At 43.3% G+C, this 60,948-nt stretch overlaps 2 protein-coding genes across 4 annotated transcripts; one reads left to right on the top strand and one right to left on the bottom strand.

Annotated features, from left to right (window-relative positions):
- Window positions 1–10,138: 10,138 nt before the first annotated feature.
- On the top strand, window positions 10,139–47,726 carry Gcfc2 (GC-rich sequence DNA-binding factor 2). 3 transcript variants are annotated; one of them, XM_052174039.1, is made up of 18 exons: window positions 10,139–10,422; window positions 11,454–11,501; window positions 11,746–11,874; window positions 16,334–16,558; window positions 18,729–18,826; window positions 21,147–21,262; window positions 25,898–26,084; window positions 27,879–28,002; window positions 29,453–29,534; window positions 29,951–30,063; window positions 33,052–33,251; window positions 35,171–35,321; window positions 37,001–37,119; window positions 38,675–38,751; window positions 40,436–40,502; window positions 42,005–42,151; window positions 45,285–45,409; window positions 46,403–47,726. In XM_052174039.1, exons 1-18 carry the CDS (start codon window positions 10,182–10,184, stop codon window positions 46,518–46,520), a joined length of 2,367 nt encoding a protein of 788 aa, XP_052029999.1. In that variant the 5' UTR covers window positions 10,139–10,181; the 3' UTR covers window positions 46,521–47,726. The 3 variants fall into 3 exon arrangements, with proteins under 3 accessions (XP_052029999.1, XP_052030000.1, XP_052030001.1); XM_052174040.1 differs by having other exon boundaries at window positions 37,001–37,101; XM_052174041.1 differs by lacking the exon at window positions 11,454–11,501.
- Window positions 47,727–50,258: 2,532 nt separating this feature from the next.
- Window positions 50,259–54,625, bottom strand: Mrpl19 (mitochondrial ribosomal protein L19). Its single transcript, XM_052174042.1, has 5 exons — window positions 54,373–54,625; window positions 52,905–53,023; window positions 52,596–52,730; window positions 50,902–51,083; window positions 50,259–50,775 (listed from the first exon to the last, which is right to left on the bottom strand). The coding sequence occupies exons 1-5, from the start codon at window positions 54,591–54,593 to the stop codon at window positions 50,554–50,556; spliced, it is 879 nt and encodes a 292-aa protein (XP_052030002.1). The 5' UTR covers window positions 54,594–54,625; the 3' UTR covers window positions 50,259–50,553.
- Window positions 54,626–60,948: the final 6,323 nt, after the last annotated feature.

Here is a 60,948-nt window from a genome sequence, read left to right on the forward strand (position 1 = left end):
CAGAGGGAGGCAGATCTCTGTGAATTTGAGGCTAACCTGGTCAACAAGTTCCAGAACAGCCAGGGCTACCCAAAGAAATCCTGTCTCAAAAAAAAAATATAAAATATTTTTTGGAACATATTGAAATGTGTTGATGTGTAGGGCAAATAGTACAAATACTTGTCAGCATGATAGTATACAAGCCTGGCATAAATATACAGAAACTTCAAAATTAAATTTATCTTTGTCCTGCTTAGTTTTAAATCAATTTAGCACATATCTAGGAAGGAGTAATCTTAATTGATAAAATTCCTCTATAAGATTGGCCTATAGGTAAAACTGTGGTACATTTTCTTGAACAGTGATTGACGTGAGAAGGTCTGGCCCACTGTGACCAGTGCTACCACTAGGCATGCAGTCCTGAGGTCCATAAGAAAGCAGTCTAAGCAAATTATGGAGAACAAGACAGTAAGCAGCACCGTTCAGTGGATTCACCTTCAGTTCCTGCCGTGATTGGTGATGAAGAAAATCACAGTGTGGAGGGGGCCCTGATGCAGCATGGTCATCCACAAAGGCTGAAGCCTTTTCTAAGGGAACCAGACTTACCAAGCCAGCACTGGGGTGTGGCCCAGAGGGAGACTCTGAGGACTTAGGCCTAGCACATTAGTATCAGCCACTGAGCCTGGGGAAAGTGTGAGGGCAACAAGGCCAGGTAAGTCACCATAGCTTCCTGACTTGGAAACGACTTGTGTGAAAGTGGTCCCCATTGCGTCTGGGTCAGCCACAGAGGAGTGAGACTGGAGCTCACCGGTAAGGTGGGGCAGTGCTGAAGTCTGGAGCACCGAGCCCCACAGGGAAGGCTGTGTCCCCTTGTCCACGTCCTCGGTCTCATCTGCTTCCACGGTCCCACTTACTCTGCTGTGGTACAGAACCTTGTGTGAGGAGTGCTGTCCTTCTGTGTCCCACCACCCTGACTATCTTGTAAAAATGACCTTTGACTTAGGATAAGCCAGGTTTACTTTCTCAAAACTTGTTGGAAGTCAGACCCTCATCTTCTGAGAGCCCTGTGGAGATTTAAAGACTCACATTAAGTGCATTAAGGAACTACTGAATCCTCCATGACATAAGGAAGGTGTTGTGCTATTATTCTCTGGAAGCCAGACTCTCGGATAATCTTCTGATGTAACAGATGAGAGTCAAGAGAATTCCAGTCGCATAAGATCATGTTTCCAGCCCTTGGTAGACCCTCACAGGAAGTTCTCACGTAGGGCCAGGGAGGTGATGACCCCACAGGTGATGACCCCGTAGGTGAAGCAGTAGCAGTGACCGTGTGTGTCAGAGCTGAGGTGGGACCTTCAGAAAGCACACGAGACCCGGGTGTGGATGGCCACCTGTACGGTCAAAGTTCTTAAAGTGAGGCGGGCTGTGGAGACAGGAGAAGCCCCGGGTCTCACAGCACAGCTGGCTGGACAGACACAGCGCCACGGAAGAGACTGTCGGACCAAAGGGCCAGAGAAGGACAGCTCACTAGTCTGTCTTCTGACATCCATTTAAAAAAAAAAAAAAAAAGGAAGGAGGGAAGGAAAGAAGGAAGGAAGGAAAGGAGGAAGGGAGGAAGCTAAAGGTTTCAGAAAAAATAAAGTTCTCAAATATTTCAACTAATTTGCTTTTTCATTTGTAATGTCTAGCTTTGTAGCTAGAATAGGCCTGACTTAAGATCCTGCTACCTCAGCAAGCAAAAGTCAAAATTCCACATGTGCATCACCAGGCCTACTTCTTGAAACTCCCTAAAGTATTGTCTGATCCTTGTCTTATCTTGCATGTGTCAGAACTTCTTGAAGGAGGAAGAGGTTCAAACCAAATTGCAATGTCCTGTCTCAGCTAGACACAGGTGCCAATCTTCCCCAGCTGTGAGCCTGAGTGCCCAGCAATCCACACTTGCAAAACACAGTGGAGGTTCGGGAGCAAGATGTTCAGTTCTGTTCCATAAGGGAGAGAGAAGGAGGAAGAGGATGAGCGGTCCCGGCTAAGTCAAGAACCCTATCACCATGGTTTCGATGTGCTCGGTCCACTAGCTGCTCTCCCAGTTAGAGTGTCAAGCCTGCAGCTTTCCAAGGCTGTAAGTGCACACTGGTCACCTTGCAGTTCCAGGGTCTCATGAAGTTACCCCAGTCCTGAAGCACCGCCCTAGAGGGGACACTCCGCAGAACTCTCCCTTGTGTCAAGTCCCCCTGGCTGTCGGCAACATTCTTTGAAATCCAAGTGACCTCACAGCTCTCAGGGGCTTGGCCTGCATGGCTGAGCATCCCTACAACAGGCAGTTTGGCTCAGTCCACGTCTGAAAGGCACAGACCAAGGAAGCCATGGGTTTGAGTCTCAGTCTGAAACAAGAGCCCTAACAACCCATAGAAACCCACACCTCAGAGTCCAGAGGCCAGCAGACCAGAGTTGACAGAGGACAGAGGACTAGAGCTTGTCTGTCCCAGGAGGGACATAGAGGCAATCTCCTTTTCTCCTTTTCTCTGCCTGTTTGCCGAGTGCAGTTCCCATCTGCTGCATGGTACCCACCCATGTTGAAAGTGGACCTTGTCTATTCAGCCCATGCACGTAAACACAAGAGGATTAGTGTCCTTAGAAACCAATGGTCACATCCCGAAATGATGCTCCATCCTGTTAGGCTGATAGTCAAGTCCATCGCCACAGCTCCCAGTCAGCTGGAGAATAGATGTTATGTCCCTTAGTGGTTCCATCCGGAACAGAGGAGCTCAGGGAGAGAGTCCCAGTGACGTAGCGTCTCTCTACTAGGCTGTGAGGTCTGAGTTCTGGAGACACCTGGCCCTGTGGTCTCTGAATTACCTGTTTGCCATGGCAGTTGTACTGTCCAAGCCCCGTGTTCATTCCATGTGATTTGAGTGAGCAATTTCTTCATTCTGTCTCTAATAATAGTCAGAAGGGAACAGAAAAACACAGTGAGGTATCATCCTCAGAACACTGGTAAAGCAATGAAAACTCCTTCCTGATTTGAAACTGTTCCTTCTCCCTTAGATCCCCATGACTCTCAGAGAACATATCCAGAATCCCACTCTGCATTTATAATTTAGAGATTAATCATTCTTTATGATCTACGCACTAGAGAAGAGAGCTGACAACTAGCGTCCTATGAAATCTGTCTCAAAATTACCTCTGCTCCACTGAATCAATGTATATGGGGTGGGGAGAGGATAGAGGCAAGAAGAGATGTGGGGTGCAGAGACACCTATGCTCAACTATGCCTGCTTTTTCTCATTTCAGAATTAGACGTTTAAAGTAGCAACTTGTGGCTTGAAGGAAATATTGTTCTGCTCATGTAGAGGGCTCAGTCCACATGTAGAGGGCACAGCTCTGTTCTGTTCTGCATGCACATCTATGTAAAGGAAACCTAGGCCATATTTATAACCAGGACATAGAGCTGATGTGGATTATAGTCCTTTCGCATCTTCGTAGAAGATCAACCTTGTCACTCACCTTCCCAGAATTCAACACTCCTGGATGCAGGAAGCAGTGCGCATGGGAAGTAGGCTTGGCTCTCAGCTCTGTCACCCTGTGACTTTGTGTCTGTGAGGCTGCTGACCCTTCCTGGGTCTTTCATCTGATCTGTGGGGTAATAAGAATACTTACGTTAGAGGGTGATCGTTGAGAGGATGAATAAGTGGATGCTGGTGTAGCCCAGTGACAGAATGCATGCTCAGTGTGCCTGAGGCCCTGGGTTCAATCCTCATCATCACTGGAAAAGGAAGTAATAACAGAAAGCACCTGATGCATTGTCTGCTTATCATATGTTACTTTGTTCTCGTCAGTTACTAAGTTTCAGTCAGCAGTCTGAATGCTAAGAGAAAAGCCATGACAGATAAGTAAATTAAGCATGTTTCATTCTAGAATTTTGCCTAGAAAATAGGGCTCCCCCCCGCCCCAGGATGTGGTTTCTTCTCCTGGGTTGGGTCCATGATAGAGGGTGTTTTAGTCAGGGTTTCTATTCCTGCATAAACATCATGACCAAGAAGCAAGTTGGGAAGGAAAGGGTTTATTCAGCTTAAACTTCCATGTTGCTGTTCATCACTAAAGGAAGTCATGACTGGATCTTAAGCCAGTCAAGAAGCAGGAACTGATGGAGAGGCCATGGAGGAATGTTTCTTACTGGCTTGCTTCCCCTGGCTTGTTCAGCCTGCTCTCTTATAGAACCCCATACTATCAGCCCAGAGATGGTACCACCCACAAGCGCCCCCCCCCTCATCACCAACTGAGAAAATGCCCCACAGCTGGATCTCATGGAGGCACTTCCCCAACTGAAGCTCCTTTCTCTGTGATAGCTCCAGCTTGTGTCAAGTTGACACACAAAAACAGCCAGTCCAGAGGGTTTATCTGATCAGATGTCAACGGTCAGATGAGTCTCCGAACAATGAGATTCTGGCACTTTCCTCCACACCACACCATTTTTGGGGTCCAGAGAAAAGCAAGTAATGTAGAGAAAGGAACCAGAGCCATGCCCCATAAAGTAAGAAAAACCTGGGATAGGGAGAAGTGAGACCCATGGAGATTAAGATCATGGGATTCCAGGGCTAATTTTGTATGCTAGAATAGTAATGTAAGCAAATTTATATCTATGAGGGTTTTGGTGTATTTCACACTGCTCCCAGCACTAAAATTAAGGCCTCATGAAGTGTGACAGCTCTTGCAATGAGGTCATATACATACATACATACATACATACATATATGTATATCTATATGACTTCTCATTATGATGTTTATTTATTCTTTGACTTTCATTTGTTCAGCCTTGTGAACCACACCTACATGAGAAAGAACTTTCTGGCAGATCCATTCAAAATTCACTGATCTATATTGGAATACAATAATCTTTAAATACCAGGATGTTGAAATAGAGACTACACCATTAAAAAATTGTGTTTTACACAGTGTCCAGGTACCCAGTTATAAAGACATTTTCTGAACCTGGCCAAGGTCACATCTAAAATACCAGGACACAAGAATCTGCTGCAGGAGGATCACTAATTTTAAACCAATGTGGACCACATAACCAGACTTTCTCAGATTAACAAAATCAGTAAGGAGGTAAGTGACCTTTATTATTGAATATTATCTGATTCCTTTTTTAATGGAAGAATACTTCACAAGTGACTATAAAAAAAATATGTGCAAATATATATGGGAAGACTGATTGTGACCACGTAGAGGGCTCAGTGAGAACGACAGTTCCCTGGCCAGTGCCATAGCTGCCAAGGACACCATGGTTTCATCTCTAGGCTGAGAATCTCTGGCCTTTAGTGAACGTCTTAAACAAGAAGCCTGGGGCTGGGGCTCAGGTGGGAGACTGCTTGCCTTTCAGTTACGAGGCTTTGGGTTCCATCCTCAGTGCTTTCTAAATCTGTTTTGGTGGTGTTAACTTATAACCCATTACTCTGAAAGTAGAAGCAGGGGATAAGAGGTATGGGATCATCCTGGGATACCTAGAAAGTATGGTTCAGCCTGGGTTGCACGAGGCTCTCTTTTGGCATAATATAAAAACCAGTAAATATATTCAAAAAAGAACACTTCCATCCCTTAATCATACCTACACTTCCCCTACTTCTGGACTACAAGCATGTCACTATTCTGCACTGCATAGTGACTGTCACAGATGTAAAATGAGTTGTACCCCACACACCTAAATCAGTGTGTATGTGCTTGTGTGTGTGCATGTGTGTGTGTGTGTGTGTGTGTGTGTGAGAGAGAGAGAGAGGGGGGGGTGACTGTATATGTTAGATCTGTGTCATGGATGTTCATTTGTGTGTGTGGAGGGCATTCTCGAAATGTGCCCAGAGGCCAGAAGAAGATGCTGATATTCTAATGCCACTAATGGATCTTATATTCAGACAGGATAAAATAAAACAGAGAGCTCACAACCCTTATATGCTGATTTTGTGACACAGCATGTCATTTAATAAGCTAGGATATTATTTTCTTCTACAATAAAAGTTAACATTTGTGTTGCACTCTAGAATGACTGGTCTGATCAGGAATCACATAAACATGGTTGAAGTGGAAAATTAAGGGTTCTTTGGAGAGTCAGTTGTGTTGCATGGTGTTTTGCTGGGTCAGACATGCGAAGGAGTGTTTTCCTGAAGTGGACACAGGTGAAAGAGTAAGGCAGAGTTGTGAAGGAACATTTCACTGTAACAGACACAAAAGAGGATGTTCTGCTAAAGCAATTACGGGAAAGAACACCGTGATGAAGGATTCTTTGCTAACAACACACATGCATTGGCCTGCCTTACATTTCATAGTTGAGCTCCATTTGTCTGGTCTCTGAGGAACTTGGGCTGAGACAAGGCACGTAGAGGACACTGATGTTTGGAGGGTGTAACTAGGACTCTATGGAGTGATGGAGATGGGGATTGGCTTGCTTGTACAGCTAGCTGTGAAGCACTTATGGGTCTGAAGTCTTCAATGATTGTTTTTTCTCTGTGAGCACAGCCAAGAACTACTCCTAGTGTTCTTAATTGTCCCTCCTGCTGACTGAAGCAGATGCTGAGGCCTGACTGTCTCTGCTAGGTCATGCCACCACTGTTGCTAACCTGATTCTCCTGAACTGGACTGCTGGTGTATCGTGAAGTGTTTTTGAGTGGGTCGCTCTGCTGCCACCTGCTAACTGTGAACTGAGCTGCCGATTTCCAGACAATACAGATGGGAGTTGCTCCAAAGAAACTTTCTAAACAGGTCCACTTCCCCTGTATCCTTTCTTTCCCACTACCTCTGGTGGGTGGTGGGCAACAAGGAAGGTTAAAGCATATAAGAACCATCATTCAAAATAAGGTTTGAAAAAAATTGAAGTTACACGTGGTAAATGAAAGGTCTGATTGCAAGCAGCTCCTGAAGTCTCTTGCTTTCTGAGGTGCCTGCTTCCTGTGTGGGGGAAGTGCCTTCATACCGACTCAGCTTCTGTGATGTTGGCAAAGCTCATGCTTCAAGGCTCTAAGTGGCAGTGGTGCCTCGAAGCATTGACTGTCTGCATGGAAAATGCATTTCTGATCAGGGAGCATCCTGGGCACAGTAGCTTAGAGGCAGCTGCAGTGTGGCACCTGCCATCTTTATGTGTCCAGCCCTTCTTGCCATGGTTCAGCACATTAGGGGGCTGTTTTGGGGGAAGATTATTGAAAAGCAACTTCTTCTTGGGTGTTTGGGTCATAACTAATGGTGGCTCTGGTATCCATGAGCTACCAGTTTCGGGAATAGGAAAGAACCTTCTTCAGCTGGTCTCAGGTGGTCTCTGTCCTCCAATTTGATCTTTCCTGAGATGAATGGAGAATTTTCACAGTATCAGAAGGCTCATGGTCATCATGGGGATAAAACACTCAGGGGTTAGGGAGGAACAAATGTCCTATGGCTTCCTATTTTAGGGCTTTAACAGGTAGCTAATTTGTTCTCCTCTGATGTTGGTGATGCTCAGGGCAGTTAAACAACTTTCCCCAAAAGACATGAACTGGGAGTTTCATACCTGTAGTCCTGGCACTTGAGAATCTGAAGTAGGAACATTGACATGACTTGGAGGCAACCCTGGGCTACATGGTAAGACCCTATCTTAAAGAAAACCCATCCCAGCTGGAGGGGGCTCATCCTCTGAGGTATTGTTGCTTCTCTAACAGCTAGTGCCAAGACCTGTTCAGACGCTGTCCTTAGCTCCACACAGACAGGGTGGTTGGGTGTGGTGGCATAGGACTGTAATCCAAACATTCAAGAGTTCAAGGTCAGCCTCGGTTGCAGAGCAAGTCCAAGAACACCCTGGGCTACTTGATAAGATTGAAGAAGAGAAAAATGTTAATCCCATTCTCCCTCCCCATCTAACTTGATCCATTCCCCAGCCAAACAGAGAGAAATTCTTATTTCTCTGTCTATTCAGCCAATAACAAAGAAATTTCCTTCTTCATAAGGTTTATAACAGTAACAGAAGTCTGACTCACACACTCTTGAATGCCCAAGTTTAATGTGGAACATCCCTAAAGATCAAAATCTTTTAAGTCTAAAATCCCAAAGGGTCAAAATCCTGACAATCTAACTTTTGATATAACAATTTTAGTTTTTAAAAAAGATTTACTTTTATTTTAAAGGAGCCTTGTTGAAGAGATATATACAAATATGACATAACACACATTACTTCCAAATTAAAATAGGCATGCATAATATACAATGCCTTTGGAAGAAAAAACACTCAGTTATGCTACTTAGAGTCTTTTGGGTATAATAACTATTGTGAGCAAATAACATAGGTTCATAAGTAGGTTAAAAATAAAAATAGAATTAGATAAATAAATAAAAGGGTTGCTGAGATAGTTTGGCTGGTAAGGGTATTTGTTTGGGAGCCTGATGACCAGCTCACACGGTGGAAGGAAAGAGCTGATTCCAAATAGCTGTCCTCTTATCTTAGCTATTCTCTCTCTCTCTCTCTCTCTCTCTCTCTCTCTCTCTCTCTCTCTCTCTCTCTCTTACACACACACACACACACACACACACACACACACGAAATAAATAATTGTAAAAACATTAAACTAAATAGGGTGAGATCTATAAATACATGCCATCGTGGTCTTGGTTATTTTTCTCAAGACACCATAACAAACCTGGCAGAAGCATCTGAAGTGAGGAGGAGTTTACTTGACTCATAGTTCTGAGGGTGCCCTCCCTCCATCATGGTAGGACAGGCAAGGCCAATGGCTCGGTCAGCAGTTGCAGAACACTGTCAATCAGTAACTCCACAGGAAGCTGAGAGCTCTGACCAGAGGGAGATGTATTCGTCACCTGCAAGGCCTGCCTCCTGACAGCCATTTTTGCTAACTAACCCATCGTCCCAAAGGTTCCACAACTGTCCCACAGTGCCACAACCTGGGGACCAGGCTTTCAACACCATGAGCTTGTGGAGAATGTTTCTGATTCTAGTCTCAACAACTGTGTTTGGTAGCTGTATGCACCCAACTTTATGAATGTAGTTATATGAAATGTTTTGATGGCAACCGAAGTCTTTTTGAAAATCAACCGACTAATAAAACAACAAAAGAATAGTAAGCTGGAGTCGGGGTGAGGTGCGCTGCAGGCGTTAAAGCCTGGGGCCCAGAGGTTGCAGGCATGGAATCTGATGCTTATGGAAGCAACTGCAATCTCCTATCACAGCTCTGAAAGACCAAGATTTTACTCTCTCTAGATTGCCTGGGACCCATCCAGATGTCAACGTGTAAACCCCAAAAGGAATAAGATTTTAGAGCCAAATATGTGACCATGGCCAATAAACAGATTTCTGCCTTTGCAAATTCCATGGTCAATGTGGGAAGTCTTACACAGATTTATATTAACAGAAAAGAAAAAAAAAAAGAAAGAAAGGAAGAAAGGAAGAAGAGAAAGAGAGAGAGAGGCAGAATAAAATAAAAGAGAGTCATAAGCCAAAGCATTTTTAAATACATTGGTAGAAATATTACATGGACAGAGTGCAGTGGAGAAATCTGAGCCATAGGCCTCAGATGCTATCTGAGAACATCTTTGACCCTTGCATTGGCAGAACTAGGCTCAGCGCCTGTAGCATTCCACCCTCTCCATCACACTGGAGTCTTAATCAGCCTTTGCAGACACAGCTCTTTTTAGGATTTCGCATTCACACGCACAATGTGAACAGATCTTCCTTAGTCAACTGGAACATGTACAGGTCCTTGTTTCTGAAAACCTCTCTGGATATACTCAAATACAGCTCTCTTAGGCTTGTGTCCTGTCCATCTGACGTGCTGAAACAAAGAAAAGTCCACTTATCCCGTCTGCATAACTCAGTTCTCAACGTTTCCTGTTGGATTCTTTTAAGTCCTGTGCCCTAAGACAATAATTGGATTTTGCTTATTTCTTATCATTTATGCTTAATTTCATTCTTTATCCCTCCTCTTCTGTCTGTTCTGGGTGGGATGTGCAGGTACTCTCCCAGACCTCGGCATAAAAAGCTGAGAGAATGTTTGGCTAGTAATTCTGTGTCCCCTTAAAAACGCAGCTTAGCCAATTCAGGCCGTGAGTACAGAGCCCTGCAGCACCGGGCGGAACCCTCACAAACACAAACACGCATGCGCACTTAGAGGCGGGTGACTGCGCAGGCGCCGAACACCGAGCCTTAGAAGGCGCGCCAGTCCTACTTGGAACATGGCTCTCAGGCCTCAGAGGACTTTCAGGCGGCGCCAGGTCGAGTCCAGCGATAGCGATAGCGACGGCGCGAAGGAGCAGAGTGCTGAGAAGCCGGCGGAGCCAGGCCGGCCGTCTGCAGGCGGCCGAACAGAGGGAGCGGAGCGGCCGCGCGGAGCCCGCAGCGCCCGGGGCCGAGGTCGGGTCTGGGCGAGTTCCCGCCGCAGCCCGGGAGCTGCTTCCCGCGGGGACGGGACCGCAGGTGACCGAGGGGTGTGAAGGGCTCTGTTCGTCAGGTTTCCAGCTCCAGAGGCCTCTGTGGCCGGCTGCGCCCGCATTGCGCAATGCCCGGAGTTGCCGGAAGCCTCCTGTAGATCTTAGTGGCACTTCGCAGTTTGCATCCTCAGGTGACCCACACAAACTGGACCATAGGACAGCCATTGATGTCCACAGTGAACCCTGATCCTCAGAGGAGTCTTGAACGACTCCTCTGGATAAAAGTCGTATGTGCCTCCGGGAGCCTGCCTAACAGTTTTCTAAGAACACCAGACAGCTACTAAAAGAATAAGGACAGGGTTTGGAATATGGTCATATTTAAAATCAGTCATCTGCAACAACAATAAAAAGTAGGTAAAAAATAATGTAAAACGAGATGCTGTGACTGAGATTGGTGACACTAAGGACAGTTTCATTCATGTGATCAAATACAAAGTCACTTGAGGGCTGGAGAGACCAGTCAGCAATTAAGAGCACTGGCTGCTCTCTTAGAGGACCTGAGTTCGGTGTCTAGTACCAACATGGAGGCTCACAACTGTCTGTAACTGCAGGAGACTGGAAGTCTTCCTCTAAGCCTGTCAGGCACCAGATGCACACATAGTATACATACATACACAAACACACACACACACACACAGGAAGAACCCTTGTAGTCCATTAATCTTGAAGTCCTGGCTGTTTCTACTGTCTTTAGCCCCATTTAGTGATTTTAGTGGTTTCTCATATATGAATACTTGTAAATGAAAATTGGGTATACTTAATGGTGTACAAGATGCTTTGAAATATGTCTATACTTCGAGTTGTTTACACCGATCAAATTTATTTGTTTTCATGGTGGGAACACTAATTCTCCAGCCATTCTCAAGTAGAACATACAACACATTGGGATGAACAATGGTTACTGTGTTGTACTGTAGATACCCTAAGCTTATTCTTGTAAAATTTTGTAACCTTTGCCAACATATTCCCACATCAACTCATATTATTGTGTATGTTTGTGTTCATGTGTGAGTACAGTGACCACAGAGACCAGATGTGTCAGATCCCATGGAACTGGAGTTACAGGTAGTTGTGAATTGCCTGAAACAGGTACTGGGAACCAGACTCATGTCTTCTACAAGGACAGTATGTGTTCCTGACCTCCTGTCCACCTCTCAACCTCGCCTTTAAAATGTTTATTTGCACCAATCTCTTTTTGAGCTTCATGTAAGTCTTGAATTAGGAGGAAATCTTATGAATTGTATATGTTTATTTTGGTTATTGATTCAAATATTTTGACTCTTTCTTGCTTCTAACGATGTCCTCTTAGAATGCAGAACAGCTGATCTCTCAACGGATGAAGAGGAAGGAACACATCCCTTGACAGAAAGTAAAGGTGATCAGAGCCCCTCCTCTGATAGCCCTTGTTCTCTGGAAGAAAAAGAAGTTTCACCCATAGGTTGGTAATTTTTATAATTTTATGTAAATAACTTAACTAACTTCCTTTTTTTTTAGACAGGGTCTCATTTTGAACCCCAGGCTGGTCTGGATTTTATTCTGTAGCCTAAACTGCAAGAAACGCACCATCTGCCTCCTGAGCCTGTGATGTACTACATGACCAGCTCTAATATCAGCACATTATATACCAGTAATTTTTGTTGTTGATAAAGCAGTAAAAAGTTGGCAACAAATAGGTCATTATTTATTACATGATATACCTGAGATCAGACAGCTTACAGGTAGCCCAGAGGAAGCTCAGATCAGGGAATCTACTTCACGGTCTGTTGGTCACTACTCTGCTTGCTGGGTAGTTCCACCTCATAACCAGAAGCCGGTAAGAATTTACCCTGAGAATGTTACTGGGATCAGATGTAGCATGCTTAAAGCCTGAAGGAGAACAATATAATATATGTAAGAAACTCATAATTACTGGAGGGTGTGTGTGTGTGTGTGAGTGTGTGTGTGTATTTCTTTTTAAAAACAAAGATTGCCTAGTTCACTTGTTAGCTTAGCACATAACCACATGTAGGCCAAATCAATGCTCATCAAAACTCTTTGAGATATTAGTTTCCTAAGTCTGCTTTGGCATTGCCCTGGCAAAGTTGAGAAGTTATCATGGGTCTTACTTTATGGCCCACAAAGTCAAAAATGTTCCTCTGGCCTTTTAATTGTAAATCAGATGCTTATAACTTGTTTCCTGCTATATAGTCTGTCTGTTTATCTGTCTGTCTGTCTGTCTCTCTCTCTCTCTCTCTATCTCTATCTCTATCTCTCTATCTCTCTTTTCAGGCTAGTGACACTTAAGACCCTTTGAGAAAGATAGTTCCATTCCCAGCACCCATGTTGGGCTGCTTACAACCACTCATAACTCCAGCTCCAGGGGAGTCTGGTGCTTCTGGCCTCCTCAGGCACTAGCCCCCACATGCACAAATGCACATACGTAACTAAAAGTAATAAAATAAATCTTTTTAAAAATTGAGCTTGGTAAGTAAATACAATCTGTGGTAGATTCTAGGTGCAGCACTGCCTAGCAGAATTTTTTTGTTATGGTAGAAAAATGTCTGTATCTTCGCCATGAGTAGAGTAGCCACTGGCCAGGAGTAGCTGTTGAGCTGTTAGGATATGGATACTATAACTAAGAAACTGAATTCTTATCTAATTAAATTGATATAGTCAGATATGACTAGTGGCTACCGTCTGCAGTGCTTCTGTAGATGGGCAGTGTAAGGGACTGGTTCTGAAGCACTGCTTTCCCTGCTCCTCTGAGGAGAGGTCAGTCTGGAACAATGTGTGGCGTGTGTTGGTGTGTGGGTGGTAAGTTCACTTCAGAGTACAGGACAGTTCCACAGTAAAGAATGTCATTCCTCCAAATAAACCATCTAGATAGCAGATGTGCTATTTAAAGAAGATGGCAGGGCTAGGTATGATGGCACAGGCCTGTCATCCAAGCACAAGGCCTTGTGTGTATGAAGAATGTATCTGTTGTATGTCTGGGTAGACTGTGAGTTAACCAGCGATAGACTGTCTGCCTTGAGTTGTGTGTATGAAGAATGTATCTGTTGTATGTCTGGATAGGCTGTGAGAGTTAACCAGCGATAGTCTATCTGCCTTGAGACGCTCCCTGTGGCAGAGGGTCTTCCAGAAGAGATGTGAGTTGATCTCAGCTTATTAGATGATGGCTTGTCCGGTAGGTGATACATACGTTAATGTTATCAGAAAAAGCATGGCGGTACCTGTATCTACTCAGCCCCTGTCTGACATCAGCTGGGTGAAAACTGGAGAGATGTGAGGGAGCCGGACGGGAGAGGATTGCTTTCTGTGACACCAGCATCTCCCCCACGAGCCCCTGCTTGTGACTTAGTGTCTGAACCCACGTGTTTCTAGTGTGCCCCTAGGGTTTCGGCTTTCAAATACTGGATCCTGTGGTGGGTTTGGAACTTGAATCTGCTTTAGATAATAGTAACTGCCCTTATTATCAGAGACATGCTGGCTTATCTTCCTTTATTTCACAATAGAATCTTTACCCCAGATTAGGAAAGGGTCAGAGCTCTGCCTCTGTCTCCACACGTGGGCTTGCTGTAGTACTGGCCAGCCTGCAAGTCATTATGGTGCCCAGGCTGACCTTGAACTCTCAGCAGTCTTCTTTCCTCGGCTGCCCAATGCTAGGATGGCAGCCATGTGGTCCAGTGCCACTCACATTTTGTCATGAATACAGTGTCTGTTAAATCCTGAGAGAATATCCTTTTACCCCCTGATAATAATCTTTAACTAAATGCTGCTCCAGCTACATGTGGTGACACCTACATGTAATTCTAGAAAATCATTCTAGGCCACCTTGACCTACATGAGACCCTGTCTCAAAAGAGAAACAAATAATTGGGCTAGTAAGATGGCTTCTTGGGGATAACATGCTTGGCCCCAAGCTTAAGGACCTGAGTTTGATCCCTGGAACCCACGTGGTAGAAGGAAAGAGCTGATTCCTACAAGCTGGCATGACATCTACATTTGTACCACAGAGCTTACTCTGCCCCTGCTTCTAATGTTAGATAAACAAACAAATGTAATTAGACTTAAAGGAAATAATTTGATAGCATGATTGAATTTCTTTAAAGACTTAATTTTTATTCGTGTGTATGTATGAGTACAGTGGCAGGTGTCCACAGAGTCCAGAGGAGAGGGTCAGATACTAGGAGCTGGAGTTACAGGTGGTGGCGACTGCCCAAGTGAGTGCTGGGAACCAGGCTGGTTCTTGGGGAAATTGGCAACCACTTAACTACCCAGCCAGCTCTTCTCCTTCTTGCATTATTTATTTGTTTGTTCATGTATTCATTCATTCGTTTATTCATTCTCCCTAGTTCTCTCTCCCTCTCTGTCCCTCTGCTCTGTGTGTGTGCACGTGCATGCATGCATGAATGTATGTATAGAGATCAGAGGACAGCTTACATGAGTCTTTTCTCTTTCCCCCATGAGGGTGCCAGTGGTCAGGCTGAAGTCACCAAGCTCGGCAGCACGTGCCTTGACCTTCTGTGCCATTTTTCTGGCCCCATGATTGATTGTCTTGTTGAGGGTGAATATTTTTCTATTTCTAACAATTGTCATGTATTGTTTCATGATCGCCTACATATTTTATGTTCCTTAGGACTGAGGTCACTGGGTCTTGTATAAAGACTGAGACTTCTAAAATCTCTCACTTTTTTTCCTGTGTTTTAAACACTAGAACCTTTGCACATCTCATGTTTTTTATTGCCTGATACTTATCTTGTATTTATTTCTTACGGGATGAGGATTGAGCTGGCAGACTGAATGCCTAGCACGTCTGAGTCCTGGGTCTGGATCCTCAGCATCACAGAAACGAGTCCTGGTGGTCCTGCCCGGGGTCCCAGCATTTCTAAGTCATTCTTGCCTACATAGCTGCTGCCTGGAATACATGGCACTCAACATCTCTAATGCTTCAGACGCTGGAAGTGGTAGGGAGCGCTCGTGCCATCTTAGTTACTGGTATTTTCTTAAAACATTTTTTTATAAAATATAAGGATAAATTCCATGCATAAAGAAACCTGTAACAAAAATGTAAGAATTCATGTCAGTGAATATATACTATACAAATAAAAACAACAATGAAAAAATAAAGCTGTTGTCATTTAGGGGCAGGAGAAATAGCTTAGCAGTTAAGAGCACTGGCTATTCTTCCAGAAGACCTGGGTTCGGTTCCCAGCACTCACATAGTTACAATTTATTGGCACTGGGGTACACACATGTGCATAGACATACATGCAGGCAAAACATCCATATATATAAAAAAATCTCTATATAAATATATATAAAGCTAAAGCTTTAAAAGCAAAAAAGAAATATTTAAAAATAAAAGGTGTAGGTTCATTTACCTGGTGAAAAATACTAACTTTCTTTATGTTTAACTTCTCTCATTCCTTTCATGTGAGTCTCACTACAGAACTGCCATCTGACGTGGCTGCTCTGACACGGTGCATGCTGCTGCTCTGTGTGGCTGCGTGCCACTGTCACCTGTCTCTCACCTCTCTCTGTGTGGGTGCCCTCAAGAGGAGGTGTCCGGGTGTGGCCTCTGTCAGGCTGCTGAGTTTGTCCTTACTACAGTCTCACCGACTGTGCTCAGCTCTCTCATGTTCCTGCCCTGACACAACTTCCAGAAGAGAGAGAGCAAAAGGCAACTGGGAGTGGTGTCAGCGCATTTCCCAATAGTACTTGATTAGGTTCATTTCTCTAATGTGCTTTTTATATCTATGATTTTCTTTCTTGACCAGACTTTGAGCCATCTATCACAGCTACGGAAATCTATGTAAATGTGATGTGTAGGAGCAAAGTGCCTCTTGCTGTCTTGGGTGCAAGCGACATGCCCTGTGCAGCAGCCTGGTTTTCATTGTCCTCTCCATCTGTTTCAGTTAAGATCCCTGATGCAGCTTTTATTCAGGCGGCCCGCAGGAAGCGTGAGTTGGCCAGGACCCCAGGGGACTACATTTCACTGGCTGTGAACCACCCCCGCTCCACTTCTGATAGTAAGAGAAGCGATGAAGAGGACCCGGACAGCGATCCTGATGACCATGAAAAGAGAATACTGTTTGCCCCAAGGCCTCAAACACTGCGGCAAAGAATGGCTGAAGAAGCGTGTATGTATTTAATTTGTCTGCCACTGTATAAAGATGGTGCCGTTTCATCACAGCGGGGAGTCTGCTCTTTACTCGTTGGGCTTCCTGTTAGTTCTTAAATGCAGATCGGAGCTGGGCCAGCAGGGTCTTCCCTAACGCGCATGAGCCGTGTGTCCCAGTACCACGTAGACCAGTTGTGATGGCTCATTCCTGTAATCCTAGCACATAGTGAGAGCCTGCCTCACCCCTGCCCTCCCAACACACATGGACACGCACAAGCACACGCATGCATGCACACACGCACACACTAGCACCAAGCTGAATTCCCTACATACATGTTTTTAAAGACTGTTGGTATTGATTGTTGTTATTAATTTGCTCTACAATATCATGGCTTTTAAATGATACATTTTTTTAAGATTTATTTATTTATTTATTTTATGTATATGATTACACTGTCACTTTCTTCAGGCACACAAGAAAAGGGCATTGGATCCCATTGCAGATGGTTGTAAGCCACTATGTGGTTGCTGGGAATCGAACTCAGCCACTTCACCACTGAGCCATCTCTCCAGCCCCGATACATTCTGTTTTTTCATGTTACCTCAGATATCTATGTGTTGTGATGTTTACTAATGCTGGATCCTTCCCTTGACTTTTGACAGATAAAAGAATTGTACAGACTCGTTTTTTTGAAATGTTGGAAATTATCATTGCTGCCTTTTAGAAAGTTTTGTTTTTGTTTATTTTTATTTTTATTTTTATTTTTGTTAGCATGAAAAATTCTATAGAAATTTTAGGTATCATATGCTAAGATCTTCCCTAATATAATGAAACTTTCATCTTGCCAGGAATGCTTAAGTTGCAAAGAACTGTTCAGATTTCTCATGTGTGATATGTATGCTTTACCATGGTTTTCTGAAAAATAAAACTGGTTCCTTGTACCCAGAAACTTTTGTTTGTGTTTGAGACAGCATCTCGTATATCTAGGCTAGTCTCAGACTCACCATGAAGCTAAAGTTGATCTTGAATTTCTGGTCCTAGCCGGGCTGTGGTGGTGCACGCCTTTAATCCCAGCACTTGGGCGGCAGAAGCAGGCGGATTTCTGAGTTCAAGGCCAGCCTGGTCTACTATAGAGTGAGTTTCAGGACAGCCAGGGCTATACAGAGAAACCCTGTCTTGTCTCGAAAAAACAACAACAACAACCAAAAAAAAAAAAAAGAGAATTTCTGGTCCCCTAATCCCTACTTCCCAAGTACTAGGATTATATAGGTGTGTGCAGTGACTTGAGACTTACCAAGTCCTGAGGATTGCATTTAGGGCTTCCTGCATGCTAGTCAAGCACTCTGCCAGCTGGGCTGCATCCTAGGCTCCCGGAAACCATTTTTAAATATTGGATTCTCAGGTATGAACTAAATATCTTTTTCCTTTAAAAAAATCCCATTTATTTTAATTTTTATTGCTGTTTTACTTATGTGTGTGAGCTCACACATTATCTGTAAATGTGAGTGTTTGAGTGTGCATGTTTGGTCAGTGTGCACACTCAGTGTTTGGTCCAGTGGATTAATTGCAGTATGGATTCTCTTGCATCATGTGTTATGAGTCCTAGGGATGGAACTCAGGTCATTAAGCCTAATCTCAGATGCCTTTAACCATTGGGCCATCTTGCTAGCCCTATTTACCTATTTTGTGTTGTATGTGTGAGTATGGATACACACATCCCACAGCGTAAGCATGGGGGTCAGAGGACAACTCGTGGGAGTTGGTTTTCTCCCTCTACCATGTGGTTTCTTCAGTACTGAACTCAGGTTGCCAGGCTTGGTGGCAAATGTACTTGCTGAGCGGCCTCGGTGGCCCAAATTAGACCTCTTCAATGAAAAACCAAATCTTTGCTTCTCCCCAGCCTCTTCCTTATGGGAAAGCGGGCAATTGAAAGGGAGTGCTGGCCCTGGAGCTCAGTGTCTCCATTTGAGTTCTTGTTCTAAAACCATGCTCTGACCTGTTATTTAGCTCTGAGTCTGCTCTCAGTTTTAAAACAAAGGTAATGCTGGTTCTCCCTCCCTGGATTATTATGAAGAGGAAACAACATGTGAAGTGCTACAAATCCTGCATAAAATAACTCCCCAAATCTGAGCACTACCATAATACTGGGGGAATACTGAGTTAATGTGTTCACTTCTGGTTTTAATAGCAATCAGGAATGAGGAATCAAGTGAAGAGAGCCAGGAAGATGAAAACCAAGACATCTGGGAGCAGCAGCAGATGAGGAAAGCAGTCAAGATCACAGAGGTAAGTATTCTAACTGTGAGCATCCTGAGGGCACTGGGACAAATTACCACAGGCCCAGTGACTTCAGGTTTACTTTGAAGATTTTGTTAGTGCGGTGGGGACACTCATGCCACAGTGCATGTGTGGAGGTCAGAGGGCAGCTTTGTAGAGTTGCTTCTGTCTTCTCAATGGCATAGATTCTGGAGATCAGACTCAGATCCCCAGGCACTTATTTGCATGTATATGCCCATACGTACATATAGATACACATTAATTTCATTTTAAGTAACCACACTGCTTACTAATAAGTATGTTTCTGTTGGTGCTGCATGACTTCTCCAACATGGGACTCAGGTTGGACGCTGACGTCTGGTTCCTTTATTGATCTAAATGTAGCATCTTTTTCCATAGCTGCTTTTTCCTAAAAGCCAGCTCCACAAATGTAGCTTCATCAGAGGTTGCGTTTGTAGAGACTGGGGGACAACTCAGTGCTTAAGAGCACTCGCTGCTCTTCTTGAGGACCTGGGTTAAATTCCTAGCACCCACATCGTTTACAGATACTTGAAACTTAGTCTTGGGGAGCTGTTGCCCTCTTCCAGCCTCTGTGGGCACCACATGCACTGGTGCACATACATACAGATAAAATAACTTTATACATTAAATAAAAAGTTTTTAAAGCCAGGCGGTGGTGGCACATGCCTTAAATCCCAGCACTTGGGAGGCAGAGGCAGGCGGATTTCTGAGTTTGAGGCCAGCCTGGTCTACAGAGTGAGTTCCAGGGCAGCCAGGGCTACACAGAGAAACCCTGTCTCAAAAAAACAAAAAAACAAAAAAAAATGGTTTTTAAAAAAGTTGCAACTGTGAATTAGAGTTTGAAGTCCAGCAGATGTGGGGGATGGCTGTTTTCCTGGGCAGCTCGTAAGTCCTTGCTACATGCTTTTGTGTGTAATGTTACATCTTCATGCACGTCAGGAATGGACTCAGATTCTCTTGCATGACCATCTTCTTTTGTCAGCATGGCACAAATAGAACCACCTTGGAAATAGGAAGTCAGTGGGGAACTGCTTCCATCAAATTGGACTCTGGACAAGTCCATGGGCATTTTCTTGATTGCTGGTTGATATGAGAGAGAGCCCCTCCCTGTAGGCAGGGCCACCACTGGGCAGGTGGTCCTGGGTTGCATAAGGAAGCAGGTTGAGTAAGCCATAGCGAACAAGCCAGAAAGCAGCACTTCTTCTTTAGAGGTTCAAGCCTGAATTTCCATGTTTCTTTGATGATGGACTGCTGTTTGGAACTGTAGGTTGAATAAACCCTTTCCTCCCCAAGTTGCCTTTGGTCAGTGTTTTACCACAACAACTGAGAAGCAGATGAAGATACCCTGTTTCTACCTAGTATAAGTCATTTTAGAGGTGGCCGAACAGTCCTGAGAGTTGGCAAGTCATAGTTTACTTGGCCATCCTCCCTTTGATGAAAGTTTTAGGTGTTGTTATTTTCCTGCTTTCAGCTAAGAATATGAATATTTAGTTATTTTCCTCCTCCTTTTTTTCACATGTACAATTTTGGACTGCTCCCTGGGAATAATTGCCAAGATAGCATTCCTAATCATGAGAGGTCTTTGCTGCTTATATTTTACTTTTCAAAGGAAACATCTCCTCAGTTCTGTGAGCACTGTTAGGAAGGCCTCACTACAGTCTTGCCGTCTTGGGGTGCAGATTTAATGGATGAACCTGGAACCTCTTCTTATTTCATTTGCATCATCACCCAGTGTGTGACGACCTGTTGGAGGTCTGCCACTGTCTGATTCCTGTGGCTGCTCTAAAAGCTCACCACGGATTTGGTGATAGTCATAGAAACTGCCAGTCTATCATTTGTCATTTGGGCTAGAACTGTAGCTCAGTGGTAGTGCACCTGCCTGGCATTCATGAGGCTGGGGGTTCAGTCCTCAGTACTGCCAAGCTGGGTGTGGAGTGTGTGTGTGTTGGGGTGGGGGTGCAGGGGGTATTGCAGTTTTTGGTTTTATTTGATTTGGGGTTTGGTTTCTGTTTCTTTGGGATTGGGTCTCTGTATGCAGCCCTAGCTGTCCTGGGACTCTTCTGTTGATGAGATAGGCATCAAACACAGAGACCATTCTCCCTATTCCGTCTGGGTGCTAGGAGAGAAGGCATTCACCACAATGCCTGGCTGGAAAAATAGGCATTAATATGTTCAAAAACTGTTGGGAGATTTTTAAAAATGTTTTATTGTGATCGTGATATTGGAAAGCATTGGAACTTTACTTAGTTTTCTTTGTATGGTAAATGAAGTGCTTTTTAAAAAGTAATTTTTTACATTTTTTTTTAAGGGACAAAATATAGACCTTTCCCTAAGCAGTAAGTCTCAAACCCTGAAGAAGTTTGATACTTCCATTTCATTTCCACCAGTAAATTTGGAAATTATAAAGAAACAATTAAATAATAGGTAAGTAATGCTTATTTTGTAATTTACATTCATCCTCAGTGGTTAACAATAAAAAAGGCATTATGTTCTTTCAATTATTAAACATTGATATTAAACAGATATTTAGAAAAAATAAATCTGTCATTTTACCATACAAACACAGCAGATTTTCATGTTGGTCTTAATGACAAATACTCCTACATGATTAAAACTAGCAATAACAATTTTTTTATTATGATTATAGGCATTTTTCTACACCGCAGGATTTTGTCTTTAGAGACATGGTCTCAGTTTGTGTCCCAGCTGGCTTTAATTCCTATCCTCTGAGTCCTAAGTTACAGGACCCTCCGCTTCAACCATGTCTCATGGTGTTTACCTTCTACAGTCTTACCTAGACACATGTTTGTTCCTATAGTTAGTTAATTGTAATGTTTCTCTGTTCTAAGTCTCATCTGAGTGTTGCTACAGTAGTGAGCATGTTGCTTTGTTGTTGCTTTTTGATTTTTGAGGTAGGGTCCTTTTATATAGTCCAGCCCAGCCTCAGACTTAACTGTGTAGCTGTGGCTGACTTTGAACTCATGATCCTCCTGCCTTGGCCTTCCTACTATTAGAGGTGTATGTGTGGCTGTATTATTGCCTTTCTGTGTGCATGCATGGAGGTTTTGTTTGGTTTTTCTGTTTGGGGGTTTTGTTTTTTCTTTTATTTGGTTTTGTTTTCGAGACAGGGTTTCTCTGTGTATTCTTGGCTTTCTTGGAACTCACTCTGTAGACCAGGATGGCTTCAAACTCAAATCCACCTGCCTCTGCCCCCCAAGTACTGGCATTAAAGTTGTATTCCACCACACCAGCTTTTTGTTTGTGTGTTTGGTTTTTTGTTTTAATACATTAACAGAAGAAATTCACTTTATTAACAGAAGAATTTACTTTTATGGCTTGGTATGGAGTCTTCCTAAAGCATAATTCTTTTTTTTTATATTTGGGCATTGATAAGTACTCCAAGCAAACAGTAATTACCTAATGACTGTGTATTTTCTAAAATTGAAGCATGTCCTGTCAGAAGCTGTTTTAAGTATTTTATTATATAATGTACAGAGAACCTATTGTCTGCCGGTCCCAGTGTTTATGACATAGTAGGTGTGATGGTCAGGGTTTGATTAGTCTATATGACAGTTTGTTACAAGGGGTGCATTCTATTATGCTGCCTTTTAAAGAACATCTTCATTTTTTCCCCAAGGTGTATGTGCACACACATGCATGGCACATGTGTGTGGTCAGAGCACAACTTGGTGGAGTTGGTTCTCTCCTTCCATCTTTTTTTTTTTTTAATATATTGGATATTTTCTTTATTTACATTTCAAATGTTTTCCCCTTTCCAGGTCTCCCCTTATCCCATCCCCACTTCTCCGGCCTCTGTGAGGGTGCTACCCCACCCACCCACCCACCCACTCTCTTCCTGCCCTGGCACTTCCTTATATTGGGCCATTGAACACCCTCAGGCCCAAGGGCCTCTCCTCTCACTGATGTCCAACAAGGCCACCTGCTGCCATATATGCCGCTAGAGCCATGGGTCTCTCCATGTATTCTTTGGTTGGTGGTCCAGTTCCCAGGAGCTCAGGGGGGTTCTGACCTGTTGACACTGTTGTTCCCTCCATGGGGCTGCAAACCCCCTCAGCTCCTTCAGACCCTTCTCCAAGTTTGGGACCCCTGCGCTCAGTCCAGTGGTTGGCTTCTAGCCTCTGCCTCTGTATTTGTCAGTCTCTGGCAGAGCCTCTCGGGAGACAGTTATATCAGGCTTCTGTCAGCAAGCACTTCCCAGCATCCATAATTGCATCTGGGTTTGTTGGCTATATATGGGGTGGATCCCCAGATGGGGCAGTCTCTGGATGGCCTTTCCTTTAGTCTCTGCTCCACACTTTGTCTCCATATTTCCTTCCTTGAGTATTTTGTTACCCCTTCTAAGAAGCACCCACATTTTGGTCTTCCTTCTTCTTAGGCTTCATATGGTCTGTGAATTGAATCTTGGGTATTTGGAGCTTTTGGGCAAAAATCCACTTATTAGTTTCTGTTCTTTTGTGATTGGGTTACCTCAGGATATTTTCTGGTTCCATACATTTGCCTAAGAAGTTCTTGAATTCATTGTTTTTAATAGCTGAGTAGTAGTCCATTGTGTAAATGTACCACATTTTCTGTATCCATTCCTCTGTTGAGGCATATCTGGGTTCTTTCCAGCTTCTGGCTATTATAAATACGGCTGCTATGAACATGGTGGAGCATGTATCCTTTTTATTTGTTGGAACATCTTCTCGGTATATGCCCAGGAGTGGTATAGCTGGGTCCTCAGGTAGTACTATGTCCAATTTTCTGAGGAACAGCCAGACTGATTTCCAGAGGGGTTGTACCAGCTTGCAGTCCCACCAGCAATGGAGCTCTCCTTCCATCTCTAGGGTCTGGAGGTTGAACCTGGGGCGTCAGGCTTGTGCATTATCCCTGAGCCATCTCACTAGCTCAAGATGTGTTTTGTGTACATTTGAGAATAGGTTCAAATTTTCCTATATCATAAGTCAGCTTTAAAGTAATTCAATTCCTTAATCATATTACAGAATATGTCACTGTAGTTGTTTGTTTAGATGAAGATATTTTTATAGAAAAGTCACTTAATAGTATTATGAAATAAATACTTGAGATCTTCAGGTATGCCAGCACTTAGTGTCTGTATTCTGTGGGGTTGGCTGAGTCCAGCCCACCCTGTGTTTATAAATGAATTCTTATTGGAACACAGCTCTGCCTGCGTGTTTAGTGCTTCCTGTTGGTGATGCAGCACAGAGCTGAGTAGCTCCAAGAGCAATAGTGTGGCTTTAAAAGCTGGGGCTGTTTACTGTCTGACCTGCTGTAGAATAAAGCTTGGGACTCCTGAGTGAGTGTTCTGAAATGGTGATGTTGGGCGAAATTACTTCAACAGATTCAACATTATTCCTGAAGCATATTCATTATCATTTACTGGAGTTTTAATTAGCTTTCCTTAAAATAAAACTGAATTAAGGCTATTATTGCATCTAGAATTGTTTATAAACCCAAATCCAAATCCAAATGGTGTTTCTTGAGGGACTGTTTGAGAGACTTGTCTTCAGAGTAAGAATTACAAAGACAGTGGGTCCTGTAGATTAATGTTTCAGATCCTCTGATCTAAGTAACTGCTACTTTTAGTTTTATTATATTTTCTACTTGGTTTTTTATTTTAAAAGGAAAATACATTTTAAATGTTTTTATTTTGTTTTTTTTGTTTGTTTGTTTTTTTAAATAAACCAGTACAAAATGATACCAAAAAGAGTGTCGGCTTTCCTAAGGAAACTGTTTGCCACCAATTTTTTATATTTTCTTCTAGGAATTGCCTAACATATGTCTCTTATAGAAGTACATAATATTTTATATTGCCCCACTTTTTGCAAAAAGCCATTATATACCCTGTGTATGCCTGCTTTTTCACATGATATGCTGCTTAGAAAATACTGCTATAGCTGATTATGCTCATGCTTGGAGCCTCCTTGGGTTTTGAGACAAGGCCTCTCACTGGCCTGGGACTGTCCCGAGCAGGCTGCTGGGGTTACAGGCGTGCCTCCATGCCACCTCCTGGGTGGCTTTGGCGTTCTCCATCAGAGAAGCCTTCTGCTTGCAAGGCAGGCACTTTCCTGACTGAGCCTTCTCCTCAGCCTAGCTTGCACCTTTATCTCCATAAAGTAAGGGAAGTTTTTTTAGACAGGTAGTGAGTCTCCACTAAATTTAGAAACAAGATAGACTGCTTAAAGGCTAAATAATTTCTTTTCAGGACCAGGTTAGCAGGATTAGGTAAATTAATTTTTTAGTCAGATTAAAGTCCATATACCTTTAATTTATTTCATTGTTTATTAATTTGCCAATTCTAAGGCATCCATAGAGTTCAAATACTAATAGGATATATATTCTTGATTCTGTGAAAGAAATATGTTTCATGTGTTTCTGTTGACTTGTGTCTATGAAAGGTAAGATAATCTTAAAAGATAAATAGCCATTGAATTGATGTGTGTGATAGTCTCAAGAGCTGGACTGAGTCTGCTGTCTTCACTTTAGCAGAGCAGTGTAGGGTCATGGGACAGAGGAAATGGAATGAGAGCAAATTCTAATTGGAAAATAATTGCTCATGAATCAAAAACCAGATAAATTATACCAAACTATAACATGTTTAAATGGTGTTAATGCCAGTTCATTCAGTTTTCCAAGCAAGACAACAGATTTGTATAAAAGTAAACACACGTGCTCCTTTGTTTCATATAAAGCCTTTGGTTATTCTCGGAACTCCCTCAATTTATAAGTTCAGTCATAGCCTAAAACCAAGTCTTTTTGATACATAGTGAATTCAAGGCCAGTTTGGGTTCAAGAAAAAATTAAATAAAATAAATAAACCCTATGTCCACCTTCTGTTTCTAAGTCTCTGTAAGTGTTGTTGTTGTTGTTGTTTTTATCTTTCCCTCTTGAGAACAATAATTGTGATTTCCCTAGCTTTTCAAGTCTAATAAATCAAGGTTTAAACAGTAATCACTTTCTCTGTGTTTGAAATCATCTTTATCAGAATACTGCTTAAAAGGAAAAGAATGAAAAATGAAACTTTTTTATTTTATTTAGATTAACATTACTACAGGATTCTCATCGTGCACACCAGAGAGAATATGAAAAATGTGTACAAGACATCAAGAGTTCAAAGACAGCTATCCAGAATCTCGAGAGTGCATCAGATCAAGCTCTAAACTACAAATTCTACAAAGGCATGAAAATTTATGTGGAAAATATAATTGATTGTCTAAATGAAAAGGTTTGTATAAATGTGCATGAAGAGAGACTCCCCACCCCCGTTAGTTGTTAGTGAAGCAGAGACAGGCGCAGTAATCATGAGGTCCTGAGTTTTCATTCCAAGAAGCAAGTAAAAGAGGCAGTAGAGAGGTAGGTTCTCAGCAGGTTCTTCCTGTGTAACCCCGAGTGACTTGTAATTCCCCTGTCTCAGCCTCTGAGGTCTGGGATTACATGGTATTACACATTCTCTTGATGTTAGACATGGGCCAAAGTATTCCCAAAAATAGATGGTGGTTTATTACTTTACTAGATTAGTAAAAATGGATTTTGTAAAACATTGATTTTGATGACAGAAGAGCCGTTTGTATGATTAGCTGCTTGTAATTTTGCCTGTGAACAAGGCCACAGCCTGAAGCTTAGGCTGCCTTGGAGCTACTGTGTAGCCAAGGCTGGCCTTATACTTGTGGGTTCTTACGTCCTGGGCTCTTGAGGCAGGAATTTTAGGTGTGAGTCCCCATGCCCTGTGTAGATCTTTGTCTTCCGAATTCTCTGTAGTCCTTCCCTCTGTTCACACCTTGGTTCTTAGAGGGGATTTTTTTCTTTTAGTTTTTACTGAATTTAAACAAATCTTTACAATTTAAAACCTGTTTTTATTTAATTTGTCTGAGTGTTTTGGCCAGCATGTACATTTGTGCAGCACATGCATTCAGTTTCTGCAGTCCAGAAAAGAGCATTGGATCCCCTGGAGTTACAGGTGGTCGTGAGCTGCCGTAGGGATGCTGGGAACTGAAATGTGGTCCTCCCCAAGAGCAGCCAGTGCTCTTAACCACCGAGCCTTCGCTTGCCCAGCCTCTGGTTTAGAAGGTTTAATGCTTATTCAGTATGATCCAAAATTTACACTTTTGTTTGTGATGGTTTTTTAATAGTTGAAGGTTTAAATTTTTTACACCATCAGATTTTTAAATCTTTCATTTTACTTTGTGTTCTGTGCACACTCAATCCTGACACGGGATCCTCTGTGTTCTGTGCACACTTGGTCCTGACATGGGATCCTCTGTGTTCTGTGCACACTCAGTCCTGATTTGCAATCCTATATTACCTTTTTACAAAGTACTTTATTTAAGCCCCAGAATTTTACAAGAAAAAGATTGTTAAAGTAGTTAAATTCTACTTCCTATATTTTTTTCTATCCATAAAATATTGCTTTGTCACCACGTTAAATGTCAGTTGGTACTTGCTTTCTGTGGTGTTTTTTACAGTGTAAGTTTTTCTTCATTCATCCTTGAATTACACTTTTAAAATCCCACTGGCCCACATGGGGCTACTGTAGCTATATTCCTAGAAGCAGCAGGAATGAAGTAATTGCTCCCTGAGAAGAAGGATTCCAGTTTCATCCAGTCACACATTCTGGAGCATAGCCCTCTTATCTGTCCCTGGTGACTCTCTTCCATCTTAGGAAGTTTATTTTGGTGTTGGGACTCAAACCCAGGGCCTTAGACATGCTCAGCAGGCATTGTATACTCATTGTATAGCCCAACCCTGTCCTTCCATTTTTCAGGTTTTACCCATTCTAGTATCTTCTTGCTATCTGTCTGTCTTTCCCCCTCAGCTTTCTCTGACATAGATCTTTCCTTTTACCATCTCTCAGACAGACATGCTCCTTACCCCGTATCATTTGGTTTCATAATTTGTGATACTTGCACTAATATTGGAACTATTTATTCAGGAATTGAATATATGTGGCTACAAATAATACCTTTTATACTTTTTATAATTCATTACTGATGAACTACAATATATTACTTTTGTGTTTCAGATTATCAGCATTGTGGAACTAGAATCATCCATATACACATTGCTTTTAAAACGGTCAGAAGCACTTTTGAAGCGCAGGCAAGAGGAGTTAAAATGTGAATCATCATATTTGCAACAGTTATCATGTTAGTGTTTTTTTTTATATTCCATTATTTATTAAGCTAAATTGTCATATGGAGAATAAACATTTTTAGTTCTATATTTAAAAAAGAAAAAAAAAACCCTATTTAGTTAAGGAAGGGTTACTATTGCTGTGAAGAAACACCATGACCAACAGCAAGTTAGGGAGGAAAGGGTTTATTTCCCTCACACTTCCACATAGCAGCTCATCCTCAAAGGCAGTGAGTGCAGGAGCTCGGGCACAGAAGGCACTTGGAGGCAGAGCTGACCTGAGGCCATGGCCGGTTCTGCTGACTAGCTTGCCCTCCATGACTTGCTCAGCCTGCTTTCTTATAGAACCATGGGCAGACCCAGGGATGGCCCCACCCACAGTGGGCTGGGTGCTCCCATGAATCACGAATTAAAATGCCCTACAGGCTTGCATATAGACAGACCTTCTGGAGACATTTTCTCAGTTGAGGGTTCCTCTTCTCTGATGACTCTAGCTTGTTTCAGTTTGACACAAAACTAGCCATTACAAAAGCTTTTCCTATATTTTCACACTAATTCTTCCCCCACACCTGCTATTTCAAGGATGAGTTTCAATATACCCTGTTTAAGGTTAAAAATTAAATATTAGACTCTCCAGTCTCTTAGGCATTTGAGACAGAATTTTTTAAGTATATTTTTCTAGGCATGTGTGTGTATGTACTTGAGTATATATAAGTGCATCATGTGTGTGCAGGAGTGTTCAGAGGTCAAAGGGTGGAAGTTCCCCTGAGACTGGCAGTCTTAACACTTATAAGCTGCCATGTAGGTGCTTGGAACTGAACCCTGGTCATCTGGGAAAGCAACTAGTGCTCTTAACTGCTGAGCCCCTCAACACAGAGTATTTATATACCATTCAGTGAGCAGAGAGTGGTTGGAAATGACTTCCCAGCAGTCGAGATCTAGTTGAAGGGCTGCACAGACTGGAGGGTCTCAGCAGAGTTGGTAAAGAGTGGCCACTCAGCTTCTCATGCCACGCTGCTGCTGCACCAGTGTCTTAGCTTGGGTGCTTAGGGATGGGGTCCCCTGAGGCTGACAGGGGAGAGAGAAGTGACTGTCAAGCTCCCTCCCACATTTGGTCTGTTGTAAACAGTTGAAAGTGCGGAAATAAGACGGCCATAGTATAAGGAAGATATTAGCAGTATAAATATCTCTAGTATATGACTGTGGGGAAACTGTTAGGAAAGACACCTGTATGGTAAATGACACTCCATGTGCTCAGGCCAACAGGCATGATGGCTGTAAACACTGATAGTTAATGGATGTTACATGATATGGCATAACAAAATGTACAGTTTGAGCATATTACCTGTTCTTATACACACACACACACACACACACACACACACACACTGCATGAATTACCTGTAGCTTCAGTGATTTACTGTTTTGAGACTGACATACAAAGGTAATTTTGTGAATTAACAGGCAAAGATGAGACACTGGCAAATGGAAGCTTGGCCCTGGATGGAAAGGATCAGCAGATTTTAGAAGAGATTGAAGCTCGAAGGTATGTGTATAAAGTGCAGACCTAACACACTGAGCAAGGACTTGCCACTACTTGAGTAGGATTAGCTATGTGATAATCACCCGGCCTGGCATCCCAGTTTTCAAGAATGATGTAAAACCAAAGCTGAGTTAGTTCAGCTGGCCTCCAGCTCAGAACAGACTGGGGCTCAGGTGGAATTGGTGAGGTAGCCTTTGTTAGAGAATTGCTTTGAACTAGAAATCGCATCTAACTAGTGGACTCTCCTTAAGAAACCTTTACATTCAGAGGCTGGTCTAATGGTCTAAGCTGAACGCTAGAACCATAGCAGCTGAGGAAGCAAAAACTGTCTGAGAACAGTTGCATAGAGTGGTGTCAGTACAATGATGTGTCCACTGTAAAATCATAACACTGTTGATTTTCTTTATTGCACAACACAGGATGCAGAGAAGACAGGCCAGGGCGCTCTCGGGCAACTGTGACCATCAGGAAGGGATGTCTAGTGACGATGAGCTGTCTCCTGCAGAGATGACTGACTTCCACAAGCACCAAGGTCATTTGCCAAGATTCTAACCTATTTTGGAATGTTGAAATAGTGAGGAAGGCTCTGTTGTGGCTGCCTTTACATCCATATTACTAAGACAGTCGGAGAACACAAGAAAGATGAAAACATCATCTGCTTAAGATCTGCTGCCTCTGGAAAGGCAGTGATGTGAGCTCTACTCCCAGAGCTCTTTGCTGCTGCCTGCTGGGTTACAGTAGCATTGCAGCTACACAGCTTCCCTCACATGTAACTATAACAACTATGTCAGTGAACTGCTTTAAAAAGCACTTTATCTCCAAAGTTGTCTCCCTTTGTGATTTCTTAGTTGTTTCTACTTCTGTTTTTAGGTCCAGGATGGTTTCGCTCAGTTCCATCATTTTTTTGTCTGTGTTTTCCTGTAATTCTTTAAGAGATTTTTGTGTTTCCTCTTTCATGACTTCTGCCTGTTGACTCAAGTTCTCCTGCATTTCTTTAAGTTTTTTTTGCCTTTCTTCTTTATTGGCTTCTATCTCTTGGGCCTTATTCTCCTGCATTTCTTTAAGTGTTTTTTGTGTTTCCATTATACGGGTTTCTAGCTTATTCATGTTCCTCTGCATTTCTTTAAGAGATTCATTTATGTCCTTTTTGTGTTCTTCTAGCAGCATCATGAACAGTGATTTTAAATCCAAATCTTGTTTCTCTGGTGTGTTGGCATAACCAGGACTTGCTGATGTTGGAGAGTTTGGTTCAGATGCTGCCATATTGCCTAGATTTCTGTTAGTAGCGTTCCTGCGTTTGCCCTTTGCCATCTTGTTCTCTGGAGCTAATTGGTCTTGTCTCTGGCTGGTGTTTCAGCCTCCTGAGAGGCTCTAGGGCTATTTCTGCACCACTGGAGGGCAGGGTTTCCCCTGTTGCAGATTGCTAATGTGCTTTCCTCCTCTTGGGTGCCCTTGCAGCCCTAGTGTTCTTTGCCCCAGATTGTGTCTGTGAGCCAGAAGGTGCCCGTTTGCTCCTTCAGGGAGTGCTGAGGCTGTATGCTGTAGGGACCTTTTCTGCGTGCTGATCTCTCTGCTGGGCAGCAGAACTCCCAACCGGGTTGGTGCACACAAGGCTAGCCTAGCTGCTCAGGCCCTGAGTCTAGGCAAAAGCCTGGCAGGCCAATAGTGAAGAAGTATAGGGCAAAACCAGAACGAGGAAGTGGGAAGGGGTGGGTGGGAGGACAGGGGGAGAAAAGGGGGCTTATGGGACTTTCGGGGAGTGGGGGGGCTAGAAAAGGGGAAATCATTTGAAATGTAAATAAAAAATATATCGAATGAAAAAAAAAGCACTTTATTGTAGTGAACTCACATTAAAAGCATCACAAAGCTGATTAAATGTAAACCCTCTAAGCAGACACATGCCAGCTTCCCAACTGCGTCTCGGTGAGCTCTACAGTTCGCATGATGGTTCTGAAGCCCCTTAGGTATCTGGACTGTCACTAGCAGTTATAGTTATGTATTGTTTGTCAAGGTTTTCTTGGGTTTTTTTGGTTTGTTTTTTGAGGTTTATTAGATGTGTAGATTTCTCTGTTGGACAGATTGGGTAGGACCCAGTGTGTCTGTCCTAGAGCAGTGCTGACCCACACACCCTTCAGAGTGTTGTCGTGGCAGTGTTGAAAGGTGTTGCATCTTGTGATGGTGGAGTACTAAGACTTGGACTCTGCAACCTTTCAGTTACAGTTTTATTAACCTTTCCTCTGCATGTGTGTATGTGCATGCATGTCCACACAAACTATGATAGAACTGAAACTAGAAAGGCATGTGTCTAACTCTATGTTCTCTTTCATGACTATATTCTTAACTATATTTTTATCCCCTAATATTGCCCTTTCTTGTTTTTCTTTCTAAATGCTACACTTCACCTGCACTTGATGTATTTGCAGTATAGGCTGGGATCTGCAAAGGAGCAAGAATAGGATGTGTCTCTCTTCCTGAGGTTAGGTGACCTCTCTTAAGAGTATACATTCTAAGGCCATCCATTTTCCTGCAAACTTTGAGATTCTGTTTTTCTTTAGCACTGGGCAGTATTCCATGTTGTATACTTAGCAGGTTCTCAGTATCAGCTCAGATGCAGATGGGACCTTGGTTGGCTCCATTTCCCTGCCTTAGAGCATCAGAAGTCAAAATGCTGATCTCTGTGGTAAGGTATAGAGATCTCTGGGTATATGCCTAGGGTTAAAATAGCTAGGTCATTTTTAACTTTTTGAGAAACCTCCAACCTGACGCCAGCAGTGAATAAGGCTCCTTTCCCCCCACATCTTCTCCAGCATTTGCTGCCGGATTTCTTGATAGCCTTCCTGACTGGGCTGAGGTAGTGTCACAAGATAGCTTTACTTTGTGTTTCCCTGGTAGCTAGGGGCCTTGTGCTGCTTTAAAACTTGTTATTGGCCTTTTATGTTTCTTCTTTTGAAACTGTTCTGTTCAGTAGCTCACTTGTTGATTGGCAGTTTCATTTCCTTGGTTTTTAATTTCTTTGGGTCTTGGTGAGTTCTGTATCCTAACCCCGTGTCTGAATATAGCAGGTCAGGCTTTTCTCCTGTTGTGGGCTGTCTGTGCTTTGCTGGTGAGTGAAACTACTTCCAGTGGTCTGAGAAGACTCACAGTGCAGCTCTTCAACAGATCCAGGCTTTGCTGTTCTCTAGACTCAGTGGAAAGGGGCTTCTTCCCTTGTCTGCCTCACTTCAGTATTCTTTGCTTGCTTTGTTTAACTCGGTGTATCATCACTGCCTGAAAGGGACGAGGGCTATGGTACTGAAAGGATACAGTAAGGATATGGTATTTCGGCATACAGACAGGAACTCGGTACACAGTAGGCGTTATGTCAATAGTAGTATCACTTTTGATAGTAAAGTGACTTTAAATAAGATGAATATATGAAATACAAAAGTTTCCAGGCCATTTGGTTAGGTAGCAACTCATGACTGTTGGTAAGGAAGCAAGCTTAAAATGCATAACATAAAGAGACTTACTTTGTTTGCAGGTGACATTTTACAGGATTGTAAGAAAGTTTTTGAAGATGTGCATGATGATTTTTGTAACGTCCAGAATATTTTATTGAAATTTCAGCAGTGGCGAGAAAAGTTTCCTGATTCCTACTACGAAGCCTTCGTTGGTTTCTGCTTACCAAAGCTTTTAAGTCCCCTGATACGAGTTCAGTTGCTTGATTGGAATCCTCTTAAGGTATCAGTGTTTAACATGTAACTGTCCTGGTCATGTCAGCAGCTTTTGTGGCCTTGCAGGTTAGGTCTAAAATATCACAACCTTAGCCTGGCAGGCTGGCTCAGCATATAAAGGTGCTAGCTGCCAGGGGTTATGGCCTGAGTTGGGACTCCGAAACCCGTGTGATAGAAGGAGAGAAGTAATTTCCACAATTGTCCTTTGGCCTTTACACATGCCATACCCCGCACAAATGAACATCATAAAAAAGTAAAAACAAAACCTTAAAGTTGTAGATAAAATTTAGAGCCTTGGAACAACTGTCTAGAAATGTATACTCTGACTTGTATTACTTGGGAGCTTACATGATGTGTGTGTGTGTGTGTGTGTGTGTGTGTGTGTGTGTGTGTGTGTGTGTGTGTGTGTGTGTGTGTGTTTGGGGGCAGAGACAGACACAGGGACAGACAGAGACAAGTTGGAGTAGAACCTAGGGCCTTCTGTGTGCTAAATAATCATCAAACCATTGAGCTACATCCCCACCCCAGCCATTTTGCTCAATTCTTAAGGCATAACAGAACCAAACATCAGGAATTCAAACACATTTTCAATATTCTTATAATGTATGAAAATTTCCCCAGTGTAGTATTTAAGTTTGGTTAAATTTGACTTAAGAACCCGTTCTGAGGATTATTAAGTTAGAGATGGCAAACTGGGAGGAGTTGGTTAGCAGGACCCTGAGGAGGACTGTAAGAGAGACCTTAGGAGTATACAGGAATTCGTGGGAAATACACTTTCTTGAAAGTGGGGGAAATGCCAGTTCAGGGGTGAATACACTGGCCTTCAAACCCAGATTTTTGAAAGTAATTGGAAAGGTAATGTGGAGTTGTTGTTTTGTTTTATGGTGTTTGTTGAGACAGGGCTTCTCTGTATAGCCTTGGCTCTGTAATCAGGCTGGCCTCAAACTCAGGAGATCTGCCTGTGTCTGCTTCCTGAGTTCTAGAATTAAGGGTGTGCACCACTACTGCCTGGTAGTAATGTGGAGTTTTAAAACTCTTTTATTACATATCTTTGTGTGTGTGTGGCTGTGTATATACATGCATGCATGCATGTGGAGGCCAGAGGACAGCATGTGGGAGTTGGTTCTCTCTATTCCATGAGTCTCAAGAATCCATCTGAGGTCATCAGACCTGGCAGCAAGTGCCTTTATGCTCTGAGTCATCTCAGGGACTTGAAAGTAATGTTTTAGGAAGCCACTAGAAATAGTTGGATCCTGCATGCTTAAGAATAAAGCTCTCTAGGGATAGCTCTCAGCAAGATCTTACAGAGTAAATGATGGAGAGTATCAGCGTCTGTCTCTTCCTTGGTCTTAGTCATGTGTCTGCAGGCTTCCTAGACCCACACCACCTTCCAGGGTAGAGCAAGTCATTTCTGTGGAATTGTTAGGGAATGCATGGACATTCCTGGGGTTAGCCATTCTGGATCATTTCATTCATCTACAAGTACTAACAGCTATTTGCTGTTTGCTGATTGGCTAACTAGCTAAAGCACATGTACATTTACTCTTCAGTGAAAGCACAGACGTCAATTTTGCTTGAAACAGGTGAATGAATTTTACCAATGAATTTTGTAGCAACTCCAAGTGCCTGACTCAAGCGTGTTATTTCACACTGGTCAAAGTGCTGCCATTGCTGGTCTCTGAACATCCTGGCACACAGTGGGCCTTTGTCACATTTTTGTTGTATAGATGAATGCATGAAACACAGTTCTTAGTTATTCTGCCTTGATTCTCGGATGCTGTACCTCCTGCCTTATGTGTAAACATAGTACTAAAACATGTGATTATTCTCTTTGAGCCTTAGGAAAATTCTAGGGATTTTGGAAAAAGTTAACTTACAAAATACACACATTTAAGAATGTATAGCTTGTATTATCTCATGTTATAGATGGACTCCATGGGTTTAGACAGGATGCCCTGGTTCACAGCCATAACAGAGTTTATGGAGAGCAGCACGGAAGATAGAGAAAAAGAAGATGGTTCTGATAAAAAAATCTTGTCTGCTGTCATCAACAAAACAGTTGTTCCTCGCCTTACAGGTAATCTTAATTCTGTTATAATCACAAATATACTTTTAGAAGTTTGGAGGTTTAAGGAAATACTGTATGTATTAAAGAGCAGTAGATTTCAAATTGACCTGTTTGGAAAATGCTTGTTTGTGTATATGTTAACTGTCCACAGTAGTAGTGGTGGTATTTGACCAGAATATTTTTACCATATTCCAGAGAAATGAGTTTTGAACTTGACTAAACTTTGAAGATTATTATTCATTATGACGATGATTTTCCTTTAACTCTTGAGCTTGAGCCGTCCGTCCCATGGCTAGCGAGTGTCGGTCCTGTGTGCTCTGAGGACAGCACTCCCAGGGTGTACTGAGAATTCATTGTGAGGCGGGGGAGCAGAACAGTGAGAATAGTTCTGGGGTTTTGACTCACTTGCCTTTTCCTGACGGGAGTCTGAAGGAGGCAGTTGAGCGTGGAAGTGGTGAGTGGCACGCTGCTGGCTGTGCTGCGTTGGGTGCCGGCCACTGAGTGGGGTGTTGGGTGGGTGCTGAGTATACCAGTCAGAGGAGTTCAGGCAGGAGCCAGCTGCGTGTGGGTGTACGTAATGCCACAAAGTGATGTGAAATATTAAGGAAGTAAATGCAAGAAGGAACAAGGAGGAAATGACCTCAGTCCTAAGGTCCTTTTAGCATTTAAAAACCACAGAAGTGACAAGTACAACCAAAGATCAGAGAAGATACCAGGAGGACTGTCAAAAGAATTTCCCACGTCAAAGAAAGTATTTCCAGGGAGAAAGGTGGGGCCTAGTTATGGCTGGCAGTGGTTACACGGGGTTAGAATCAGCCTTTGGAGCTTGCTGCACAAAGGTCCTGTGTGACCTGAGAGATGCGCTCACCACTCTGGAAGGTGCAGAGGCCTAATTGAGAGGATTCCAGGAACAAACAGGAAGAAAAATGTGAGGTAGACATCTAGGCAGTACTTTGAGGAATTTTGTTTTTAAACAGAAAGGGAACAGTGGACAGTACTGGAGAAAGTACTAGGGGTTTTGAAGCTGGAAGATAGTGCACTGTCTGAAACTCTTCCCTCAGTAGTGAGGACCAGCACCCAGATCCCCAGAACTCATGAAAACATGGTAGGCGTGGTGGCTGCCGTGGAAGACCTAGTGTTTGTAACATAGAGGCAGGATCCCAATAGCATGCTGGTGTGCCAGACTCGCAACCGTCAGCCTCAAGCTTCACACACACACACACACACACACACACAGTCAAACACCCACATACATGACAACATGCATACAAACTCATGAGGGCAGGGAGAAGAAGGAAGTGGAGAGATCCTTCAACTGAAAGTAAGAACCAGGAAAATCAGCCAGGCAAGGGGCAGCCAGGGGAAGTGTTGCTGCCTAACATGGAGGCTTATGTGAATTTTAGGAATTTAGTTTGGTATACCTTTCTTCAAAGCTACATCTTAGCTGTACATTACAGGAAGAGTTAGTGAGAAGGTGAATTTAGTAAGGGTTGTAGGTTCACCTGTCAGCTGCAGAGGAAAAGTATTGAGGGTGTATACAAAGAGGAAATGGTAATGATAGAAATTTGTATATGCAAATAGTAAGTGACAGGATTAGCCATGATTTTAATCTTAATATGGAGTGGAACAGGATATGTTAAAGACTGGTTATTTCTAGTAACTTGTGTGACCACTGAAATGTGTTTCAGATTTTGTAGAGATCATTTGGGATCCCCTGTCAACCTCACAGACAAGAAGCTTAACAATGCACTGCAGAATGGTTTTTGAACAGTTGGCTTCTGAAAATGAAGTTAGTAAAAGCAAACAGGTAATGATATCTGCAGATTTGGGGTCAGCTCAGTGACAGAGTGCTTACCTAGCATGCAAGGGACTTGAGTTCAATTTCCAGTCCCACCAAAGTAAATAAAATAGTGTATATATGCTCAGATTCTATTGTGTGGAGATATTACCTAAATGTTAGAAGTCAAAAAACTTAAAAGATGGGGTAAAATAAAATTTGAGTTTTGTTATTGATGTTCTAAAAATTGGTATAGGACTCTTAAGATATATGGTACTTATAATTAAGTGGAAAAAGAAATTAAACACTGCCCTTTGGAAAACTGAGATAGGATTACACCCCCAGATTTACAAACAGGAGAGCCTGGAGATCTGCCTGCCTTGTGTTGACTACCAGCATGTCGCACCACGCTTGGAAGAAACCAGGACTCTCCTTAGACACAGCTAGTACCACAATGGGACACCACTGTTGGGCTTTGTTGCTGCTCTTTGGCTTTGTTCTTGTTTTACTCTTTATTGATTAATTTCATCCTTTGACCATTTCACGTGTATGTAGTACATTGCTTATTCTCACCCCCCCACCTCTTTCACAAACACCCCCCCATCTCTTATCATCTCCCCCTCCTCCCACAGGTCCCTTTCTATGTTCACATCGTTTTGTTTTATTTTGTGACCATCTTATTCTAACCAGGACTATGTGTGCCCATGGATTTAGAACCATTTATTGTAGCCCATGGACTCCAGTAATTGTCCTTTCCCTAGAATCCATCAGTTGCCAGTAGTTCATCAGGGAAGGCTAGGGCCCGTGGCCTCTCCAGTCCATGATTGGCTCTTGACAGGCCCAGTCTTGAGTAGGCAGCCTCTGCCACTCAGTTCTCAGGTTTGCAGTAGCTGTGCCATGGCCTGAAGATGGTATTTCATATCTCTTCTCCCTGTCTTCTGCTCTTACATTCTTTGCATTCTCCCTTCCATGGCATTCCTTAAAGAGGGTGGTAGAAATGTCTTATTTAGGGCTGAGCACATGGGTGTCTGCATTTTCCATTGTTTACTGCAAAGACAAGCTTCTCTGGTTAAGTGTGAGTAGCATGTATGTGTCTATGGGTACAAACATAAATATCCAGGCGGTAGTGTGATACCATGTCAGTTAGCTAAAGCATAGTGGGGAGGTTGCCCCTAGCTTATGATCTCCCAGCCACTGGGTTTCTGGTGTCAGATACTACCATCTTGGTTTATCATTCTGTACAAGTTGAATACAAGGTCATAAGCCATATTCCAGCAATTCCATTTCATTGTGTATACCTATTAACTGTTCTTACCCACACTGAGACTTCTGCAAGGTATTTTATAGCATCATTAAGCACAGGGCCCCTAATTGGAAACCATCAAATGTCTAATGAGTAGTATTCATGCCACAAACTGCAGTATAGCAGTGAGTGACTTCGTGACAACCACACGTATCCCCTAAGTTTCTTACAGTATTGTAACATCTAGCTCTAACCGTAGACCAATTTGGACTATTAAAATTACTTGATTTAGTTATTATATTTCCAATTACGGCTTGCTGATGCTTTTCAAATTTTTAATAGGATTTACTTAAATCTATTGTTGCAAGAATGAAGAAGTCAATAGAAGATGATGTTTTTATTCCTCTGTACCCAAAGAGGTAAGAGCTCTCCGTATTTATACCGTTTGAAATAGTTTTTCTTTTCTTTTGTGGGGAGTAGGGTGGAGTAAGATACGTTGTAGCTCAGGCTGTCCTTGAACTGTAGCCACCCAATGAAACGTCCAGATAGAAGTTGGGGGGCCTGGGCAGGACTTTGAGCTTCCTGTTCTCTGAGTCAGGAAGAGATAAGATACCTGCAAATAAAAATATGCCCCACTAAGTTTTGTTTTATACTGTTTTAAGTAACTAATATGTTCACATGGTTCAAAATATGACAGCAGTTTATATTTAAGGCTGTTGTTTCTGAGCCCTTTGACTAAAATCAAGTGTATCTTTAAAATAAAAAAGGGTTGTTTGTTTTTAATTTATATATTGTGAGGATTGTGTGTGTGTGTGTGTGTGTGTGTGTGTGTGTGTGTGTGTGTGTGTACTACGTGAATGCCTGCAGAGGTCAGAAGAGAGCATTGGCTCCCCTGCAGGCAGTAGTGAGCCACTGTGTGGGTGCCTGGAATTAAACTATGTTCTCTGCAGGAATCGCAAGTGCTTTTAACTACTGGACTATTTCTCCAGTCCCTAAAATGAGGTTTATTTACTCTTAGATGTCTAAGTGTAGATTTTGCCATTCATCTTATCTCTGCTGTGACCTTATCTCCCCCTCTGTGTATAGCAGGTAAAGTATATTATAAGCAGGCACAAGCAGTTAATACCTTTTTCACTTAATAGATAGTTGAAGTCATTTCATATTCTTATGTAAGAAAGTTTCTCTGCTTTTTTTTTTAAAGGTCAATAGGCCTTGTCTTAGGGTTTCTATTGCTTCAACAAAACATCATGACTAAAAAGTAACTTAGGCAGGAAAGGGTTTATTTGACTTAAGCTTCCATATTTCTGTTCATTATCAGAAGTCAGAACAGAAACTCAAACAGGTCAGAAACCCGGAGGCAGGAGCTGATGCAGAGGCCATGGAGGAGTACAGCATACTGACTTGCTCAGGCTATTTATAAATAAGCCAGGACCACCAGCGCAGGGATGCACCACCCACAATGGCCTGGGTCCTCCTCCATTGATCACTAACTGAGAAAATGCCTTCAGCTACATCTTGTGGAGGCATTCTTCAACTGAGGTTCCCTCCCCTCTGTTGAGTCTAGTTTGTGTTAAGTTGGTATCCTATAACTGACCAGCACGTGAGTGGTGATCTATTACCAGCAATGTGATTATAAGCAAACTGTGCAAAGGCAATCGTACCTACAAAGCTCACTTGTAGAAACCCACTGTTGGCTGAGTGTGGGTGCATTTGTAGCTCTTGGTAGTGCCTGGATTCATTTTCATTTAGACAGTTTAATTCAAACAAACAAACAAATAACAGGGAGCTGGAGAGATCGCTTGGTGGCTTAGAGTGCCCAGTGTTCTCCCAGAGGCCTGGAGTTTGAGTCTCTGCACCCAGGTTGGACAGCTCACAACCCTCTGTAACTCCAACCCCAGGGTCTCCCATGGCCACCTCCAGCCTTTGCAGCACTGCACTCCTGTGTACAGACCACACACAGTGTACATGGAATTCAAGACAAAAACAAACAAGACTCCTATTTTTGAGGCTTTATTCTGAAAGAATAATTGTCTTGTGCATTCCCTCCCTTCCCTCGCTCCACTTCTTCTTCCCTTCCTCCCCTCCTTACTGATCTCACATTAGCTCTGAAGACGGAAAAATGTCACCACGCTCCAAGTTCCAAGAAAGACAGTTCTGGGGAGCTCTAAAGGTAAGGAGAGGACTATGCTTAAAATATATTAATCTTCTAAGCTAAATAGTATTGTTGAACTTCTCCACTCTGCCACTACAGTACAGGACACTAAGTAAGTAAGTAAGCAAATGAACTGTGTTTGGATAAACTTTGCTTACCAACACTGAAATTCAAACATCACATAATTTTCACATATTAAAGATATTTTGTACTGAGTTTGTTTTGTTGTGTTGTGTTGTGTTTGAGACAGTCTCACTACATAGCCCTGGCTAGCCTGGTTCTTGCTATGGAGACCAGACTGATCTTACACTCCATGGTATGCCTTCCTGCCTCTGCCTCCTGTGCACTGGAATTAAAGGTGTGTGCCACTGTGCCCAGCCATAGTCTGTTTTGTTTTTGTAATATTTTGAAATGTTCTTTAAAAATGTAAACGCTGTTCTTATCTCATGGACCCTACAAAGCCTCTGGTTAAATTTAATTTCTGTGTCCGGGTGGTCAAAAAGCTACAGATGAGGCAAATCCACATTAGTGGAGGTAGATATGATAAGGAGGTGGGTTCCACTGCTGTTTCAGGTGAAGCATCAAAAGAACTCCACAGTGACTCACTGCAGGTGAGGACTGTCATAGCCAAGTGCCGGATGCTGGCACCGAGTGCCTGTGTCATTCTTAGAAGCTGTAGGAGAGGCAGGAGGAAGGAGCTTGGAGAGATTGTGAAGTCTGTGTTGGATGGTGCAAACTACACACCACTGTGGAGATGGACTGAATTGTGAACCTTTGTGCCTCAAAGAACCTGAGAATGAAATTGTGATTTAAATGCCATGATAAAGGGTCACAGGGTACTGAAAAGTCCATCATATTTGAGAATACAAGGACATGAATGTCTTTAGCAGGACCACTTCAGTGCAGTGAGTTATGTGTGTCATGGCCAAGCCAGGAAGATGCTTTCCCGGACAAGCAGAGGTGCCAGTGACAGTGCAGAGAGTGGTGTATGTCGTTCTCTATTCAGAATACTAGGGGAAGACTCAGAATTCGCATCACAACTCACAGAAACCTATTAATCCAGCCCTCAGAGAAAACCAGTGTTTACTGTAGATCTTAGGGCACTTCATTTCTCCCATCAGCAGACTTGTGCGTTGTCCTGCTTTGCCTGTCAGCAGTGGGGTTCCTGGCATTGCCTGGCTTCCTACACATAGGCATCAGCCTTGACTGTGCTTTCTGATCCTGGCTACCACAGTCCTCCACTTGGTGGGCCAGACAGGGAGGATGGGTTGCAGTGGGGCACTGCTCTGGAGAGGCTCCTGTGGAGCACATGGGCATACTGCTTTGGTGACCCTAGAGCGGAATAGGCTGAGCGCATGCATGGAGGTGAGCCAGAGTCGGGTAGTCACTTGGGGATCTTTGTCTATTCCAAAGCTGACATGTTCAGGCCAACAGTGAGAGTCGGGGATCTTGACCAGTTCTTTCTTTACCATTATAACTGCTAGGGAGGACATACACAATTACTTGGTATTTTCTTTTAGCTCTTCCGAAATATTCTTCTTTGGAATGGACTTCTCCCAGATGACACCTTGCAAGATCTGGGGCTGGGGAAGCTGCTGAATCGCTACCTTATTATTGCTCTTACTAATGCCATCCGTGGACCAGATGCTGTTAAAAAGTGCAGCCAGGTAAGTTGTATAGAAGCCAGTTCTAATTATGTCATTTTTATATATACTGCTCCATGTGTTGGCTTAACTCTAGAGACTCTGAAGTAGTACAAGTGTTGGAAGCTCCAGACAACCTGGGCTACAATAGGGTGGGACCCTCTCTCAAAGCAGCAACAGAGCAAGATCTGAGATTTAGGCAGGGATGGTTAAGACTGCATGTAGAAGACCTGAATTTAGCTCATAGTCCCCATTCTGGGCAGCTCACAAGCCCTGCAACTTAAGCACTGACGGGGAATCCAGTACCCTCTTCAGAAACTTAGACGTACACACACAAAGATGTGAATTTAGTTTTTGAAATTTCTATTGCATTACAATCAGATAATTAGAATTGTGGAGCTTGCACATAAATAACAAATGAGTTTCACAGAGCAGAACCCAGAAGCTATTTTGATATTTTAGAATCAGTATTCTGGTTTGAAACAACAGTAATGGGGAGAAGCATTTAGGAAATGATGCCAGGAGCAGCTGTGCTCTGCACACACCTGGAGTCTCAGTGTTTGAGAGGCTGGAGCAGGACAGGCAGGTGCTCCACACAAGCCAAGTGAGGAGGCAAGGAAGGAAGGAACGAGGGAGAGGGGAAAGGTAGGTTGGTTTTTGTCATTTTAAGAAAAGGAGTTATTTCTAAATGGCAGAAAAAATGAGAAAAGGCAATAAATTTGTGAAAATAATTTGACAGATATGAACTGGATAAAAAAAAAAATTAGAAAGAAAAAAGCCCCAAAGTTGTGGAGATAAACTTACCATTAGTAAGTAAACTTTAGAAAGTGCGTCCATGTAGCTCACTATACTATTTTTTCTCCTGTAACTTACATGTGACTTTTTATATACTAAAAAATTAAAAAGAGTTAAAGGACTAGATTAGAAACAAGGGAAGAATCTATAACAAATAAGATTAAAATCCACATCAAATTCAAAAAGCCTATCCAAGCCAGTAAATAATTCAAAGACTCCTATTGGAAATGGCCCCAAAATATGCAAGTCAAATCATTACAGATGGGTATGGAAAACAACTTACCAACTGTGGCAGAGTGCTAACACCAGCAGAAAAATGCTAGTTACCATACTGTGAAGATGCACAGGAAAGTGGGCCTTCTGCTGCTGTTATTTAACTAGAATCCCCAGCTGTGCCCTCAGCCTGGGACACTGCTGGGACCACGATGGGAACTGTGCCCTCAGTCTGGGACGCCGCTGGGACCTGGATGGACTGAGAAGCCTGTGCCCTGCAGTGGCAGGCACTGGGACTAGGAAGCACATTCAGTTACCAGCAGGAGCAGCACAGCTCTTCAGGGCAGTGCTTACAATTTTCAATTTTCTAAGAATTTATCTTCAGACAAAAATCAGAGTTGCACATAGAATACTATCCTGTTATTTAATAGAAGGTAACCAAGCTACCTGCATTAGTTACTTTCCTGTTGCTGTGATAAAACACCATGACTAAAGGAGACTTAAAGAAGTTAGAGTTTACTTGGGACTGTAGTTTCAAAAGAGAGTCTTAATGGAAGGGAAGACCTGGCAGTAGGAGAACACTGAGAGATCTTCTTGAGCCACAAACAACAGAAAGAGCAAAATGGCAGTGGGGCAGGGCTGTGAGCCTCACCCGATCCCACAGGCCTCCGCCTCCCACAGGTTCTGAAACACCCCAAAGCAGCACCACCAGCTGGGCGGAGGTGTTTCATGCCTTTAGTCCCAGCACTTGGGAGGCAGAGGCAGGCCGATTTCTGAGTTCAAGGCCAGCCTGATCTATACAGTGATTTCCAGGGCAGCCAAGGCTACACAGAGAAACCCTGTCTCAAAAAAAAAAAAAAAAAAAAAAAAAACACACACACACACACACACACAAAAACCATCAAAGCAGCACCACCTACCCAGAACCAAGATTCAAATTGTCAAATATTTGGACCTAGAGAGGGTGTTTTATGAAAACACTACGATATCAAATGTCCCCCAACAGTTGACCAGCCCATAATGTAAAAGTCATGGTATTAAGTGGTGCTTAGGAAGGCAGGCTTGGAGCACACCTGCGATCCCATCAGAGTTCTTAAATTTAAATCATTCTCTGTGTGCACTGTTTTCAAGTTGACTGTAAAGGTCAATTCAGAAGTAGTGAGGGGGAGGTGTGTTTACACAGCTTCTACACAGCTTCTACACAGCTTCTGCCTAGGCTGGCTGGCTTGGGACTGAGTCCTTTCTGTCCCCGGCCTCTCAGATGCTGGACTTAGACACCTATCACCATACCCAGGTCTCATCCTCTACCACCATTTTATACAACTGCTTTGAAGGCTGTCACTGGACTTACCTAACTCTGGACTTACCTAACTCTAGCCCTTGTATTCCTTTACAGTGCATGTTTGGTGTTTTGGCTTTCTCCTTCCTGGTCTCAGATCCTCGTCTTGTGACCGTCAACTCTCCTCATTGAGTTTTTTCCTTTTCCTTCCTGTTGCTATGAGGAAGTTATTTGTGTTCAGCATTTTTCTGACTTTTCCAGAACTCTTCTCTAACTTGTTTTGTCTTTCTTCATGCACTGTATTGATCCTTTTGGCCTCCATGGACATGGAAAGCACACTGGATAAAAAACAGACTGCCATTAATTTTCTTCCATTTGACATACTTAAAATCAATCACCTGCCATTTCCTTCTCTCATGTCTGTAGGCTGTGGAACTGTAAGCATTGCTGGAGAATGCAGAGCAGATTCCATCTGCTTTATGCTTTTAGCAATGAAAAATGATTTCTAATCAAGTGGGTTTTTTCATTTTTTGGTTTTTTGGGTTTTTTTGTAATCTCAGTTATGTTATATGTATGGGTGTTGTGCCTCTGTGTATATCTGTACTGTGTGAATGCAATACTTGAAGAGGCCAAAGTGGGCATCAGGTCCCTTGGAACTGAAGATACAGATAGCTGTGAGCTGTCATGTGGGTTACAGGAATTGAACCTGGGTCCTCTGGAAGAGCAGCCATTGCTGGTAACCACTGAGCCATCTCTCCAGCCCCTGAAGAGTGATCTTTTTAATGCCATGTTACCTTTGATGAAGGAAAGAGAAATCTCAAGCTTTCTTTGCTCTTGTCTTATAAACCTGCCATGTATCTTGACTGACAGATCGCAGCATGTCTGCCAGAAAGATGGTTTGAGAACTCTGCTATGAGGACATCAATTCCCCAGCTAGAAAACTTCATTCAGTTTTTGTTGCAGTCTGCACGGAAATTATCCAAAAATGAATTCAGGTAATGCTCACTTAATTTTTCACCTCCAAAGTACTGCAAGGATTATTAATGTTAGCAATTTTAAGGAAGTTTTGTACTTTTACTATAATTTTTTATATCTGGATCTTGGGATAGAGTCAGTCTAGCAGAGTATTTGCCTAGCAATAAAAGGCCCTGGGTTCAGTCCAAGTACTCATAAACCAGGCTTTGTGGCACATGCCTGAAATCTTTCTCTAGTGTTGAGGAAGCCTTGATGTGACTGCTCCCATTAGCTGGCAGCACAGTGGCCACTGAAGCTGGCAGCACAATACTGTGGAGACCCCGATGGCAGGCTTGCTTTGTGTTCTGCTTTTTACTGCCATCGCAGACAAATTTTCCAGAATATTGTGTTTTGGACTTAGCAATTACAATCATGAGGTATATGAAACTGTAGTCATTCTAAGAACTACATCATTGGCAGTTTTATGTCTGTGCCAATACTGCAGTATGGTTATACAAATGGATGATACAGACTATTATCAATAGACTGTAATGTACATGTATGTGTAGCTAAAACAGAAATACATAATATGGTCCCAGTATCCAGTATGTGAAATGTGTAGCATAATAGCATGTAATGTGTTTCCTTGTGGCATGCTAGCTAGTGTCACTGTGCCTTAAGGATTGACCAGCTCACCCTTTAACTGAAGCATCTTGACAGCATCTTGGTGTTGTATGTGGCTCTAAATACTGGCTTAGGTCCTCAGTCACCAGTTACTCCCTTCTGACCTGTTATAGTACTTTATTATTATCATCATCATTACTACGACGACGACGACACGACAACTACTACAATTACTACTACTACTACTACTACTACTACTACTACTACTACTACTACCTCTTTTCCTTTGATTTCATCTTGTTTTGTGCTAAGGATCAAATTTAGGGCATACTGACTCCTAAGGCTTAAGCACTCGCACCTCTAGCCCGGGGTGCTAAGGGGTGAGTAAATGCTTTTTGGTTCTTTTTTAGGAATGAAGTCAATGAAATAGTTCTTATCCTGGTGAAGGTAAAAGCTCTCAATCAAGCCGAATCCCTCATAGAAGAGCATCATCTGGAGCCCCTCGCTGCCCAGGTTACAGGTGTCTGAGTGGCTGTCCGGGAGCACTGAGTTGGATGAAAGGACCCAGCAGATGCCGCCTTCCCTTTGTGCCCACGGGGTGGTGTTTGGGAAGGCTTCCCGGTGCCGTGTGTCTGAGGGAAACACATGCACAGCAGCAGCTAGAGCTCGGTGTGCTTCTCTTTTATTCTTTCTCAATCTGAGAAGGAAATGAAGAAATCTGACACATGAAGCATGCCCGAATCAACACCATCTTCAACAAACTCCAACTGTTTACAAACCAGCTAATGAGGCAAAACTTTCATTCTCTGTCTCTTGATGGTTTCTCTCACCTTATTCTTTTGTGGAGACTGGGTCTCATTCTGAAGTGTAAGGAATTGCTTATTAATTATTAAATGGTTAACATTTTTATACAAATTATCCTTTCAAAATATATACTGATTTGTTGTATGAAATCAGTGCAAGAAAGTGCCGTTGAGTCTCCAGATTTTAATTCATTGTTAATTTGTTAAGGAAAAAATAATCTCTGAAAAAAATGATGTATTTTTTATGTGTGGTCATGTATGTACCTGGGTGGGTTTAGCACTACCTCCCTATAGGGGCCAGAGGGCATCAGATCCCCTGGAACTGGAGTCCAAGGGCTGTGGGCCACCTGATGTGCTGGGAACCAAACCCAGATCCTCAGAAGAGATCTTAACCACTGAGCCACTCTCCGGTCCCTGTTGAAGAATGAAGATGTGTTGGTTTGGGTCATCTATAATTCTTTTTGAAATATCGTTTTCTACAGGAATATTGGATCTTTTGCCTGTGCTCTGATAAATAGCTTTTCAGAAAACTTACCTTTTTTTTTTAATTTTGTGTAAATTTTTTGTTGGGTTTTTTTTTTTGATAACAAAGTTATCAGCTGGTAGCAAGTGAGGCTTTTTTGTTAAGTTTTGTGTGGTTCATGGTAGGACTAAGAAGGCCATTGCAATTTTAAATACAGAACTGTAAAGTATTTGTCTGATTAAGGTAGTCTGAGGCAAGGTTATTAAGAAATTATGAACTTTTCTCAAAATTGACTTTATTAGTGTCAACTTAAGCAACTCAATGATGAACCTATATTTATTTTCTCCATGTTGTCATCTTAAGACATTTGCTCATTACAAAAGCATGTGTATATGTGTGCAGAAAGTTTTGTATATAAATGGCAGAGACTTTATTACATATGAATTTAAAGTGCACTTTTGGAAACTGTCTCTGGCTCTGGCTTCTTAGAGATGGACGTGTGGGTGGATGTGCTCTTGGTCATCTAAACTGTTCTTCATGGGATGCAAAATAGTAAGGCATCATCGCTTTTAAATTCCATTAGCCTGGAATGTGAGCTTCTAAGCTTCTTTGAAACATTGTGATGCTAACTCTGCTGCCGTTTTAAAAGTTCTTAGTCCTGCCTCCTCGTCCTACAGAATGGACGAACTGACACAGCAATTGCAAACTCTCATCTGATGATTCATCTCACAGACCCAGTGTGCTGCAGGCCAGCCGGGGCTCCATAAGACCATGACAAAAACTTAATACCCAGAAACAAAAACCTTTGATTCTCTCTCTGATGGTTTCTTTTGTAGAGACTGGGTCTCATTCTACAGTGTAAGTTCATTGGACTTGGAACCCTCCTGCCTCTGCCTCCAAGCCTTTGGATTACCACACCTGGCAAGGAAAACTTAAAAGACCTAAATGGAGATAGACCATGTTCGTGAATTAGAAAACTAATTTTAGATAAACTCTTATTCTCCTTAAACTGACACATGAATTTAATGTCAACACTGAAACAGGCTCAGGGAACTAAAACATACAGGAGAACAACTTAGGGCCACATTCCTCAGTGGGGGATCCCCAGACCAGTATTTTAAAAAAAAAAAAGAAACCTGAATGATCTTTAGCTCCATGTCAGCTTTCTACCCACCCAAGCACACAAGTTACAGATCTAACAGGAGACTCCAAAACAGACCAATCAGAGACCTGTCTCAGAGACTGGAGTTCACTTCCCAGCACCCACACCTGGTGTCTCACAACCCCACCCCCACCCCTGTGACTCCAGCTCCAGTGGATCAGATGCTCAGTCACACAAGCATACACTTAAAAAGAGGTGCTCAGTATCTAAACTCCAAATAATGGCTCCAGGAAGACAGAAGCAGAGGAGAGAAGATCAACAAGAGCCAAGTCTCCCAGAACATGCGTCAGTGCCTGGAGAAGCTCTCCCAAAGCCCCGCAACTACAGAGCTAAGTGTCCCTGTGCCTGCACCAAGGCACCACAGAGTCACTGCTGTGAAGACTGAAGTCAGACCTAAAGAGCAGACACCCAAGTGACGCAGAATCAGGTTCTCAATGCAGCACTAAAGCTCTATTCAAGTAGATGCTAGCATGGGGACTTTAGAGTAAGGTGACAGTACAGGCCAGACAGTGTCTCTAGAGTAAACCAGGCCACATGAGTGAAAGGACTTATGAGCCCGATCACAAGGTATATCATATGTATGTCCACGGAGGTCCACACATATGCCCATCTCTGGAAGCTAGAATAATTAAGTTCTGTCTAAAGGAGTTAGCAGCCAGGAAAATGAAGACATGGAATGCAGAATGGGAAAACAGTCCTGAGATCCATGCTGGCACTGTGACGTTACAGTTGGGTTAGCCCTTACTCTGTGATGCATCCCGGCTTCCCAACCCATGTTCAGCTGCATGGAATACCAAGTACACTTCTATCCCCACAAAGGGACTGTTGTGACCCCAAGAGCTGAAGCTTGATTCATATGGAAAATAAGAAAACATACTCTCTGACCACCTTCCTGCTGGACAGTCATCACCCAATCCACACAAGCCCTTCCAGGTACTCTAGGTGTCCTCTGTTTAGCAGACTTTACTTGTAATTTGACCCATGGAATTCCTTTCAAGTGGCTTTTGTAAACTTGGGTGAAATGAAGGCAGATAACAACTCAGATTCCCACATTCCTAAAACTGCCACATAACAAACCAGGGCCCGTTGCTACCTGCTAATGAGCAAAATGTCAAAACATTTAACAATGGAGAGACAGCACATACTGCTCCTCCAGAGGACTTGGGTTCAGCACCCATAGGTAGGTTGTCTTAGCTAGGGTTTCAGTGCTGTGAAGAGACACCATGACTAAGGCAACTCTCCTAAGGGACAACAGTTATTTGGGGCTGGCTTACAGGTTCAGAGCTTCAGTCCATTGTCATGGAGGAAGCATGGCAGTGTCCAGGCAGGCACAGAACTGAGAGTTTTGCATCTTGACCCAACTACAGCTAGGAGAGCCTGACTGACCAGACTTGAACATATACATGAGCCCTCAAAGCCCACTTCCTCCAACACGGCAACACTTCCTAAGAGTACCACTCCCTATGGGCCAAACATATTCAAACCACCACATGTGTCATAAGCAGCTGTAACTCCCAGTTCCAGGCAGTCTGATACTTTCTGGTCTCTGGAGCCATGACCACACATACAGACCAGGGTGCTGGGAACTAAACTCAGGTCCTCTGCAAGAGCAGCAAGTGCTCTTAACTGCTGAGCCGCCTCTACAGCGCCTATTCTTACGGTTTAACTTGCACATTGTTGTGTTTTTGTGATTTTTACCCCCCCCCCTAATCTACTCCCCTTGCTCAGATCCCAATACATCTTATTCTGGTGAAGCTAACTTCACTGACTACAGAAAGGGAATGAGTGTCAGGTGCTTTTATCCTTTTAGAGCAATTAACTGACATGCACTCTTTACACTAGGTACCAAGAGGTGAGAAATGCTCATTTAATCACTGTTCTTACAAAGCAAACTTAATGGCTTTCAAACCAAATCCTGAGAGCCAATACATTAACCAAAGGCATCCTCAACAAGGGCTTAAAGGAAAGATACTTTTAAGTGTGTGTGAAATTGCGGTCCACATATGCAAGGGTTGCCGGGCAACTTTCAGGAGTCAGTACTTGCTTTCTACCCTGGGTTCCAGAGTCAAATTCAGGTCATCAGGCCGGCACAGCAAGCATATTCACCTGTTGAGCCGTTCACCAGTCCCAGGATCAAGACTTCTTTGATGCTTCTATTTCTTCCCACAATGCAGCTTCAATTTTTGAAGTGTCATATTCTCTCATCATATCAAACTCAAGCCATGGCTTGCTCCACTTCTGGGCTTCTTTCATTTGTTCTTCAGTTAAAGCAAGATCAAATCTGATTCCTTTAATGTTAAACGTTGGACGTTCCCAGCGTTTGGACCAGGGCTTTGGCTTCATTTTAACTTTTAGCTGAGCAAAACAAAAACAGGAATTGTGGGGCTGGTGAGATACACACAATAGTCCCCCCCCCTCCCCACGGGTCTTCTGCAAGTGCTTCTTTTCTAAATTGCACCTGAGCAAATGCCCACCATCTACCTGGTTAACAGGCACTTCCTGGCAGGACTCAAGTGGGACCGGCTTCATATTCACGTCAAAGGTGCTGTATTCGGGAAGGGCATCCCGTAGGTACATCAGGTTGTCATCCAGCCTCTTCTCTAACTTCACCACTTGGATCTCATGGATCCGAGGGTTATACAGCTCAAAGCAAATCTCCACACCTAAAAAGGGAACAGGCTTCGTCAAGTCATGGACTTACCACAGAAGTCCAGATCCCTGCAATACTTTACCATACAGTATAAAAGATGCTAGCAAGTGGGAATTGAACAAACACATGTAATTTTTAAAGATCAAGATTATTAAAGCAAAACAAACTAAATCCCATTTAAATTGAAAAGTGAGAAATTGAATGATGTGGTGTAAGAAGTCTAAATACATCATCCTACCTGGCCAACATACATTCCCCTGGGAAGAGAAAGCCTTGACTGAAGAACTGGGTAGGTCAGACTGGCCTGTGGGTATGTCTGTGGGGCCAGTTGATATAAAAGGCCCAGCCCATTGAGGGAGGTACCATCCCTGGACAGGCGGTCCTAGGCTGTATGAACAGTTGGCTGACAAGCTGCCCACGAGTGAGCCAGCAAGAAGCATTCGGCCATGGTTTCTGCCTCTCGAAGCTGACCTGAAGATGTGTAAGCTGAAATAAACTCTAACCTCACTGGCTACAGAAAGGGAATGAGTGTCTGGTGATTTATCTGTTTAGAGCAATAAACTGACATACAGAGTCTCCCCCTCTTAAGTTGCTTTTGGATATAGTGTTTCATCAGAACAACAAAGGCTATATTAGTATGCCAGGGAAAGGCTTCTTGGCACAAACAGTAACCTGGTAAGAAAGGTGCTGCTCTGAACGTGATCCTCCAAAGTTCACCCTGAAGACCTGCTCTCACGGTAGCAGGTTCTCTCAAGATAAAACCTCACTGGGGAGAACTCCAAGTGCGCCCCTAAGAATAAACGCTCTTACTTGCTGTTTCAATTCTTCTTTCTAGAACTTTACTATTTGTTCTGCTGTGTTGGTAATGGCATGTGTGACTGCTTCTTACACCATAACCCAGTAGTAACTGTGTCATAACATAAGGCAAAGTAGGGACCTTCATTTTAGCAGGCATCTCCTAAGGACACTGTTCTGTCTGTCCCAATGGACTTCGGGGTATTTGCTCAGAAACGGCTGATCCTGCTACATGTTACGGCTCACATCTCTAATCCTCTAATCCTGGCACTCAGGAGGGAGAGATTGGAGGATACTTCAAGTTTGAGGCCAACCAGCTCTATATAGCAAGTTCCTGTTGGGACATCCCATTTTAAAATCACTACTAGCAAAAACAAAAGGAATCTCTCTTCACTGTTTTATACACTGTCTCCATACTTGAAAATGCCATGTTTGTTTAGGCAAGGTCTCACTATGTAGTTCAACCTGGTTTTAAACTAAAAAATTCTTCTGCCTCAGTACATCCCTATGCTAGGATAACAGACATTTGTCACCATGCCCAGCCCAGTCTAGTCCTAATGGGTGTTACCCATGTAATAAAAGAAGCCCTCGAAAGAAACTAGACCACCACCACTCCATCCCCACTAAAGCACATTAAATGGTGAATCCAAATCTGTATCCACCACGAAGCACAAGGTATCTCTTGGGGAAAACCCAGTTTCACTCTCTGGACACTGGAGAAGAAACATACCTTGTCCTTCAATCGTGTTCCTGAGGATGAAAGTAGCCCCGAGCCCACTTCCTGACCGCTTGATGCAGATCCCCAGGAACTGGCTGGTCTTCCCGCTGGCATAGGGGTCGGCAGTGGTGACACGCAGTATGCTTCCTACAGAGTCAGAAGAAAAGCAAGCTCTGACACAGATGCAGGAACGAACAAATAAGGTTTATAACTTAGTACGTCAGAAATAAATACAGCAAAACCCAAACATCTGAAGAATAATCTTTACACAATGAAAACTAGCTGCCAGCAGCTGCTGACAGACACCCGGCTGTTACTCACCGACATAGAACTCTGGAATGGGAAGCACCTTCCTCCTGTCTAGCATATCTTTTCTTTCTATCTGAAATTTCAGAGGGTTTGTTCTCCCCCTTGGAGGGATGAATTCAGGACTCAGGAACCTAGAAAAACAATTAAAAATGAAAGGAAATTTGGGCCAATGTAAGGGGGAAAAAGGATATATAATGTAGATGTGTTTCATTCTTTCAATAATGATTGAAATGTTATTTCTAAAACCATGGTTTCCAAACTGTTAATGCTCATGAAAACCACCAGCACTCCCAAAGGCTCACCAGGCATTGTGTCTAAATGGTTATCAAACATCTAAGGAGCCCTTACAGTCTGGACCCTACTGTCCAGGAAGGTGTGTGTGCTAAGGGTTTAGCTGTCGTCCTGAGCAGGTACTGGGACTTAGGAAGCTTTAAAGAGTGTCAGCCCAGTTGAGGAAACATGCCACTGGGCATCTACCGTTGAAAGCAAGGCAGAGACCCCGAACGTCCCCTTCTGTTTCTCCTTTTGGTTTACCTAGCTGATGCTTCCTGCCATGATGTACTGTGTCACTGCAGGGCCAAAGTGACACAAGCAAAATTAACTACAGCTGTCCAAACCCTGAGCCAAACTAATTTGTTCCCTTTAAGCTGGTTGTCTCTGGTGTTTGTCACCCCGCAGGCAAGCTGACCCGTAGTAGCATAAATTAATCCTGAGAGCAGATAGATGGTTTATTGTCACCTTACTTTAAAAAACAAAGCAAAACTGGAACTTAAAGATGATGAACTGCTGACACATTACTATTTGTTTCAATTTTGTCACAGTTTAAACACTGCACTTCTCTCAATTTGCAAACCCTATGTGCACAGGTCTCCCAACTGAGCTATAAATATGAAGAAATATATACAAATCACCAATTCTTTTAAAGTCACCCACTGACTTTTAAAGAAACCTCCCACCAAGCATAGTGGTACCCACCTTGGATCCTAACACTTAGGAGGCAAAAGCAGGCAGATCTCTTTTGAGTTCAAGGCCAGCCTGATATACATAGTGAGACACACACCCACATATATATGATTGTGTACTGTGGTTGGGGTGCACACCATAACATCCACGTAGGAATTTGAAGGTAAATTTTGGAGTAGGGTCTCTTCTTCCTCTATGGGTTCTAGGCATGGATTTGGGTGGACAGGTTTGCACAAGAGACACCTTTACAATTGAACCACCATGCTGGTCCATACTGTTAGCTTTTGAACGAAAAAGAGTGTGCTGGATTCCCGTGCCTGAGCTGATCTGTTGGCCAACGCTCACCGTGGTGGATTTTAGGACAAACTGAGGAAAGGGCGTCCAAAATTGGGTCCTTCAGGATCTAGAGAGAGGCAGACTCGGAACCCGATTATGTGCATCCCAGCTACAAAGCCTGTATAAAAGTGTGCGCCCGCCCACGCAGCAAGAGCTGCTGCGCCCTCCCACGCGGCCTCACCTTCTCTCCTCGTCCGGGGCTCGGCGCCGGTCCACGATGACAGGTTTCGACGGTGGCTTGAACCCACCAGGTTCGGAAGGCCCGGTGCTCTGAAATCGGCTTAGGCCTGTGCGGACACAGCAGGCGTCGGACGCAAGAGCAGCAAGACATGGCCTAGCCATTCGGACGCTCCGGGCCAGGTTGAGGGACGCCCTACAACTTTCTGCCATGGAGGCCGCCATGTCTACACCTGCAATGAAGGACTACAACTCCCAGAAATCAGTGCGGCGAGGTGTGGCCGGACGGTGGCTCCTATGGGACTAAACTTGCTTCCTGGTGGACTACCGCTAGTTTGAAGGAGTTATACTTGCAAATATATAATTTTCCTCTTCTCCATAATTTGCATTTAGTGAATGTGGAGTGCGGTGTGTGTGTGTGTGTGTGTGTGTGTGTGTGTGTGTGTGTGTGTGTGTGTGAGAGAGAGAGAGAGAGAGAGAGAGAGAGAGAGAGAGAGAGAGAGAGAGAGAATAATGTGATTGCAGGTGTGGAGTGCGTGCGGGGTGTGTGTGTGTGTGTGTGTGTGTGTGTGTGTGTGTGTGTGTGAGAGAGAGAGAGAGAGAGAGAGAGAGAGAGAGAGAGAGAGAGAGAGAGAGAATAATGTGATTGCAGGTGCCCGTGAAGTCCATATGATCCCCTGGAGTTACAGGCAGTGGCAAGGTACCCTATGTGGATGTTGGGAATTGAACCTGGGTCCTCTGAAAAATTAAGTGTTCCTAACTGCAGGACTACCTCTTCATCCTCCTCGGTTCCATTTTATTTGCTTGTGCCTACATGAAAAATACAACTGTCACCTCAAAGGGGAAAAGAGATAGTTTATTCTAGAGTCAAGTATGAATGACCATGCCTGAGAACACAAGATTTAGGTCACCAAATATCCATGTTCCAATAGGGTAACAATTCCATGGCGTTTTCATAGTATCAGGGGGAAAAAAGCCATTCCTTAAATACATTGGCAGGTACACCAATTTAGGTATGCTATAAAAAGTGGAGAAGTCTTTGCTATAGGCCTCCGTTGCGCTGATGGCATTCTTAGCCTTCAGGTTGATGGAAGTGAGGAGGTTGCTGAATGAATTTACTTAATAGTTGCAAGGCTGTTGGTTCACCATCAAGCTGGTGATAAATCACCATTTGAGGGACTAATGGTCCAAGTTAGTTTGCCTCTGGAGCTGCAGCATCACAATGTCTCAAGTCACTGAAGTTTTAATTAGTTAATCAGCCTTGTAGAATGCTGCTTCTTTTGGGAAAGTTTGGTTTGCCGCTTGTTTAATGATCATCTTGGTATTTGGCTCCTTTATTATGAATTCCATGGGGGAGCAGTGAGTATCTCCTTTTGCTTAAATTCTGTCTTACTACCCAGCACTACCAGACTCCAAACAGAATGATAAATGCTGGCTGTTTTGCCAACCTGACGCAAGTTAGAGTCATCAGAGAAAATGTCTGAGAAATGTCTCCCCAACTGAGAAAATGTCTCCATAGATAGGTCTGTAGGTAGCCTGTCGGACATTTTCTTTTTTTTTCTTTTTTTTTTTTTTTTTTTTTTTTTTTTTTGGTTTTTTGAGACAGGGTTTCTCTGTGTAGTCCTGGCTGTCCTGGAACTCACTCTGTAGACCAGGCTGTCCTCGAACCCAGAAATCCACCTGCCTCTGCCTCCCAAGTGCTGGGATTACAGGTGTGCGCCACCACGCCCGGCTGGGACATTTTCTTAATTAGTGATGGATGGGGGAGTGCCCAGCCCATTGTGAGTGGTGCCATCCCTGGACTGGTGGTTCTGGGTTCTATAAGAAAGCAGGTTGAGCAAGCCCTGAGGAGCAAGCCAGTAAGCAACATCCCTCCATGGCCTCTGGATCAGCTCCTACCTCCACGGTCCTTCCTTGTCTGAGTTTCTGTTCTGACTTCCTTCAGTGATGTCCAGTGGTGTGGAAGTGTAAACCAAATGCAGCCTTTCTTCCTCAACTTGCTTTGGTCATGATGTTTCATTTCATCAACAGAAACCTTAACTAGGACAAAATATACAAAGGGAAATCATCAGTCTTGACAAATAGCTCCCGGCTCGCCGGGAACATTCTCTTTTCAGGAACTAAAATGAGTTTTCCGTGGGCAGTTGGGAGGCATGCAAGCTTAAAGGGCTCCATTTCAAGGCTTCCTAAGTTGGGAGGGCCTTGGAAGACAGCTCCACGGGGAAGAACACTTACAGCTTTTGTAGCAGTTCCTGCACTCACACCAGGTGGCTCCCACATGCGCGCGTGCGCGTGGGCAAACACACACACACACACACACACACAGAGGCAGAGAGAGAGATGAGACAGAGAGACAGAGAGAGACACAAAGCGAGAGAAATTATTTGAAAAAAGATAAAGAATTTGAGGTGAGGTTTAGTGGCACAGCACATGCCTGGCATGTACAAAGACTGTGGATTCCAGTAAATCATTGCCAATACCAAAAAGAAAAGGAAGGAAGGAAAGAAGGAGGGAGGGAGGGAAGGAGGGCGGACAGGCAGGTAGGCTGGATGGCTGGTTCATACTCTTAGAGATGGTGGGTTGCTAGAACTAATTACTACCTGTACAGTGTGACCATCAGTTGCCCTGATTGAATTAATGCACCACTGCTACCTCAGACTCAACGTGAACATACAGAACTCATCCATCTTAGGCACCTCCAGCTTCTCCAGCTTCTCCAGCTTCTCCAGCATGGGCTGTTTCAATGATTCTGTGGCCATTCCATAGCTCCAAACTCTTTGAGTTACGGCTGTTTCCTCCTGGCCTCTGGGCAAAACATTCTTAAAGCTAACCTGTAGCTGTCCAAGCACACAAGAAGCCTTGTGCTTCCTCCTCCTCCTCCCTGACTCTGCTCCAGGCCTCCGCCCTCTCTTTAGATGACTGCAATTTATTACCCTGGCCTGCTGTTGGTCATGCCCTATCTTGTTACCTCCAGCTCTCCTCACTGCAAACAGCAGTGAAAGAGAGAGGGTTCAAAAAATACTCACCTCTGGAACCAGCGAGACCTCTAAATGATTAAGAACACTGACTGTTCTTGCAGAGGTTATAGGCTCAGTTCCCAGCACCCACACGGTGGCCTTATAGAGAATCCGACATCCTCTTCTGTCTCCCTGCAGCACATACACATAAATAAGTTTTAAAAGACCTTCATTTCATCATTTCTTCCCATATTTCTGTTAACCAAACCCCATCAGGCCACTCTACCTTCATCTTAGTATCAAAAATAAGTTGATTTAATTATTGCACTAAACAACTTCCTGGAGGAAAATCAAAGAACACTTCTCACCCTGCCCCCACCCCAAATCTCCCAGCCCAGCAGCTGGGATTCCCTTCGCCCAGCCTCGGATCCCAAGTCACCTCAGCCAGTGGCTCTCTCTTGGCTCCAGGCTGGCTCCGCCCCTGGGCCTCTCTTGGTCCACTTGTCCCCACCCCTCCTCTCAGGGCCTGGTTCAGTCTGCTGGCCTTGTTCAGCCCCCCCACCCCCCACGCTCTTCCAGACGCCTCTGGCTGTGCTCTCCCTTACATCTTCTAGAACCCTCAACCACACCTCGGAGCGTCATGTCCTCATTTTCAGTTCGCTTCTCACATTGTGCTATTGTGGCCTCATGTGTTTTGTCGGCTTTGACTTGTGATTAAGTCTTCCACATTCACAATGGCATCTGAAGCTATGCAAAATGTCCAGATAAAGTTGAGGTGATACATTAGTTAATGTGTGGCTCAGAGTCAATTCTTTGTTTCTAGTTTGTGGAGACGAGATGGAAAAATACAATGCTTATGCATTTATTTAAAGGCTACAATGAAGATAGTTCCAAGTATTTGTGAGCCAGAGGCAAGCATATCTCTGGCTTTTTGGGACCGTGTCTCGTAGAACCTAGGGATAGAGAAGTCAAGGTGGAGAGATAGCTCAGAGATTAAGAGGGTTACTGCTCTTACAGGGGACTCAGGTTCAGTTCCCATAATCCCTGTCAAGGGCTTACAACCGCCTGTGACTACTGCTCCAGGGGACCTAACACCTTCTTCTGGGCTCGGTGGGCATCCGCACACATGGGCTTATACATATACAGAGCCACATGAATACAAATAAAATAAATCTTTAGAAAAGAAGTCATGAGCCTATTTGTGATGGTTGTTCTTGATTGTTGATTTAACTAAAACTTCAGTCAACTGAGAGACACATCTCTGGGTGGACCTGTAGTTCCAGGAAAGATTAATTTCAAGGAGAAGCCCCTCCCCAAAAGTAGGCAGTACTTTTGTGTGTGTGTGTGTGTGTGTGTATGTTGATATATGTATATAGATGTGTGTGCATTATATATACATTTATACACATTCTATCAGTTCTCTTCCTCCAGAGAACCCTGACTAATACATCACCTAGGGCTTAATCTATTGATGAAGCCACAACTCTCATGACCCAAACACTCTCCTCCAAACCTTCAGTCAACAGCCAAGCCCTCAGCGCATAGCTTTGTGAATATTTTTAAGATTTATATATTTCATATGTATGACTGTTTCACCTGCATGTATGTCTGTACACCATGTGTGTGCCTGGTGCCCTTGGAGGCCAGAAGTAGGCATTGGATCACCTGGTACTGGGATTAATATGGTAATGTAGAGCTCAACTTTAAAAGTCCCCAATGTCTTTTAAAAACCCAACACTTGGGGCTGGAGAGATTACTCAATGCTTAAAAGTATGTAAGAGGACATAAATTTGGTTCCTAGCACACATATCAGTCAGCTTACTGCTGTCTGTAACTCCATCCCCAGGGGATCCAACACGCTCTTCTAGACTCTGTTAGCAACCACCCACATATACACACTCACAGACACATGCACATCATTAAAAATAAAATAGGACCCCGGCCCCAACACTTTACATGTCTAAAGTTTCTTCACTGTGAGCACATATGAAAGATCCTCTGAGACCAGGGTGCTCTCTCAGCCCCCACACATGTACAAAAACAAAAATTAAAAATACATAAAACTCATCTTTCATCAAGAGGTCACATGGTCCATTTGTTGAGTGTTTCAACAGATCAGCAGGTAAATTACCATGTACCTGCTATGGTCATCGAGGAGGACTTTTGAGAAGTGACTTAATTTGAAGAAGTCATTATGGGCTGATAGGGGAGTGTGGGAATGCATCATCCCCAAGCAGCACAACCAAGAAAGCTTCCAGAAGAAGGGAGACCTGAAGTGAACCTCAAATATCTGCTTAGCTAGGCCAGTCTGAAGAGATTAGGCTTAATCAGCAGAGATCAGACAGTGCTAATCTCCTGTCTCGGTTAATCTTGATTGTCAGCTCGATGGGAGCAGAAATCACCAGAGGGACAAGTCTGTGGGCATGTCTGTGAGGGATTATCTAGATTAGATTAATTGAGGTGATGTATTAGTCGGGGTTCTATAAAAGAAAGAAATCGATAGAATGAGTATGTATATAAGCATCAATTATATATACACATATGTATTATATATATACATATATACACGTGTGTATGTGTGTATACACATAGTAAATGGGGATTTATTAGACTGTGGTACATGAAGTGTAACAACAGCTGTCTCAAAATTGAAAGGCTGATAACATGGTAGTTGTTCAGTCTATGAGACTAGATGTCTCAGCATTCCCAATTTGGTGCTGGAGTCATCCTAGGGGAGGGATTCTTGGAGAGCAGTTCTTCTTCAGCTACGTTGAGATCCGGAAGAAGTTGGATTTAATACAGGGTGCATCAACAGCATAGGTAAACATGTCAGTGAGACTGAGGGTAAGCAGGCAAAAAGGGAAGCTTCCTTCTTCCACGTCCTTCTATCTTGGCCACCACCAAATTTAGAGTGGGACTTCCTGCTTCAAACCATTCAATTAAGAAAATTCCTCACAGTAGTTTCCAAGCAGCTTGGGTTTTAGTTGATTGCTTAGTCAAGTCCACAACAGATGGGAAGACCCACCCTGAATGTAAGCAGTACATCCCGTGGGCTGGGGTCCCACACTGCACTGAAGGAGAGATTAAAATGAACATTAGCACCATCTCTTTGTTTCTCTACTGTGGTTGTGATGTAATCTGCTTTAAGCATCTGCTGTCATGATGGACTAGACCCCAGAGCTGTGAACTAAAATGAAGCCTTCCTTCTTCAAGTCACCTTTGTCAAGTATTTTGTTGGAGCGATAAGAAAAGTAATTGATTTACTCCCCAAACCTAGCCCAGAAGATCATGCTTGGAAGTCAGAAATTACACCCAATCTTTGTCAGGGCTGGAGTCCTTATTATACCAGACAACAACTTTTCTGGTTACTGCTTGGAGCAGTGTATTTTTAAAACAGCATTGAATACTTGAAAATGTGTTCCAGAAAGACTTGAGTCCCAATAGATCCTCCTGCTCCATCCTAGGTGGTTCTTCTTCCCCTCCTGGTTCTCAGTCTCTGAACTAGCAAAGCCCCCAAGACCACATCCCCCGTGGTGGTGTCTCCAGTCACTCCCTCCCTCTTTGTATGGAAGCTCCTGGAGTGAGTGACGGCATCCTGGGCACGTGGGATCCTTGAATTATCC

Source organism: Apodemus sylvaticus, chromosome 2 (assembly GCF_947179515.1).
Source record: "Apodemus sylvaticus chromosome 2, mApoSyl1.1, whole genome shotgun sequence".
Taxonomy (NCBI): Eukaryota; Metazoa; Chordata; class Mammalia; order Rodentia; family Muridae; genus Apodemus; species Apodemus sylvaticus.

Excerpts from the sequence above, each read along its gene's own strand:
- Gcfc2 (XM_052174039.1), top strand. The coding sequence starts at position 10,182 with ATGGCTCTCAGGCCTCAGAGGACTTTCAGGCGGCGCCAGGTCGAGTCC. Across the intron at positions 29,535-29,950 it reads GAAGAGATTGAAGCTCGAAG|GATGCAGAGAAGACAGGCCA; the intron begins GTATGTGTATAA and ends TGCACAACACAG. Across the intron at positions 42,152-45,284 it reads CTGTTAAAAAGTGCAGCCAG|ATCGCAGCATGTCTGCCAGA; the intron begins GTAAGTTGTATA and ends CTTGACTGACAG.
- Mrpl19 (XM_052174042.1), bottom strand. The coding sequence starts at position 54,593 with ATGGCGGCCTCCATGGCAGAAAGTTGTAGGGCGTCCCTCAACCTGGCC. Across the intron at positions 51,084-52,595 it reads GAACACGATTGAAGGACAAG|GTGTGGAGATTTGCTTTGAG; the intron begins GTATGTTTCTTC and ends TTCCCTTTTTAG. Across the intron at positions 50,776-50,901 it reads AGGAAGTGCCTGTTAACCAG|CTAAAAGTTAAAATGAAGCC; the intron begins GTAGATGGTGGG and ends TGTTTTGCTCAG.